At 46.1% G+C, this 72089-nt stretch overlaps 1 long non-coding RNA gene across 1 annotated transcript; it reads left to right on the forward strand.

The window, feature by feature from the left end:
• The first annotated feature begins 29483 nt into the window (after nucleotides 1-29483).
• LOC311603349 lies at nucleotides 29484-37483 on the forward strand. The gene is made up of 4 exons (XR_014781061.1): nucleotides 29484-29679; nucleotides 31166-31277; nucleotides 35364-35601; nucleotides 37257-37483. It is a non-coding gene; the product is annotated as an uncharacterized lncRNA (long non-coding RNA).
• Nucleotides 37484-72089: the final 34606 nt, after the last annotated feature.

Raw genomic sequence — 72089 nt, forward strand, 5'->3', positions numbered from 1 at the left:
TCTCTTGTTTATTACAGTGGAGTTTCTAGGAGAAGGTACAAACAAGAGGTCATCGGACAGTGGGCTTTTGTAGTATGCAGGCACTGCAGGAAAAATAGCACTTTGTTATTATGTGTTAGGAGACCTTTCCCTTGTTATAAGGGTTATGATGGAAGGAGAAAGTCAAGGAGTGATTCCAAACTGTTCTAAGAACTTTAGTGATGGGCGTTCAAGATGACAGACTACCCTGGTGATTGTTTTCCTATTACATAAACACACATACACACACACACACACACACACACACACACACATTGGTTTTATCTTCAGCAAAGCATGAGTACAATGGGTTTGTGAAAGTGAACAAGGGCACCATTAGAAGATGGAAGAATCCTGAATGTCTGAGTGCAGATAAGATGAATGAATATCTCTCTCTCTCTCTCTCTCTCTCTCTCTCTCTCTCTCTCTCTCTCTCTCTCTCTCTCTCTGTGTGTGTGTGTGTGTGTGTGTGTGTGTGTGTGTGTGTGTCTCCCCTTCCCCGTGTGTGTGTGTGTGTGTGTGTGTGTGTGTGTGTGTGTGTAGAAAGAGAGAGAGAGAGAAAGAGAGTATGCATATTTCTGTGCATATGTTCAAAAACCAAAGAGGTCAGGAGACTGACAAACAGGTAGAAATTCATGAGATGGGATGCCATGCAGAGAGATGGAAATGAGGGAAGCCATCATGGGCAGGTTTGGGGAAATATGAGGTGTCTGAATTGATGGGCATGTAGAATACTCCCAAATGATTGGGCAATTTCCCTATGCCAGTCTGAGCAGATCCGAGTACCCGGTGTGACATTCATAACCTTCTTCACTCTTGTCTCTCAGCCATGGTCAATATCCACACATAGTGTACTCAGCAACACCCTAACCACGCACTCTGTGCTTCTGTGACATCCTCCTGGGGCACCCACTGTCTCCACCTCTGGTTTTTTTTTCTTTTTTAAATATATTTTATTAATTTATTCATATTACATCTCAATTGTTATCCTATCCCTTGTACCTTCCCATTCCTCCATCCCTCCCATTCTCCCCTTACTCCCCTCCCCGATGACTATGACTGAAGGGGACCTCCTCCCTCTGTGTATCCACCTCTGGTTTTAAATAGGTCCTTCAGCTCCCATCAAATGCCACCATGTTCTGTATTCAGCATCTCATGTAGCAAAGGGCTGGCATTAGTTACCTTTCTGACGCTGTGGCAAAATAATCTGACAAAAGCAACTTGAGAGAGAGGCTGTTATTTTGACTTGTGAATCCCGGGGTGACAGACTCCATTGTCGCTGGGATCCCAGGGCAGCAACCAGGAAGGGAAGGCACAGTTGTCTCAGGGAGAGGCTGGCTGGTCACATTGCACTCAGGAAGCAGAGAACAGAGGAGAAGCAGAACCAAGCTATCAAATCTTAACATCAGCCCCCGAGTGACCTACTTCCTCCCTCAAAGCGTCACCTTCTTAAGTCTCACAAACTTCCCACTAGCCAGGGACCAAGCACTCAAATGCCAGCCCGAGTCTGTGAGGGACAGTTCACATTCCAGCCACAAGCTTGCCGCATGCCATGTCTAACACTTTGAGCCTACGTACATAGTTGGTGCTTATAACCTAAGCTAATGACCTGCTTTGTAACCCCCGGAGCCTACATGATGGAAGCATGTCCTCTGACCTCCACACATGTGCCAAGGCATGCACACGTGTGGGCGCACAAAATAAATAAATAAATGTTAAAAAGGGAGGAAAGGGGGAATTTTCTCAGAGGCAGGCCATAGTGAGAGACTTTTCATGAATGAAACCTGAAGCGTGTGTGTGTGTGTGTGTGTGTGTGTGTGTGTGTGTGTGTGTGTGTGTGTGTGAAGAGGCAACACTGATCAAAATACAAAACATAACAAAGCTGTTTGGGCCCAGAAACTGACTCACAGCTGTGCCAACAGCTGTATGTAAAGCTGAATTCAAGAATAAATTCTGTTTACAATGTGGTTCCTGGTAGGTACATGATTTTAATTAAGTAGGAAAACGGAGTATAAGAACAACATATTAAAGGTAGGCGTGTCATCCAAGGAATCTGCCGAGGAGCGGGGCTTATTTCAGACATCCCTGTCCATATAATTCTCATCTCGGCCTGCTGTTTATATTTTAAACCCAAGCTTTGTTCTATTAGCAAACACAGCACTTGTTTCCAGCCGGCTTCCAACGTGAGATGTTCATTCAAAATGCTGCATGGAAGGAGGTTAATTTTTTTTCCTGAGACTTTGTGCATTTGAAGGGATAGTTTGTAAGGAAATGAACCCTGTTAAAAAGTGTGCCTCAGAAAGGCCCGTTTACACACAGCGTGCCCTGTGCGGGCTGCAGCAAGCTTGCTTTCATGAGAGGGAAGACGAGTGAGTACTGCGAAAGACTTTTCCCCGCCTGAGCCTTAGTGGATGATGTACAATGGTGTACAATAGTTCAATATGGCTTTTCTACCACAGACACGATAAATCATCACCACCCCCCAGACCCGAGTGTGGGATGGTGAGGCCCTGTGGAAAAACTCTGGACACCACCGAGTGAGATAATACCTGTCCTTGTTGGCCTCGAGGTCGACCGGGCCAGGGCCCCACCCTGTCAAAAACACTGACATTTCTCTGCTACAGATGATGCCACTGACCCCCACTCCCCAGAGACCTCAGGTCTTCTGGGACGTTCAGCAGGATGAGGGGGAGCAGAGAGAAACCCCAGCCTCTTGTCACTCAATCTGAGATCCCTTTCCAGGTGCTGCCTCTGCTGGCACCTCTTTCTCCCATGGTAAGCCACCACCCCCCCCCATGGCTCTGGCAACCAAAGAAGCCATTTCAAGCCAGTGTCTGTGGGTGCTGGCACACAGCTTTGTCTTAGTGTAATGAATTTGTGTGTCACTTGTCTCGAATATCCAAAAGCATGGTGTGGGTTTCCTGGAAGATCAGGCTTACAGTACAGATGAAGCCTGACAGAAGTTCTGATGTCACCTTAGCATGAGGACAGAGCGTACATGACACCATTTTTTTCCTTCCTTTCTTTGCTTCATCTCTTCTCTTCTATCCTGTCTCCATCTCCCTGCTCTTTCCCTTCCTTCTTCGCTCCATCCCTTTCTCCTCTGCTCCATTACTTCTTCCTCCTACATTGTAACTCTCCATTGAACATCCTTTTTGGTCAATCTGTCCCTACATACCATGAGTGTGTCCCCTTAACTCTCCATTGGTCCCCAGAACCTCCACTTCCTCAGCCTGGTTTCCACTCAACCCCCAACTTTTCTACTCTGATCCTCCGTGAGTCATGACTTGTGCCCCTCTTATGTGTGTCTGTCTATCTGTCTGTCTGTCTGCCTGCCTGCCTGCCTGCCTGTCATCTCCCCAGTACTCATCAACAAATCAATGGTACTTGGAGGGGATAGTCTCATGGTAAAAGTCCCCAACCAAAGCCCAGGAGAATGGTCCTCAGAGTCACCAGATTACAGTTCTGTCTCCTGAAACTCTGTGAGACAAGCTCAATATGTCATGCTGAATGTTCCAGAGGTCTTGACACAGTTGTTCTGAGGACTTAACAGGAATCTTAACATCTTCCACTCATTATGGCCTCTATAGTAGAAACCAGTGCCCAGCGGGGTCAGTGGGGAAGAGTCCCAGGCAGAAGGGCAGCCACGTGGAACTGAACGCGTCGTGTCACGAGGAACAAGAACTCCAGACCCTCTCAGAACCAACGCTGAGGTGCCAGACCAAGAAGATGTTGGAGGACACCTTCCAAAGTCTTCTCACCTTAGTCTTGGGTTTCTTCCCTGTCAGAATCTGAGGCAGCTCAGACAGAGCAGGGTCATGCCAGTCATAATCGCGTGGGCGACAGCCACCACACAGAAACCTGGGTCTTAGGTGTTAGGAACTGAGTCGAAGCCCTAGTCAAGTGAGCCTCTGCCTGGCGGAGTACACACTTCTGCCTTGGTTTCTAAGCCCAACTGATGCCTCGGTGTTCCTGGAGTAGCCTGGACAGCTACAGATAATGATAAGTAGACAGATAGAGATGAAGTTACGTGCATTCAGACTAGCATTCAAAACAGAAGCTGTGATGATTTACACCAAAGTTTCTACACTCTCAGGATGGAATATATTTCATGCACTTATTTCCCACTACCAGCATCACACTTCTAACAATGGGGAAACTGTGTATTCTGTGTGTTGATGCAGCACATCTGAGTGCATCTTCACTAATGACCTCATCATTCAGGCTCATCCCCTCACGGGCAACTTTCCTCAAGTTCCGTTCTCACTACCCTTCTCCTCTGCTTTCCTGGACACGCCCAGACGTTTCCACATTCTCGCCGCCATCTTTTTTCCATCAAAACACACAAACCCAGATCACTGGTTCTATGAATGTGTCTGAGCTTCCACCATTAAGAAACAATTGCTGCCTGGCCTGCTGACCCTAGACGACTGATCTCTCAGGAACCTAAGTGCCAACTCAGCCAGCACTGAGGTGACCATCCACCCCTCACCACCCCTCTGTCCTGGCCGGGCAGATGAAACAAAACCCTAAGATCATGCTCATATGGGGCACTAGGTCCAACAAAGTCTGTCGATACAGTATCTTCTGAAACTTGCCTTGTTCTTGCTCTTTCTATGGAGACCCATCTTAGAAAAGTCACCTTGTCCATTCCCCCAACTTAAGTCTCTTGAACTCCCTGACAGGGCCTTTAGGGTAGACTGACCAAGGCCTCAGTCTAACAAAAAACCTCAGACTCTGAAATCAGAGGCCCCCTCCACCCAGTGTTCAACTAAGACTCCTGAGAAAATCAATGAGCCTTCCCACCAAGCCTTGCTATTCTTAACTTCAAAAACAATGGGCAATTTTTTTTCCAATTGGGCTCCTGTGGAATCAATAGTTTATAAGCCAATACCTGATTGCTTCCAACAGGTTAGGTGTTATAAGTAACTAGTAAAGAATTAGTAGTTGTTGACTGCTCCAAATATGTCAGCAACTGTGCCGAGTTTTTCACACCCATGACATCATTAATTTTTACCCTCCATGACTTTGTCTTAGATATAAAAAGATTCCTGGTCTCACGGGGTGGAATCTGATAGCACGTTGCTCAGCCGAGATTCAAATCTGGGTCTAGTGGTGAGGATTTGGTGACTTTTCAACTTTACCACAAAGTGTGGCTCAAGGCCACATGACACTGACTGATGTTCAGAAACAGAGAAATGGCTTTAAAAGATGATGAGCCACTTCTCCAGTGTTATGTACAAGACTGTTATCATTTGCTCCTTGAGGAAGGACATGTATTTCTAGAACGTAATGTGACTGTATGGTGAATGAACCTTCTGCAATGTTATACAACTACTAAAGATTGCATGTGTTCATCTGTGCATGTATGGTGGGAGGTGTATACCTATACAGACACGTGCATATGCATGTCATGTGTGAGAGAGATTTCCTCCTGGTGACAACACCATCACAACCATCAAACCACCATCATCAACAGCATTATCACCATCATCTCCATCACCGCCAGCATTGTTACAAGTAATAAAAACCAGGAAGCCAAACCTCATTGTTTTACAATGTTTACCTACAATAAAAAGCACAAATACATAGTGAGACCAGAAGAGGATGTGTTTATGCTGTGACAACAGGTCTCTCTGGCTTGTTTCATTATGATGGCTTTGTTTTCTTTTTATTCATGCATTTTTCAATTCTTGACAATAAATATGTAGCACCCTTATGATAAAATATCATACCCTTCTGTAGTTTCAGACGAGGACTTGTGTGTTTTAACCTCAGCAACATTTTTCAAAAGAGTCTTCTTTGGCCATTAAATTCATTTAAAAGCCGTGATCCATTTTTGATCATCTGAAATACAGTGACAGACACTCAAATCAATCCCTCCAGCCAAGGTTTGCACACAGCATAAATTATTTTAGGAGTCATGTCAGGTAGAGTTTATTCCAAGGTTTGCTGGAAATTTTAATCAGAAAACACAGAAGGTATATTGCAGCTGAGATTGAAATATCCCTTCACCTTGTACTCGGGACTGGGTTGACTTACTGTTAGCCAGCTGATAGGGCCTGTGGAAGCTACCGCTTGTATGGCAGAGGCAGCCTAGGCAGGAACTGAAGGAAACACATAAAGAAACATTTATTTTAAAAAAAAAAGTAAATCAACCATAAAGATCCTCCCAGCAGACCTGAGAGATGGAAGCCTCTCTCTCATTTTCTCCTTGGCAAAATTTAATCTATCGCTGGGGTTTTTCAAGCGTCATATTCAAAGAGATGCAAATTCATCAGAGCTGAGACCCCAGCTGACTTTTAGCACCTTGTGAAAGTCAAAGGGGCTTCAGTGTTGGAGCCAGCCAGTCACCTCCCTCCATCCTGGCTAACTCAAATACGTATGTGTGCAAATGTGCCTGTGTATGCATATGTATCCATATATATTAAAGAAGAAACACTAAAATGGAGCGTTTCCTCTCTCCTTTGTGTGGATATGTTTGCAGTAAACGAGGAGTTTAAACAGGAAATGCCACGTCAAGAAACCAAATGCAACTGAGAACCTTCATCCACTACTAAATCGCCATGGAGGCTCTTCACTTTGTGTTAATATTTTAAAATAACAATCATTTTATTTCTTGGCTTTTTCTTTCTGCTCTCTGATGAACTGGTTTAGGGACAACAGCTAACTCTCAAGTGACCTCTGCCCTTGACACAGTCTGCTGCACACTGTTCACTCAAGGAATGCATGTAATGTGTTTACAGTGAAATACATAAGAAATTTTAATTACTATTTCATAAACAGCTATGGCTCTGGAGAAAGCCTTGCCCATTGTGGGGCTGTGTTAAAGTGAGTTTCTCCTCCGTCTTGGCACAAATGAAGGGATCAATCTATTAATGGAAATTCTATCTCTCGGAGTCATACAAGAAAAATGATGGTAAGTTTCATACTGCATAACAAAAGCTCCACATTAAAAATAAAGAATTCAAGGCTGCTATCGTGTGCAAAATTTGAAAATCACATTACATCCAATTCAATAAATATTCATTGGCTTCCTACTAAGTATTGGGCCCAGAGATGCAAATGGATTTGAAGTCCGTGTCTACCAGGAAGGGGAGCATAGGTTTGCATAGAGCATCCCACTTCTGGGTCCTCATGGTCCTGAAGATGCTGTGTCTCAGTGACACACACGAGTCAGAGGGTGATTGCTCCTCTCAGGTGACCCTGCTGACCCTCCCTAGCCTCATTTCCCTGTCTGAAGCTTGACAATGTTTTGGCTGGATTTTCCTCTTCTTCCCTGGAGGGCTAGCCTGGGCTTATTCTCAGGCAATGGTGGAAACACACACCGGGAGAAGGCAAACTCATTCATGTCAGTGCTTTGCAAATCCCTGCCTGTGTCACATTTGCTGCTTTTGCCTTGGCTAAAGGTGATATCCATGGGTCCAAATAAGGGATGAGGTGGAGAAGTAGGGTAAGAGGAGGGCAAAATTACAATGCAAAGGCTCTGGACACAGGCAGAGGGGAAGAATTGGAGATGTTTGTAATCAGCCTCACAGAGACAGGCAAGGCATGGTGGCAAAATTTTGTAAATTGGTATATTTGAAGAGGAGCCAAAGACCAGTAGGGTTTCAAAACCAGAGCAGCGCACACCAGGGGTCACGAGAACTTTATGTCAATGCTGAGGTTGGAGAATAATTAACACCTCATCAGACAAATGGGTATAGACAGGAGTTATAGGACATAGTTGGACCACAAGCCACAAGGGCACATGGGCATAAGTAAAGCCCACCCATATCATGGGACCTCCTCACGTCAGGTGAGCCCGTTAGTCCTGCAGACCTTGGACTTTGTGTCTAGATCATGAGTAAGTGAAATGCGTTGATGAAACCTGCTTTAATGATGTATGTGTGTATCTGTGTGTGTGTGTGTGTGTGTGTGTGTGTGTGTGTGTGTGTGTGTGTGTGTAAACATGTGTACAGGCCAGTATGGTAGGAAGAGCATCACCCCATGGGCTTGCCTGTTGTAGCAAAGGGCTCTCATAGCTGGTCTGGTAGAAATGCTGGTAACAGGGAAATGTGAGATCAGCCTTCCTTCACACCATTCAGAAAGCATCTTGGATAAGCAGCACTTCCTGAATAAGACCCCCCACACACAAAAAAAGAGAGAGAAATGATTGTGTCTTTAAGAGAGCAGTTGGGGCCATGTGTTGGGCTCAGGAGGATGGAGACAGTGGCATGAGACTGATTAGGTGTGTACATGTTGCCTGAGAAAGCTGTAGAAAGGCGAACAGGAAGTGTTTGACAAGATGAAAGACTATTCAACATGTCAGACAGCTGCCTGAGTGGGGAGCTCCGCAACAGTGCAGTAAAACACACTCTCCAGCAAATGATACCTTCGCAGCAAAAGCTCCTACTGAGGAGGTCACACAATCTCTGTGTGGTGTGACAGGCTTTGCCAAAGACTGAGAGCAGGGCTCCACATGCATGCTTCATAGTATTTTGGTGGCCATTTGCAGAGGTAAGGAACTCTCTCTGGGATTTCATAGAGAGAAAATGAGGCTGGACAGTGATCCAGAAAGGGGTGGCATAGGAATGGGATGCTTTGTGGTCCAGGGTTGACAGGCAGGTGCACTGACCAGGGGGTAACCCTCTTCGTAGCCTTGGACCAAGGCCTGAGCATTCATGATCTCACTGTTGGCTCCCTTGTAGAGGGGAAAGTCACAAATGCTACAAGGGAAATGGATGTCATGTATGAGGTGGCAGACATCCTGACAAGCTTTCTGTGTTTCGTTGTCTGCTCCATTGGAAGCCAGAAAACCAAGGGGCATCTCACTGGGCCGGAACCAAAATGGTCACAGAGTTGCGCTTCTCGTAGAAACTTGAGGAGAGAAAGCTGTGTCTTGTCTTTTCTAACATCCAGAGATGGTCTCTCTACTTAGACTCAAAGTTCCTTCTCCTATAGTCAACACCAGAGCTATCTGGACACCTATGACTTGTCTTTCCTCTAACCCTAGCTAGAAAGAGCTCCCTAATTCAAAGGAGCCTTGCAACTGCAAAACACACACACACACACACACACACACACACACATACACACAGCTAATCTATAGTGATCTCCTGCTGAGATCCTTAACTTGACTACACTGTGAAATTCTTTTGCTGCGTGAGATGACACACCCACAGATTGTAGGCGTGAGACAGCTCTGTGGGATATAAGTGCCATAAGGACCATCCACTTGGTCTGCCTCCTAGTGCGTGTTAGGCCTTCCTGGAGCCTCGTGGCATTGGCAGAAGTCACCAGGTAGATCCCAAACAGATTGGCTCACACAGAGTTGACACGTGTGTGGGCTCCACCTTCAAGATGGGCTCCGACCCCTCAGCTGCCTTCCCCAAGGAAACTACTCCAGCTGTATCCTAAACCCTAGTCCTGACTTCGCCTCATGCCGCCTTCCTTGCCCTCCACAGCTGAAGGGCTCCCTGGAAAACTCACTGCAAGTAGATAGCTGGTCTACAAAGACTATCCTCTAGTGTCCAAGAGGTTTGGACCAAAACCCCAGCTTCCTCCCATGGGACACAAGCCTGCCATATCCTGGCCCTCATCCATGTCCCCAACTTTACTCCACACTCCCCCCTTCCATGCTTATGCTTCCCACACTTGGCTTGTCTTTCTCTTGAATACAACCCATTTTTTTTTACTCCAAACCTTTGCACTCACCGAATCCTCTGCTTGGAATCCTCTTGCTCATTGTGTCCCCATATTGTCATCACTTACTTGGTCTTAGCAAAATTGTCATCTCTGCTGACGTCAGTGTCTGGTCTCTCTCTCTCTCTCTCTCTCTCTCTCTCTCTCTCTCTCTCTCTCTCTCTCCACTTTATTTTATAACATGGGCAGGCTGGTCAGCAAGCCTCAAGCATCCTCCAGTCTCTGCCTCTGCAGTTCCAGCATGGCAGGCACTCGTTGCCATGCTCGACTTTTCAACATGGGTGCCGAGGATTGAACTCAGGTTCTTGTTCTTGTGCGGCACATCTCCATAACCGCCCCCATCTCCTCTTTTCTCTTTTACATGCAAAAGAGCTCATGAGACTGGGGCAAAAAGATGCAAAAGTCAAACTATGCAAGACTGGCCTTTCTGGCATCTAATATGCATGGGAAGGATGTAGCGATGGGTATCAATGCTGTGCTGATGCTGAAAGGCATCCCAGTGTTGTTCTAAAGAGAAACAAATAACTAGACCGTACGCAGAAACACAACTGAAAACAGTGGAAGACTACACGGTCTTGGGAGCCGTGTCTCTTTTCTTCATCCAGTTATCTTATTTCATGACTTTGGTTTACTCTTTCTTGCGTTTGCTGTGCTTCCTTTTTCATGTTGGCAGCTGTGTGTTTACGTCTGTGCTTCCAACTCTGCACTGGACCCTGTTCCCGGTGCTCCATCAGCAACTGCTCCCCTGTCCACACAGCAGCCCTAAAGTGGCATGACTTCTGCCCTGATCTGAGGCACGGAGAAGTAAAGCTCTAATGCAGAGGAGATGTTTCAGTCAATGCTACCACGCAGCAACACAAACATCCATCCGCTTTCCAAGGAGACAGTGTGTGTCCCAGAGGCTACATACTGACAAACTTCATCAGGTGCTTCAGCAATGTCAACATGGAGCTGAACTTATGTATAAGTCATGTGGACACAGGATGACCCATTGTTCTGCTGTGTGACCTCCCCCTAGTCACCTACACTGTCTGACCTTCATAAATGAACACCCTTCACCTAGCAGGGGAGGTATGGGAACCCAAACATGCCCCATCTCTGTCATACAGTGGGCAGACAGCACATACACTAGGCAAATTGCCATTTAAAATACCGATGATCTGTACCCATGAGATGGATGGTTAAAAGGGAGATTTGTTTTCCTGGCTTTGGACTCTGCTAACATAGCGAAGCACACCCCAATCTGAGAAATGCACAATATTCATGCTCCTGTGCTGTTTGGTCCTGAATTTTTTATCTCCCAAGAATAATGACCCCAGCCCTGGGCATTTCCAGAGGATTAATGACCAGCAGGATTTAATGACCCCAGCTCCAGCCTAGAGCCATCCCCTGCTCCCTGGGTCCTCATTAATCCCAGGTAGGCCAGCAGCCTTTCTTCTCACTGTTACAATCATGGCCAAGTTCAGCTCTGCTGCAAGGGGAAGGACCACTGGGACCCTCCGCCTCAGCTTCGGTCCCCAGTCTGCTCCAAGCTCCAGCCACCGGCTCATTTATTTACAGGGGCATCCAGACAGTAATTAAAATATGCTAAGGAGGTCCCCTGGTCCACTGCAGCTCGATCCAATGAGCAGTCTGTGACACACGAGCCCCTCCCGTCCCCTCCCCTTGAACACACACATATTAACTTTTAGGGCGGCAGCTTGCATTGCTCCACATGTTATGTGGGAGAATTTCATGAGATTTTAATGAGTTTGTACCACTGTGAGGGAAGGCTCACAAAGGATCCATGCAAATTGCTTTGTCTCGTGCAGCCATCCCAGCATAGTGATGCGCCTCGCTCGCTCGCTGTCTGGCTTTCTGGAAGGGCAGGTAGATATGCTGATGTACGCACACTGGCCCCTGAGCAGTTTTGCCTGCAGGAGAGCAAGGTGAAGCTGGCGCTGCTAACACGCTTCCATCTGCAGGATGAAATCCTGGGAGGATTCCCCTACCAGGAATTCCCACAACAACATCGTCTGGCCAGGGTGGCAGACCTGTTGTGTCACCAGTGTCCAGGCATTCTCCTACTTGCTACTCAGTTTTCTCATCTGTCTAATGGGCTAAAGGTGGTAAATACTACTGCTTCTGAGATGACTTCTGCTGGGGACAAGGGAGAGTCGATTCCAATCAATGAGCAGATGGGTGAGTCTAATGTCACCATTCATTGTCATTGTTATCAAATCAGAGAGGAGTGTGAAGGGATGTTTATGAAGTGGCCGCAGGGGTCAGATGCTCATAATCCTCCAGCAGTCTTCAAGATTGTCGTTCTCGCCATTTTTAAAATTACATTTATTTACCCTGTGTGCGTATGTGTGCACATGTGTGAGTAAGTGCATATGCATTCCCCAGCACATGTGTGAGTGAATTATCAGAGGACAGCCCCTAGGAGTTGGTTCTCTCTTGCTGCTTTCATGAATCCCAGGGATTGAACACAAGTCGTCAGCCTTAGCGGCAGACTCCTTTACCTGCTGTGCCATCTTGTCAGCCTTCCCTGTGTTTGGCGCCCAGGACGTTGTGTGACAAACAAGGGGAAATGGGAAGCGATGGATGCAAGGGTTGTGCTTTTTTCCTCCTCCATACCGTAGCAACAGCAAACCTCGTAAGGACATGCAGATCCAGTGAAAAGGCACAGGTCCCAAAGACAAGCCACGCCAGCAGTCCCATCTGTGAATTGTAATGAGGACCGAGGGCAGTTGAGTGAAAGGGAAACCCTCATGGAAACACCAAGACATCCCACCCAGGGACAGGTGAGCCGGCCAGGATGTGGGCATTCCACCATGGGGTTCCAGCACAGTAGCCTGGACTACAAAAGCATCCGCACAAGTCTATTTCCAAGTGTATGCACATCTGTGCATGCATGCTTGCACATACATGTGGTATCTGCATGCAGAGATAAGTTAGCTTCTAGATACACATACATATGCATGCAGTAACTCTGTTTGATATTTAAAACCAAATTCAAACCCTGAATATGAAAAATAGTTCACTTCCTGTTTGAGCTACTTTTGCTAAGGCAGTGTATTTTATTCTGCATGAAACAGCGTTCTCCTGTTATAAACAGCGTATATCACCATTTTTAAGTGTTCATGGTGCAAGGGAGAAGGCTCAGTTGCTGAAAAGGCCTGCTGCACTAGGACATAGTTTGGATTCTAGAATCCACATAAAAAGCCAGGCCGGTCACATCACCTTGTAAAACTCAGAGCTCGGGAGAGCAGAGGAGGATTGCTGGGGTTACTGCTAGCCAATCTACTTAAACACCAACGAGATTCAGGCCCAGTGACAACCTTGTCTTGTTTGTGTGGTGGAGCGTGCCTTTAATTCTAGAGCTTGGGAGGCAGAGTAGGAAGACCTATGTGAGTTCAAGGCGAGCCTCGTCTACAAAGGGAGGCCAGGCCAGCCATGGCTACATATTGAGACCCTCTCTCTCTTTTAAAAAAAATCTGAGAAACTCTATCTCAAGAGAAGGTTTGGGATGATGGAGATGCACATAGATGTTGTGCTCACCCATACCTTCATCATGCACACATACGCGTGAACACACCCACACCCACACCCACATATATATGTAGATATGTAGATATATATATATATATATATATATATATATATATATATAGAGAGAGAGAGAGAGAGAGAGAGAGAGAGAGAGAGAAGGAGGAGGAGGAGGAGGAGAAAGAAGAGGAGGAGGAAGAGGAAGAAGAAAGAAGAAGAAGAAGAAGAAGAAGAAGAAGAAGAAGAAGAAGAAGAAGAAGAAGAAGAAGAAGAAGAAGAAGAAGTGTACATGTTTCACCAAAGGTTAAGGAAGAAAATAAAACTTAGCCAATACCCGACCAGTTTCCACCACCAGTCTCCAAGCTACTCTCCCCAAGGAGTGTGGAGAGAAGTGTGACCTCAGTGTAGCTCTCCTGCCCCAACGAAGCCCTGTGCAGTGAGAGCTGTCTGTGCAAGGAAGATATAGCTTACTCCTCTATAGGTCTCCAGGTCTGCCAATGATGGAGCAGGGCCAAGTGTACTGGGTGTGCAGTGACAATGAAGGACTGTGTAGGCACAAGAGAGGAGCCAAGGAATGCCTAGTATGTATTACCTTGGTGATTGCCAGAGGTCAACCCTTTGGGTTAGGCTATTAACAACCACTAGCTTCAGGATGGCCTTATAAAAGCAAGCCAATGATGAAAAGAAGAGGTGGCATATCAACAAAACCATAGGCATCTATTTAGAGATGTCATGGTCCTCTTGTCTCCATGATAACCTTAACTGATTATCTGGCTCCATGTGACAATTGGATGGCAGACCTCTGAATGCTTCCTCCCACCCAGCCCTGCATAAACTGATATTTACTTAATGGCCCATGTGCCAGCATTAAGAGACACTACTTAGGGAGTGGTTATGTCAGGAGCCCTATGGCCGCAATCGGGATTTGAACCTTTTTTGCCTCTCCTACCAAGTGAAGTCTCTGAAAGTACCATCTAGAAAGAGGTGAGAAATATCAGTCACCAGGCCACTAGTGCCTTGGCTTGAGGCTCCTCAGCCTCTATAACTGCTAGGACACAATTTCATCATGTGTGGATTGCCTTTCAAAGGTGTGTGGCTCCAGTAATGCTAGACACGTACAAGAAAACTAAGAATGGGCAGGCCTTGTCTGAGTGTCAAGTATCCAGAGAGCTGAGCATCTGCCTCTGATATGAGGTGTCCTAAAGTCAAGCTCTAGTCTCTTTCCTGAAGTGTCATGTTGTCACCAGCTTGTCCTCAATGTCTCCTCATACTCCCTCCAAATTCCTAAACCCCAGGAAAACTCTGTAGCAAGTCTCGGTGGTCCTATTTACACAATTCTTGCAAGCCATTGGTTTTGTTTTTTTTTTAATTTAACTATCAGGAAGGAACATTTTTTTTTTTAATCTGAAAATCCAAAACACAGAAAAGGGATCAACTCCTGCAAGGTCAAATCCAAAAGGGGTCACTGTCTAGTCTAGTTCCACCCAGCACCACTCTATCCTGCTTGCAATGACCTTCTGGCTTTACCCATCCCTGCTGCCACAAATTATATATATATATAATGTTTAGCTGAGTCCTTGGGTAAATTTAAGTCATTGTTTGAAATGCACACTGTCTTCTGTTGCCTGAGCAAAAATTTTCGGTCGATTAAGCAACAATAATGTGGATTATTCTATGGGCATCTTGGGATAGTTGCCTAGAATACTGCATACAAATCCAATTGTATCGTAGTCAATTAAACTCTATTGTTTCTAAAAGTCACCTGCCTGACTTGAGGGAAAATGGGGACAAATGTAAAAGACACAAAAATTGTTGAAACTGAAATCCCCAGTCAGGTGCCTGGCACTCACCCTCAGCTTGGGAGGAGAGATTTCCTGAGGTCTTAGAGGCTGGGTGTGAAGCTTGCCAGATCATTCAGAGTGCCAAGGGTTGTTGACGGGGCACCCAAAGTTTAACGACCCTGAAAGCAAGGATAGGGGAGATGGAGAACACTCCTCTTGTCACTCTTAGTGCAAATGAGGGAAACGTGTCATCCCAAAGTCAGGAGATGGTGCAGGAAGCTGAACTGTTTGAGCCTATAGGGACAGCCTTTTTCATCATCTTCTAGTTTCTTTCTTTTTTTCTTTCTTTCTTTTTCCTTTTTCTTCTTCTTCTTTCTTTCAGTGTTATTACAGAGGAAAATTATAACCATAAAAATGTCCAATTTAGAAAAAAAGGTGCCACTTTAGCATCATTTGCATAAAAGCTGTTACACACAAATTGTTATAAAGACAAATGTGCAGTACCCTTGTTCAAATTGCTTATATCTCTGCGGCTTCGTCTCCAGTGACATAAAGGCCTCTTCAAAGTGAAATTCATTCTCAGGTAAATAAGCTGAAAGTGTGTTGCATGTCTTGGAGAAGATGTGAGCGGGTGCTTGTGTTTCTTAGCTTTCAACAGCCTGAGCCGGCACCTCCCATCCACCCTCATGTCCCCGTGGGGACAGCTCCTCTGAGAGTGGAGGCAGCTTGCTCCTGCTGGAGCTACTGGTGTTCCAAAGATGCCATGCAAACAGAATAGGCAGAACAGGCAGGGCAGGAAGCTTAAGGTACAAGGATACACTCCTCTCTCTCTCTCTCTCTCTCTCTCTCTCTCTCTCTCTCTCTCTCTCTCTCTCTCTCTCTCTCTCTCTCCTCTCTCCTCTCTCTCCTCTCGTGTGTGTGTGTGTGTGTGTGTGTGTGTGCGCGCGCGCGCGTACACGTGCAAGTGGAGGTCAGAAAACAACCTCTGTTGTTCAGACTCTGTTTCTTGAGGTTTTAGGTTATGTGGTGGGTGGCTGGTTAGGGGGCTGGAGTTTTGGTGGTGATGGTTGGTTAGTTCTCTTTTCTTTTCTTTTTTGAAACAGGGTCTCTCATTGGCTTGAATGAGACTAGCTAAGTAGATGTCCTGGAGGCTTTTTTTTTTGTCAACTTGACACAAGCCTGAACATATCTGGGAAGAGGGAAATCTTAAGTGAGAAAAATGCCTCCATAAGATTGTGCCGTAGGCAAATCGGTCTGATGGTTTTGTTTTTGTTTTTGATTAATGATGAAGATGGAGGACCCAGCTCATTGTATGTGGTGATGCAACTGGTCATGTAGTTCTGGGTTATATAAGAAAGAAAGCTGAGTGAGCCATGATGACCAAACCAGGAAGAGGAGTTCCTCAATGGTCTCTGCTTCAGCTTCTGCCTCAACTGCCCCTAGTGATGGAGTGCGAGTTGAGAGTTGTAAGCCGAAATAAACCCTTTCCTCTTCAAGTTGCTTTTGGTCATGGTGTTTCATCACAGTATTAGAAACCCCAACTAAAACAGGAGGCTAAGCTGCTTGGCCATTGGCTCTGATGATCTTCTTGCTTCTGCTTTCTCAATACTGGGGTTATATGTACAAACCCCCATGCCTAGGTTTTTTATGTGTATTCTCAGGTCTTCGTGCTTTCAAATCAACTTCTGTAACCACTAAGCCATCTTCCCAGTTCAGACCCTCTCTACCTTGGATGGCCTTCTAACTCATTCTGTAGAGTTACGGAGTTACCCACCCTTAGTCAGAGCCTGCTTATTCTTTTGCTCTCAAATTACTTACCTAATTAACTGATGAGTGTTAATTGATATTAATTATTTTACTCAGTACCAAGACTCATTCCTCAACTACTTCACCAGGGTGGTCAAGAACATGATATGGGTGTGCCAGGGCCAGAATGTAGAATATAATACACATGTGTCATGATCAGCCCCCAGAGCTGGCTTCCAAGGTGAGCCAGCCCACCGCACAGTAAGAATCTAGCATCTGTGTCTTTCCATATGTCCATCCAACACTGGGTCATGGTGCAGCATCCCTTAGAAACTTGTATTGAATAAATAGGTCACCGTATTGAATTCACGCAGTGTGAGTCATTATCAAACGTTTCCCTCAGTGAAATATTTACATTACACTAATTTTACCACTTTGGTATGTGTACGTGTGTGTCTGTGGGCATGCATGTGGGTGAATATGTGTGCATGTGTGTGCATGCACATATACCTTCCTGTAAGGGGGTTTCACATATATTTGGACTGTTGTGTGCATGTATATGGAGGCCAGAGGTCAACCTCAGGGGCTGCTTCTTAGGCCCCACCCACACTGTTTTTTAAGGTTCGCATTGGGTTCTGGGCTCTCTGATTGGTCTATGCTACCTGGTTAGTAAGCGCCAGCCATCTTCCTGTCACTGCTCATGAATTAGAAGTGCCCCAAGCATGTCTAGTGTTTCACAGGGCACAGGACCAATTTATATCCTTATGCTACCGGCAAGTACTTGACCAACAGAGTTGTTTATCCAGCCTTGGTGTTTACCAAAGAGCCCCAGGAAATTGTGAATACAATTGCTTATTGTGATTTTTTTGTAGATTTGATATTTCTTTAAAAATAAGAATCAGTAGAGAAAGGACACTACAGAGACTTCTCTCCTTCATCCCATCTTGTGCCCTGTTCTTAGTGAGTTCTAGAAAGCAGACGAATCTCTTTCTCTTAAGAGAACTGGGAGGCTGTGACTCTTGCCCTACAAAGTACATTAGCCCTAGAGGTGCATCAACACAGACTGACTACATATGAAGTCACTCAGAAGGGACATTTGTCTCATGACACAGGCTTGACAGAAAGAAATCTAGGCTTTCAGTCTCTCAAACCTCCTGGGTGACATAGCATACAGTCATCCACTGCTGGACAATGAGATTCCCGAATCACTTTATCTGTGCTCCCAGCCTGTGGGGTAGGCAGGTAGAGAGACACTTGACTTGGAACGAATATGGAGAGGGTCATATCGAAGATGCAGCATTGAACTCGGTCAGAAAGTGTTTCTGAATCTCGGACTTAGATTTCCATTCTCTGGAGATTGAAGCAGCAGGTCACACTGCACCCACAGTGAGGAAAAGAAGTGGAGCCTGCTGCTGCTCAGATCCTTTTCACCTTTATGCAGTCAAGGCCCCCAGCCAGCGAGTGATGCTACCTAGAGTGGGTAAGTCTTCCTACCTTATTTCATACAGTCAAGACAAGCCTCAACAGACTGGCCTAGACACCCATTTCTAGGGGATTCTGGACTCTGTCAAGTTGACAATTAACCCTGTCACACTGTCTCAAAGACAAAGGTGACAAATACACACACACACACACACAGAGAGAGAGAGAGAGAGAGAGAGAGAGAGAGAGAGAGAGAGATGCTGCACACACATGCAAGCACAAATACACATTACACAAAACCCACAACATTTCTCTGTCTCTGTCTCTCTGTCTCTCTCTGTCTGTCTGTCTGTCTGTCTCTCTCTCTCTCTCTCTCTCTCTCTCTCTCTCTCTCTCTCTCTCTCTCTCTCTCTTAAAAGCCAAAGAAGAAGAGGATGTGAGTTTTGAATTGGGAAGAAGTTTTGGAGATGCTATGAGCAGTCCTCTGCAGAGACAGGAAAGCACAGGAAAGACAATAAAAAGACACTTTATGGTATCCACAGAGAAAGAGAATTCAGAGTTGAGGTGAGCTCACCAACCTCAGAGCCACAGCAAACATCACCGCAGTCTGGTATTTGCATCCAAGCTGCTGCCTTCTTTTCAGTACACTGACACCGATGTCCTCACTTAGATTTAGCACATTACCTTAGGAAGATGGCCCGGGGAAGTCACAAGTTGTAGTTTCTGCATGGATGACAGGTTATAGGGGACAACATTTTCCATATCAGGAATATTTTATTTTTAATACAGGAGCAAATGAATATGCCTTTTTCTTGGTGTCTGTAGAACAGGTGACTCTTTGTCATTTCAAACTGCATGGTGACAAAAAGGACTTTTGACTTAATCTGCAAGAGTAGCTACAACTCAGACTTTATCTTTTCAGAATGAAAAACTAAAGCCGGACTAAGTACTTGGATGTGCAAGGAGATTTCCTGCCCTTCTTCGACACAACAAAACCCTCTCCAATCTAGTGGGACCTAGGAGACACATAGCAAGAGGCATGTGAGGGGGTCGCTAATGTCTTTACAGAAGGAACAGCCAGGTCCTGGGGCTAGGGTGTCCCCCTCCATTAGACAAGGACGTAAAGACACATGGAGAGGACAATGTGATTATTTTAAAGGTCGTGGGTCTCGATGAGATAAGGATAAAGTGGTGGAGATCTAAGCAGGGCTGGATTGGATTACAGGATGATTGTGTTCTGGCCAATTCATCAAGGCTTGTCAAGATTAGGCGTCCACAGAACAGCTGCTGGCGACCCTGCAAGGGACTCTGAAAGCTGAGGGGATCACAGAGCCCTTGCAGAATGCTTCCAGCAATCTGAAGATCCCTCCTGTCCTTTAATTGTCTGTGTCTACAATGATGTAGTGTCTGAGAAGTCACTTGTCAGACAAGTCACATGCAACAGGAAGCAATGGGTGTCAGAAATATCAGGTCCCTGGGGGCAATCCCATGCAGGACTCAAAAGCCAGCTAAGATGAGCCCCCTCCCCACCCCACATGATTTTGAAATGTATTTCATGTTGACCAGAGCCAACAGATGACAGCCAATCATGGTGGACCAGTGTGTGCGGTAGGAACTTCTCTCAACCTGCATTCCTGCCTCATCTCTCCTGGAGCTGGGAGGTGACAATGACCCTTTTACGCGGGAGCCTGATGCTGTAGTGAATACCAGGCAGAACTCACATTCACTGGGTCTACAGGAGAAAAGGGGGTCTACTCTTGGCATCCTAGGTCCCAGTGGGTAGTGAACCTTCCTTCTGGGATAGAGAGAGAGTTTCCTGGGTGCTGAAGAGTCCCTCCACTGAGGAGGAGGCTCCAGCGAAAGGAAGGGGCACCCAGTCCAACACCAGGGTAAATGTGCCTGGACTTTCTCTAGAGAGCAGTGCTCAGAGAAATCCCAGCATACAGATGCAGCTTGGTTTTAAGTCTGAAAGGGACAAGATGGCTCCAGGACTCCAGGGCCTGAAGAAATGTCTAGAAGAATTTGGCTCTTCCTGCAGAAGAAAAGAAATACATTGTTCAAAAGCAGTTCCTTCATCTTTATTTCCCCTGGGGCTGAGGGAATTCCAGGGGGTGGGGTTGGGGTGGAGGGCGTGGTGGTGATGAGTCTAGGAAAGGTTTGGAGGGACTCCAGCTTGGTTGGGCAAACCCTGGAGTAGTTGTGTGCACCAGCAACAGCTGCCTGGTGAGGGAGAATGGACCTCTTTCTGGAAGTGTGTTTCCAGAAGAAGCTGGGGTCCATTGTTGGGGTCATCAATCATTCTGGGGATTTCCTGCTCTGGGCATGAGGGAGAACTGGGTGGCTTTAGCATTTGCTTAGGATCTGTTTAGTTGTCGTTATGGACTTTCTCGGAGCACCCTGGAGGGTTTGGAGACCTGCTAAGCTCAGGCTATGAAATTCTGAGATGATGCACACCTAACTAACCCTTACTAACCTCAGGGGTCCTGAGACCACAGAATCATTGTCCACAGAGAAAACTTGGAGTTCTCAGCACTGTCCACTCACCCTCCCAGTCACTGCGATGGAAAACACTAAGGACATATCTACTGTCCCATGTGGCTCTGTGCTTATGGACAACTTCAAACACCCACCAAGCCTGCAAGGTGAGACTTTACCTAGCTTGTCAGCACTTAGGAAATCGTTCAAGTCCTGACAGCTTTCGAGTGGCACCAACAGCAGCCAACACCAGAAAGCCCAGCTCAGGAGCCTGCGTTCCAGCCTGCAGACTTCATTAGTCTCAAGAGCATCCTCCTTCAAAGAGCAGGGTTCGTAACATGCTGTCCTTCCCACTGAGGCACAGTCTGCTCTCTTCCCTTCAGGCTGACCCTGATTTAGGTCTCAAATTCAGGGCTTCCCTCTCTCAGAACCGTGTCCACCTGAGCCTCAACAGACTCATCCAAACGTAATCTCTCCTTCTCCCTCTTCCCTCCCTCCCTCTGTCCCTCTGTCCCTCCCTCTTGCTCCACCTACCTACCTACCCACCAGCATCTCAAACACAGCTGCAGTCCTGACAGTAGACTGACCAGAAAGGACATCTAGGAAATGTTTGTTGAGTGAATACACATACTGATCTTTTCATCTATAGAGACAAACCTTTCTTTTAAACACTTCAGATGAATGCAATTTACATATGATCCAGCTATATTTCTGAGTACACACACACACAAATCAGTCAACTTACTACAGAAACATCTACTCAACCATGTGTGTCACAGTGGTATTCAGAATTGATAAATCACAGAATCTGCCCTGGTACCCACTGACAGAAGGATGGACAAGCAAAATGTGGTATGCACAGGAGTTGTATCCAACCATAAAGAAAAATAACATCTTTGTTGTTTGCAGGGAAATGGACAGAATTGCTGACCACTCTGTTAAGTGAAATAGACCAGCTAGCTTCATGGACCAGTGTTTACTAGGGATATTAGGAGAAGCAGCAGAGTAACAGTGGGGTATATTTTATAAAAGAACATTATAAAGATTGTGGAAACAGACATCAAGTTTCTATTCTAGAGCTAATATATTCTAATAAAAATTACAAATTTATTCACAGAGCATTCACAAGATATTGCTGGAGTGCCTGGCTGGGTTTTCCTTACAGTTCACAAGTCAAAGAATGTCAAGAGAGGGGTCCCAACTGGTGACACTTGAGCCCAGGGGAGCCCACATCCAATCCACCTCTGGGTATAAGATTAAGAATTTGGAATTGTAGTTCAATAACTATTCAGGAAGTTTCAGACAGTGTGGACCGACTAGGGGAGGAGGGAAGAGTAGTTTAACATCCATCAATTAAAGAGTATCTAGTGAGAAACAAGTATATGTAAAACACCAAGCCAGCGCTGAGGGCAGGGGGCAGGGCAACACGACACAACACAACCAGACAACACAAACCAAAGTCTACTAAGAGCCATGGAGGACACAGAGGACAAGAGCCATTCTCCTGAAAGGCTCACCTGAGTGCTTTGATCAGGGAAAAACAGGGCTCAATCAAGAGGCAAAAATTCCACATGGTTGAGGACAAGCCGACACAGACTTGGGAAAGAGGGAGGCTGTGCAGCGGTGACAGAGCAGAATGGCTCAGTGCTGTGGCTACATGAGGTGAGGTGAGGCCTGCTGAGACAGAGGGTGTCACAGGAAGAGTGTGAGTGCCCAGCAGTGGGTGAAGCACAGGTAAAGATGTTTGCCCATTTTAGATGTGAATCACACAAAAGTTAAGTAGGTAACGAAAGTCCCCATGTGTGAGCACTGTCCCTCAGCACACAGTGTCCACGACTAAAGCTAACATTTCACTTCCCCATGGTGCATTTGCTCCAACCATTGAATCTAGAAGAAATTGATGTTTCTAATTCAAAGCCATGGTTTGCGTTAACGTTCACTCTTTATTTCTATGGGTTTTGACAAATGTGTGATTGCCATGTAGCCATTGTTACAATAATCTACATAGGCCCTGAAGACTGGGCTCTGTCATTAAGAGCACTTCCTGTTGTTGCAAAGGACCCAGGCTCAGTTCTCAGCACCCACATGGAGGCTCACCACCTCCTTAGGCACTAGGCACACATATGCTATGCAGATGTACACACAGGTAAAACACTCATACTCATAAGATGATTAAAATAAATTAAAACTCTAAAAACAATTCTACATACTAGACACCCTGCCCTAAAGTCCTCTGAGCTCTACCTGGTCATCCCTCTGCCCTCTACCTTGGAACCCTTGTATTCACTCATCTTTAACTAGGTGGGATTGGACTTTTTCCAGAATGCTGTGTAGCTGAACTGATCCGCTCTGCCTAACATCTCAGTTAGCTTATTTAACCCAGTAATCTGCATTTACTTCTCTTCCATGTCTTTTGGGGCCTGGTTGCTTGTGTTTGTTTGTTGTTTTGTTTTGCTTTGCTTTGCTTACTCAGCAACTTCCCTAGTACAACCCTCCCACCATTTGTTTATTCATTTCTCCACTACCCATGAACTGAAGGAAGTGCTGGCTGCTCCCAGTTTGCCATGGTGGTAGCTGTGGCTCTCCCATGCATTTCTGAGCAGATGTTTATGTCAATGTAAAGATTTTTCTTGGAGAATAGTTGGTGCAGTGATTTCAGGATTACATGGTAAATCTATGTGAGGCTTTAAGGAAACTGCCAAAGTGTCTACAGAGGAGAGGTGGGTCTAGTCTGATGGTTAAGGGTTCATTTGGTTGATGGTGGAAAAGTCTAATGAGCAGAGCCTGGAGCTCTGTGGACCAGTGAGAAGAATTTGCAGCTACGAAAGCAGGAGGTTTCAGACGGGAACTAGTCCCCTGTGTATATACATTGCATCCGGTGTCTGTCCTGTGTATGAGCCACCTGAAAATGACAATATTTGCAGATGGCTTTTACATTCGAAAGGAGCGTGAATGGTTAGGGAGATGCCTCCGTCAGTGGAGTACTTGCCATCCAAGCACACAAACTTAATATTGAGCTCCAGGACCCACGTAAAAGAGTTTGTCATCCCAGGACTGGGGAAGCAAGGGCAGGCTCGCACTGGGGCTAATCGGCCAGACAGTCTAGATTACACAGTAGGTGGCATGTGATCAGTGACGGCTGAGATTGTCCTCTGACCCACCCCCCTGATGCACCCCCCACCATCCCCATCTACCCAGGGTAACTCACTTACATACAGGAACATACACATACAAGGTGCTTGAGAAGCCCAGGCTGATGATTTTCCCATGGCTGCCAGCTCTGCAATTTAAAAGTGTTCCTTCAAACAGCAAGCAGAAAGTTCACCAAAAAAAAATCCCTCTTCCTTTCCCAGTTCAAGGAGATGGTTTCACACAGGATCTAAACCTAACAATTTAGCCAACTTTTCCTTTGTAGTAATTACGCGGTGATCAATGTCTCTGCTTCTGGAGGAGAGCCTACTAAATATACGTTCCCTGTAAAACTGTTGTTTTTATTGTTATAAACCAGGACGAGCGAGGTGCCGTTTCATATTTAGCAACGTGTAATTTACCTCTTGTACATCTTTCTTTAAACTTGTGGTTACCTTGTCGCAAGGTAGAGAGCGGCAAACAATGAATTATTGTCATTACCTTTTAATCAAGCACAGATCTGCCCACAATGGATGTCATTATTGCCCTAATGGGGAAATAACCAGGCAACTCCACAATGGTCATTATGGCAGCAAAATTTAATAATGTCCTCACTTTTTTGTTTCTCCCTCCCCCTCCTTATTTTCAATACCAATTAAAACTGTTTTCAAGTGTTTCTTTGTACGTTGTCTGAAAATGATGATTTAGCAAATGGGATCTGGCAGTGATGAGGAATTGTACTCTTTGAAACCGTGAGCCAGCTCAAGGATGCAAACTCTCTCTGTATGCTGGGAGCACATGTGCCTGCTCAGGGGAGGAGCAGGATGGTGGGTGGGGGAGGGAGACAAAAATAAACAGTAGCCTATAGGAAGTCGGAGCCTGTGAGTCCCTGCCTGACTTCATGATATTTTCTGACAGCCATTTACCAATAAGGAATGGGCGGCTTGAGGCCTCTAGCAGAAGAAATGGCAGCTTCCCTGCTTTTGTACAGGGAAGTGCGCAACCACATCATTTTTAGACGTGTGTCTCTCTTTGAGCACTAATAACTTCTCTCCGGACTGGGTCCCTGGGTGTTAGGAACCATTCTGTCTAACAAAAAGGTTTCCTGCTGCCTGTGGGCCACTAGCTTGCTGGACCTATCCCACTCAGTTTGTTTGGGCTAAGTCATAGGCTCTTAGGTCAAGAGTGAGGCAATTATGGCCTACATAAAAATGAACCCAGGCTCAAATTCCTGGAAGTATTTATAGAAAGATACGTATCATATTTCTTGGACTATCAGATACACTTTTCCCCCCCGAAAGTCATGGGGTGGGGAGCAGGAATTAGGGTCCACCTTGTGGTCTGATTGCTCTTTTTACTCTTTTTCTTGTTTTACTTCTCTAAAAACTGGGTGCATCTTATGGTCAGGTGCATCTTATAGTCTGAAAAATACAGTAAACAGTTGTTGAAAAGCATGTACAAAAGCACGGAATGCCCAGCTAGGTTTGAATTTCCAATAGCAGCAAGTGGTTACTCTGCTGAGAGCCTACATAGCAGTAAACCGTTATCCTTCCGCTTGGCTAATTTTCACAGCAATCCAGGAGGCGTGGCAAGGCCCCTTGGGGTTCGACCTGGCTGTAGCTCTATAGTAGGGATTTCCATTCCCAGTGTGGTTTAACCTACCATCTTCTTGACTTGGGGCCCTTCTGGGACATGACAGATTCCTACAGCCCTTGGAGATGAAATTATATGTCCTGAACTAAAGCTCTGCCAAGCCTATCAAAGTTTCCATGAGAGACCTCTTAGAGGGCATCTGTAGGCTGTGTTCACAAGAGAGCCTCCTCAGGGGCCAGTGTTCCCTACACTGAGACATGGGGCTCAAAGGCCACTGTGTGTCACCATGTGTCCATGTCTGCTGATGTCCACCCTAGAGCACCTCCTTTGTTTCTCGAGTTTCTGTGTGTTTTAGCTCCTTCTCCTGTCTCCCTGAAATCTGTTTCAGGACTGGGCATCTGAACTGTGGTACAGAAAACCTTGGAGACAGAAGTTGCAGCCACTATGTTGGAATCTCTGCAGAGAAGGCTCTCTTCACACTGTTGAGACCCAAGGATGCACCAACCTCATCCCAGATTCCTCTCTTCCTCGAGGTGTGCTGCCTCACTGGCCTGCTTTCATGGACTGCTGAGGACTCGGCCACTCTAGGTTTTCAGGGTGGCTAGTGACAAGTGAACCCTGCACCCCTGGGTCAAAGCCAAGACGCTAAGAAGCAGGACTGACATTTTAGATCAGCCCAGGAATCAGTCAAGGTGGGGTTCTCTGCACAGTTGGATAGAATGATCTGGTGGGAGGTAATGCAAGAGAAAAGGTGCTGTTTTTACTCTGCTGTGTCTTCGGGGTCTGTAAGGATGCCTGGCAGCAGTGATGTGCCCATAGACACTCAATGCCTGAAAGAACGAGCAGATGAATACGTGAATGATGCTTGGAAATCACCTAGTACGACGGATACCAGATGTGGGAGTCACCGGTTCCTGACAATTTCTAATAGCTATGGACACAAGGAAAGTGCCCATCCACTCACTTCAGTGGCACTTACAACATAAGAGTTCTGTGGAGCCCCCCGAAGGGGAGAAAGTCCAGGGGTCCAAGTAGCTTAATCAACCTCCTTTAACATGCAGCCATAGAAAGCCTAAGGCACAGAGCTTACCAGTCAGCCAAGGTCACCCGGTACTTGGGGGACCTGCTAGACTTTCCTCTACTCCTGTGTCACCTCTAAATCCCCTCCCTACATACTTCCCAAGTGCCCCTTCTCCTCTGCAGTCAAAGCTTGTAATTCACCCTTCAGTTTGGCCAGGTGGTTGAATATCTCGTTCGCCATACATTAAACATTCCGATGTTAATTTTTCTAATATTCCCATTAATAATGTCTGTTTTAGCAATCAGTTGGTTACCCGGTGTTAAAATGTCTTTGAAACAGAAAATGAATGCAAATAATTAAAAGGGAAAAAAAATCTAGGGAAAGCTATCCATTTGTCAGGTTTAACATAAAAAATGTCTTGAAATGCAGTGTTTGGGATAATAAAATATATGAAGTTTTTTTAATAAATGAATTCTAATAATAATCATGTCAGCTCATGCAAGCCCCATCATTCTTTCTGGAGGCACCATGATAAATCTTGCACGAGCACAAAGAGATCCACTGGGGTCACAAGCTAGACCGAGCAAGCAAGCACTGAGGAGACTAATGACTTAAGAGTCGGCCTTTGACCTCAAGAGGGTCCCAGTTTAATGAGGAAATGGGAGCCAGCTGTGAAGGAAGCATGCTCGGTGTGGCAGCCGGAACATGCATGACCAGACTTGAGGCTCTGGGCATTTCACACAGCACGGAATCCCCATGCGAGCAGGGCAAGGCTCTCTGCTCTGAGTGGTGGCGGTGGCTGGAAGTGACAGTATCACAGATGTGCCTGTCACGGGGCTGGGGAGCCTGAGCAGGGCAGGTCTCCAGAGCGTCCCCAGACCTGCTTGGATAATCCCATAAGAGCGGCTGTAGGGTTGGGGGTTGAGCTGGGTTTAGAGAGCTTCTTTGGGAGAGAGTTGAGGAGGAAAGAGGAGTGACAGAGGCCTGTCCGTGACAAAAGCCAAGGAAAAGGAGGATGAGAAAAGAAAGCAGTGGGGACACAGACGAAATGATGAGGTGGGAAAGTCACAGTCAGCCCTAGTCACAACCCTGGCACCAAGAAGATAAGGACCTTAAGGCCCAACTTGAGCTGGACTCAGAGCTGCAGGACGTAAAGACTATGATTCGGGACGTGACCGCCCAGCCCAGGCTGCCCTTCATCTCCTCACTTTTCCCTCCAAACCAAAATCTGGATGAAAACCTATAAAGTGCAACAGTAACAAGGGTGACTCTTTGGTTTGAGTTTGGAGCTTGGGGGCTAAGAGCTCACTATGTGTCCCAGGCTCTTGAAACACGGAATTCTCCTGCCTCAACTCCAAAGCGCTGGGATTACAAGGGAGCGCCCCCACACCCAGCTCATTTTTTATTGTTAAAATATTAATATATATCTTATTACAGTTTATTTTAAACTGAGATCCTTGATATTAAAGTTTTTAAATGAACTCACCTCAACTGAAGAAATAACAGGAAGATAGATAGCCCCGTTTTAATGAAAATCTCCCATTACCTGTGCTGTGCATCTAGCCAATACTGACGTGGACAAGATGGCTAAAACTCCACGTAAAAGATCAAGATACATTTTAATATTCTAATATAGTTTTACAATTATAATACATGCAAATTTATATTTTAAACTAAGTAAAACTGGCAGCGTCTCTGTGGGTAAGCAATGAGCTACTGGACCAAGGAAAGCTGTTGGGAGCCAGAGGTTGACAGGGTCCACAGGTGCAGCCCTTCTGAGCCAGTAGTGTTGCCACTTGGCTGCCTCGCATCTCACATCTGCATTCACTGACTGCCTTCCATGCTGAGGAGAGACATCTGACAGAGTCCATGGACCACCTGTTTACCATGACTGGCATCTGGTGGGTGCAGGCCAGGGATGCCATGGAGCAAAGATGCTGCACAGGATGTCTCTCCACGAGGAGACCGCCCAGAGCTGACTGTGACTGAGAAGTGGTCTCATCTGAGAACTGAGGAGTCCTTGAGTGAACGCTCTCAGGACACAGCTTCCAAATTCTCATCTGAGCTTGACCTTTATGAGGGGAAGCCCCTGCTCGGGATCTTATGTGTGACTATCATGGTCTACTGAATGTGCAGAGTCTCCCACAGTGAATGGCCTGGGGTTCACTGAAGCTATGACCCCCTCCTGGGCTGACACAGGCTCTGCTAACACACTAGAGACTTTTCCTTCGCTCCTCTGCTGCCCCTGCACGCCCAAGCCTCCCTCAGCCATGGCTCTCAGTAAAACTCTCAGTCTTACCCCAAAACATACAAGGTCTTGCACATGCATATCACACATATCAATACATGGGAACACTACACATTAGCAGAGGAATACATCACAATGCTCACCACACACATACACATTTCTATGCACCTTTGCCACACCTACGCATGTCTATGCATTCAAACACACATGTGCATACAATGACATATTCTCTTACATTCATTCTCAGACATGCATGTGTATACTTAAACACGTGCAACATACACACAAGTACATGTATGCTTATCCCACTCACACAGACGTATTCATTCACACTCAGCATGTACACACCCACACATTTACATGCTTGAACACTGGCACATACATGCAGGGACACACAAACTCATGAATATGCTAAGACCAAGCTCATATTCCTCTGTCCTTAAGGACAGTGCACACATGTGAAAACAAGCAGGTACACATGCACACACACACATACACACACACACACATACACACACACACACAAACCTGACCCTGGCTGCTCTTCTGGATCCCTCATTCTGTCACCTGTTATTTCTCATTCTCCATGGGGTCTTTTCTTAGCAGCCTGGGTAACCATCCTCCTTGGAGTTCTGCTTCCTCTAGACCAGCCGTTCTCAACCTTCCTAATGCTACGACCGTTTCCCTCAGTTCCTCATGTCGCGGTGACCCCAACTGTACAATTATTCTCAGTGTTACATCATAACTGTAATTTTTGCTACCATTATGAGTCATAATGTAAATATCTGACACGAAACCCCCAGAGGGGTCTAGACCCATGGGTTGAGGGCTGCTGCTCTTGGACTTATAATGAAGCCATCTTTCACCCAACATTGTCTGTGTCCCACGCCAAGCTCCTAGCTCTGGGAGTGAGCCATGTCTGCAAGACAGTTTGTGGGAAGTAGGCAAGTTGAAAAGAAGTGACAGTGGGCACAGGGGCCTGATGGAGTAGACAGGACTTCACGCTTCTGCAGGAGGAGGGCCATGACCAGGCAAGCTTATCAAACAGGCAAAAGGCTGGTTACTGCAGGAGAAGGTGCCTGGGCCCTTTCTGTGCACTGGAGCACTGTTCTGGGAGTGTAGCTTTCCACAGCCCTGACAACTGTGTTCCCTCACATCCTCAAAGGAGGGACAGCCAATGGGTCACCCTCGTCAGAAGCCTTCAGTCCATATGCCTTTTTTCTGCTTGGGCTTAGAGGACAGCATGACACACACGGGTAACTGTCTTCAATCCCAGGACAACCCCCTCCTCCATCCCAGAGTCTAATCTGTCACTGTGCTCTGACCCCAGGAGTAGGTTCGGGTTCAACAGGAAGCCACCTTCCGGCTTAAAACATTTAAACTCTCTCCCTCTTCCCTAGTCTTCCCTCACCCTCACATTTGCATGGAGCAAGCGAAGCTTTTAGTCTCGGTGGTTGAGGCAAATGCATTTAAAAGATGAACATTTTAGTTAATGTTCTAAGAAGATTTCCAAAAGCAGTTTTGATTGTGGACTATTAGCATTAATTAATTTCCAGACGGGGACCAGCCGTTCTCTTGGGGGAATGCATATTTTAATCAAATTCTCCCTGCTGCTCCGTGTTTTGTGAAGTTAGTGCAGTGTGCCTCGTCCTCCCTTCCCCTTCATTTAACTTGGGGCAGCATCTCAGGCCGAAGCTTGTGAGTGCAGGCCACAGGCTTCGGGCTCAGGGTCCAGACTGACCACTGGCCAGAGTGTCAGAGTCGCAGGAGGAGCTACTTGGAGCCCAGTGACTTTTCCTGAAACCAAAGTACCTGCTTCCACCTAGAGCCTGAAGAAAGGTCATGGACACAGTTAGGGACTAAGCCCTCCCTAGCTCAGGTACAATGTGGTGTAACTATGACAGGGAAACGAATGCCACTTCTTGTTGGAAAGTTCAGTGCTGTGACAAATGAAATAACTCGAAGAGGAGAAAGTAAAGTTGGTGTTTATCTAAGGCGTGGCACAGCAAACATCCTGAGCAAATATATGTGATAATCTTTGCTGGTGAATGTGATTTTTATTCCTGACAAACAAACAAAAACAACAACAATGAAAAACTTGTTCAGGAAACCATAGTCACTTTTGTCCTTTGGGTGGATGCTGACCTGTGCCAGCTAACAGTCCTCAGAGTGGTCTCGTTGCTTTTCAGGTGGTCACAGGTGACTTCTTTGTTCTCTTCCCTTGGGAGCTATGCACATTTATGTGGGCATATATACACATGCACACTGACACAGGAGAATGAGAGTCAGATACTAAATCACAAATCAGCTCCCACTCAGAGCACCCAGTGTAGTTTTACACGTGGAGTAAATGAATAGTCGCCCAAGAGGAAGCTGAAAGATCATCCCTGCCCTGCTCTGACGAGGACCTGGAGTGCTCTGCTGGGCTTTGTTCGGGAAGTGTGGGCACTGTCCAGAGCATCAGGGAAAGCAGGTTTGCATCTGTGTCACTGACCTGTATCACTGACTCCTCTACAGCTCGGCATCGGAGTGTGAGGAAGCTCAAATCACTCAAGTGGAAGAGACAAACGTGTGAAGAGGAAAGTGCAAGAGACAAAAGTGTGAAGAGGAAAGTGCAGGGTGAAGAAAGGTAATGGCCAAGCAAATCAACACGGAGCAGAGAGAGAAGGCCCCCGATGATCTGCCTCACGAGGGTCTCCACATGCTTCCTGGCTAGCCTTGGCCACCAGAGGCTCTGATTCATTCCCCAAATCCATTATTTAACAGCTCACTTTGGAGAGAGGAAGACAGGGAGAGAAGCTACATTGTCTCTCAGGCTTGATTTCAGATTGTCAACAATTTGGCTCATGGAGAGGTTGGGTGCCCAGAAGCTAAACCCTTCTATACTTTCTGCATGCACATAGGTACACACACACACACACACACACACACACACACACACACACACACACACACACATACACACACACACATACACACACACACCACTGCTAACAGTGCCATTTACAAACAAGAGCACTTCCCAAAACCACCCAAGGAAGAGGGTCTGCCTCATGGTTTGGGTGACCCTAGCTACATCTCCAGGCATCTCTATGGAGTGATCTCCTGTAAGAAGGACACTAATGTAACCTGTTCATTTCAAAGCTCAGGCAGAAAACAAAAAGTCTTCAGTGTGATGATCTTTACATTGGCTTGGCTAGGCCATGATGCTAGGATGTTTGGTCCTTGCTCTGCATGGCTCTGTGTGGCTGCTGAGTCAGATGAGATTTCCACTTCCATCAGTAGACTGGTAAAGCAAACAGACTGCCCTGGACAAAGGGGCTTAAAAGGAGCTGAGCACCCCAAGGCCCCGAAAGAACAAATGCTTGTTTCAAAGTGAGAAGGAAGCCTGCCCATGGTGATGCTCAAATCCATGTGCAGCTCCTCCTGAGCCCCAAGCCTGTGGGTGCTGGGCCTGCACCTCCAGTCTTCAGAGCCCTCTCTTTTTTAAAGGACCCTCCATCTGTCTCTCCGTGTCCAGTGGTTTCCATTTCCTAGAGTACTGGGACTGACATTGGGAGAGTGAATCCAGCATCCAGGATAATCTCAGTTGTACCTGGAGTGCACCCTGGCTGAGCAGCCAACTAACAATGTGGGCTTAGAGGACAAGATCAGGCACAGTGTGTCTCTGAGGAGCTGCGAATCTTCAGAGAAGTTCGACAGGAGAGGCCTAGGACTCAACACAACAAAACAACGATGTGTGTGATGTAGAATGTAATTGGATCCTAATAAACCTTAGAAAAGACCAGAACCCCAATCCAGGAGCAACCAGATGGCAGAAGGCAGAGACACAGGTAGAAGTTTCTAGGCTGCAACAGCCTTTGAGGTAGAGGTAACAGCATGGAAAGAGTATGGAGGCATGTCTTTTTTTCTGGAAGACAGACAAGGGAGAGGAAGAGTATAAGACTGAAGAAATGAAGCCGGAATGTCTGGGCCCTCATGGGCACTTAGCACAGTTAGGTAATGACCGTCCCCCTCATGCCAAAAATGTGTCTCTCAGAGTTTTCATGTTGGAGCCCTAGACCTAAATTCTCAGCACATGACTTCTCTTGGCAACAGTGCCTTTAAAGAGGTGATTGTGATCCAATAAGGTCTTATGAGGAGATGTAATCTCATGTTCTTCCCGTTGCTATAAAAAGGTACTATGGGGCTGGAGAGATGGCTCAGTGGTTAAGAGCACCACCTGCTCTTCCAAAGGTCCTGAGTTCAATTCCCAGCAACCACATGGTGGCTCATAACCATCTGTGATGTGATATGGCGTCCTCGTCTGGCTTGCAGGAGTACATGCAAGCAGAACACTGTATACATAATAATAAATAAATAAAATCTTTTAAAAAAACGAAAGAACAAAAACAAATAATTCTAAGATTATACCTTTTAAAAAAAGGTACTATGAGGGCTCAGATGCACACAGAGGGAAGGCCATGTGTGGACACTGAGGTGGTGATAAAAGATCAGGTACGGACATAGTGAGATGATAATACAGACAAGCGAGGGAGAGAGGCTGCAGGAAAAACCAGTCTTGCCAACACTTTCACCTAGGCTTCCATGCTCCAGACCTGTGGGGGGAGAAAGGTTTCAATTGTTTGAACTTCTGTCACATGATATGAGTAAACAGGTGACTCCGATGCATGTTTTACAACTATCTCGTCACCCATGTAACATTCTCTGAGCATCTATTTTGTGCCATGTCTCTTCTGAGCGCAAATAAGGGAGACTGAAAAGATATTTGCTTCTGGGAACTTGTTCTGGGAGGGAAGAAAATTAAAACTGCAAGCATAGTGACTTCTCCTGGTTGCAATGGCTAAGAACTAAAAAGGAGAGAGTGGTGGTTGGAGAAGCTGAGAAGATCTAGATTTAGGTCTAAGGCTATAATCAATGAAAGCATTCTGAAGGAAGACATGAGAGTGGAGACCTGGGGGACACACAGGGAGAGGGTAGTGGTATAGGTCACAGAGATGCCAGAGAGCTTGAGATGCCTCAAGGAGTGGATGACTTCACTGTGCCAGACCATTGGAAGTCAAGTAAGCCAAGAGAGAGGAGCCTTCCATAGGCCAAGAATGCTAGGCCCCTCACCTACAGACTCACATGCATAGACTCACATGCACATAATGCTTGTTTGGAATTAGTTAAGACAAAATCACACTTAAGAATTAACTTGAAAACAAAGAGAACAGAAGCCCCTAGAGCCGCCACAGTACAATCACTTATGTGGTCTACAATGGTTCCTGCTGTCCATGGTTTTTACGTTGCTGCCTGTTGGGTCTGGTGTGGTGCTTCCTGTCTCCACCAAGCTCTTAATTCAAGTCAACCATGATGGGAACCTTGACAACAGGAAACTCAACAAATGCCACACACCGGGACTTTTCTCTGAGAAAAAACTTTAAAACATCAACCACCACACCAACAATATAGAAGGATCATTCAAGGTCAGGTCCACAGGGGAAATATGTTAGTTTCACTAATATGAAGAAGAGAGGCACCCAGAGTTCACATCAATAAATTGGGCTTAAAAAGATGTACTAGTCGACACTGATAAAAATAGATATTACAACTTACACCAAGCAATAATGATTGATCTTAATAAATTAGAATCACTTCTTAAAGATATGAGATCTTCCAGATTCAGATTCAGCAAGATCCAGTCAAGACGCATTGCCTCAACTTCGCATTGTTTAAAACCAATTACGTTTCTTGTCCCACGTCATTACTTCTGCCATTAAGGAGACTGCAGTGTCCTCTCTGTTCCTGTGAGTGTTGGGTAAGGGAGCATAGTGGTCTGTGCCTCTAAAGGAGATAAAACCCCTGGCCGTTCTCTCCACAGTCTTGAGCTTCAGACCTACAACTTTAAATGGTGAGACTTCAGTCAGAAGAGACAAGAGTTAAAAAAAAAAAAACACTCCTCTTCTTACATAGTAAACTGTTTTTTTTTTTCTCTGCCTGTTGTGTTCTCTGTTGCAATAACTGACAGTGGTGGGAGTGATTGGGCACAGTAAAAATGTATCAGCTCAGCCTAAGATTGCTAAATAAAGACACAGAGTCCGAAGAGTACTTTTAGGCTGCCAACACTACAAGATGGGCAGAATCTAAACTAATACAAACCTATTCCTAAACTATGGTAAACTAACTACTCTAAACTGATATATAATACATATACCCCAAGCATTTGCTACTAAGATGCTCGCCCGGCCATTCTCCTCTTAGTCTGCCTACCAGTCAATCATCTCTCCTCCCAACTGACTCCTCTCCTAGCTCCCCTCCAGGAAGGCCCGCCTTCCACTTTCTTCTGCCCAGCTGATTGGCTGAACAGTGCTTTATTGATAGAGTGAACGTCCACTCAGCATTCCTCTACAGGTAGCAATAGTAGGGGTGATGGTGATGGAGTGTTGGTAATGGTGGCAGTGGGCAGTCGTGGTAGTGACTGATCGTGCTGTGGTGGTGATGATGGTGTTGTATTGATGTTAATGGTTCTCACTGATGGTTCTGTAGTGGTGGTGATGATGATAATGGTGGTGGCCATAATGATGGTGTTGTGTTGATGTTAATGGTTCTCATTGATGGTTCGGTGGTGGTAATGAAGATAATGATAGTGGTTGTCTTGGTTTTTATTGCTGCAATAAAACACAATGACCAAGGCAACTATAAAATTAAGCATTTTATTTGGCGTATTTTTCAGATGGTTAGAGTCCATGGAAGTGCAGCAAAGAAACAGCTGAAAGCTCACATCTGGATCCACAACCATGAGACACAATGGACCATCTACAGTGAAAATATCTGAGAATATCTGAGAAGATGGCACTGGATGCTGATGCACCAGCCAATAGGCTAATGACAGAGTCAGGCACACACACGCCCTTCCTCCTGTGTCCGGTCCGGTACAGCCACCTCATCTCATAATGGATCTGAACCTGGAGGTGTACTTCTCTTTTTCCAGTCCATGTTCCTTCCTTCTCTCCCCTTTTCAAAAATCGCAGGCCAGGCTCAGAGTGGTGTGGGGGTGATGAGAGACAGTTTATAGAGTCAGGACACCTGGCTAGAGTCACACTGCAGCTCGCTCGCAGGAGGCACCACACAAGATTCTCTCTTTTCTCTAGGCCTCCATTTTCTCATTTACTAAGAAGATAATCGGCTCAACTCCTCCATTAAATTCCCCAGTCCTAACAAACTGGGTTAATCAGGAGACTTTGCTTCCCAAAACTCAGACGCCGAGCACACTTCTCACAAGCAGTTTGTGCTTTCCTTTTTACCCCTAACAATCACATAAACATATTGCTGTTACCGATTTTGTTACATGATATTCTCATAAGCATGATAGTTATTGACACAGAGCAATATCCTCCTTGAAATAAATCAAGATTTGATTAGTGAGCCCTAATTATTAGATACTTTGTTTTCTTGTACAGCCTCTAAAGCAGTGGTTCTCAACTTCCCTAATGCTGCAGCCCTTTAATATAGTTCCTCATGGTGTGGTGACCCCAACCAAAAAAATATTTTTGTTGCTAGGTCCTAATTGAACTGTAGTTTTGCTGCAGTTATGAGTCATAACGTAGATATCTGTGCTTTCCGATGGTCCTAGGCGACCCTGGGAAGCGGTCATTCGACCCACAGGTTGAGAACCACTGCTCTAGGGGAAGTCAGCTGACTCAAAACTAAATCTCCTTTCCCAAAAAGTGTTCTCATCTCAGCACTCACAAGGAAGAGCCTTCTGGTGCTTTCTTTTTTGGTAAATAAGTGGGCCCTCCATTGTTATAGCTGGCTGGTCCCCAGGGGCAAACACCTGTGTTTAGGTACATCAATCTGTTGCTCTTTAAACCCACACTCTAAGGTGTGCTAAGCCCTCAGCCAATCAGGAGGATGCAGTGGGAGATGACGTACTGTGATTGGCTATCACTGCAGCACCGATAAACTAAGCTTAAAATCATAGTGCTAGAGAAGCCATCACATAGTCATCGTCAAACCGCATGATCTAAGCAAACATATTATAGAGTCGGAGGGGTTACTTAATGGCAAAAGAATCTAAAGTGGGAGGTGATCAGCAAAGTAGCAATTTGATTACCATTCTAAGTATCTCAACAAACAAAATTAGGGGTGAAGTTTAATGTCCCCCGTAGGAGCCCTTGCTCTCACCAAAGCCACCAATTACCTCCATACAGTGTACCTTAAAACAGTGGTTCTCAACCTCTGGGCCACGACCCCTTAAGGGTTAAATGACCCATTCACCGGGGTTGCCTAAGACCATCAGAAAACACAGAGATTTACATTAGGATTCATAACAGCAGGAAATGACAGTTATGAAGTAAGTAGCAATGAAAATAACTATGGGGGGGGGCACGGGTCACTGCAACATGAGGCCCTGTATTAAAGGGTCACAGCATTAGGAAGGTTGAGAACCACTTGCTTCAGAACATGTTTTTCTGCCATTCCTTTTGTGGTTGCCTAGGGAGTCACTGTGAACTTTCTGTCTCAGCTTCCCCACCAGACATCTAGAAAGTTCCTCACATCTCCCCGGTCTCTAAGTTCCTCAGACTTCAGTGAGCCTCAGAGAGCTATTCATGTCCTGTCACCTTAGACACTCACCACCCATGGGAGGCAAATGACCCTTGTGATGGACGACCATTGGTTAGTAGCCTTCATCGTGCTGGAAGGGAGCTGGGCTGTGGACACAGCAAGGAGACATCTCATCCCTGCCCCACGCGTTGACTGGCAGCTGGGTCTCTCCCCAGAGCGGACTGCTGGGAGTAGGCTAGATAAACGGCCTTCTCCAGGGTACCTGTTTATCTGATTGAAGCAAAGCAAAGTTAGCTACAGCATTTGGCTGTGTTAGGAGATAGCAGCAGCCTTTGATGGGAAATAAAAGCCACATCAAATGGGTCTTTTGACTGTCTCTGAATACTTGGGCTTAATATACCTTAAAGTTTGTAGACTGGTCAGAGCACTGCCGTGTGCTTCAGAAGAGTCTTGTTTTTAATATAAAATGGAAAATATTTTATTTCCTAGTGAATAAGTGTGCATGTGATGCACCATGCACACACTGGTAAGAAGGAGCCATAGAGAGTACACTTTTAGAATTTTCCAGAAGCCATATGATTTAACTCAGTTCCCAATGTAGAGAAATGAAGGAGGCACACATCAGGAAGTGAGGAAGGGCCTGATGAAATGCCTCACATCTTTAGAATCAGAGAGAAGAGAAGCTGTGTGGTGGTAAATTATAAAAAACATTTAACATTGTGTCTGAATACAAAAGATGACTGAACAGGACCCAGTGTCTTCACAGCCCCATCCCTCGAAGCTCAGGAGTCTGTGGCTCTGGGAAGGCTTCACATGGCACAGGTGGCATCTCTGAAACCTCATCCTGTCACCTGTCACCTGTCACCTGGCTATGGAGAGGGAAGATGTAGAGCACCTTGGCCACCTGCATGCCTGCATGCCATCCCAGGCCTGGGCCTTGGGAGATAAAATCCCATTAGTCCACACGGAGTCACCTGAAGCTTGACATGGTTGCACAAACGGCTTTCTCATTAGGAGGCATGAGAGGTCAGTTCATCCTGCAAATAGGCTGGTATTTTCCAAGAGGGATACAATTCCCCCCCGGGAGCTCCAGGGGGTGGGGAAGTGAGGGAAGGCAACACTCAGCCTCTTGCCTGAAGGGGCATTTCTAGGTTGTAGCGCTAACTTAGGGACATTCAGCTTTTACCCACTCCTACTGTGTGGATGATCTGTCCTGGCGGGACTGCTGGCAAGAGTGCAGCACTTCATCTCAAGCACTCCGAAGTGGGTACCACTGCCCCAGTCTACAGTGAGCCTGAGGAAGCTCTGCCCGCAGTAAGGCCAGCTGCCTGGGCCCAGGAACAGTTGAGGAAGTTCAGAGTAAACAAGATGACAGCCTTACATAGGTTGCAGGAAGTTCTCGGGCCTCAGTGGGCAGCAGCTACAGGAAGTGGGGGGGGGGGGAGGGGGCGGAACCTGCCATCACTGACGCCATTAGTGTCCTTCTTTTCTCTCCTGCCGCTGTGATGAAAGACTCCGACAAGAGCATCTTAGAGGAGGAAACTTCATTTTAGCTTAGAGCTCCAAGTCAGAGTCCGTCATTGAAGAAAAGTTGAGGCACCAGAAGCTTGAAGCAGTGAGCTAAGAGCAATGACTGCACTCAACTGGCTCTATACTTTATATATTCTAAGACTCAACCCTGAAGAGTGGTGCCACCCATTTCCAGGCTTGGTCTCCTCCCCTCTCAATTAGTACAATTAAAAAAAAAATCCCCACAGGCCAACCTGATCTAGACAACCCCTTACTGGGACTTTTCCCAGCAAACTATAGACTGTCACACTGACAGTTGCCACTATCACCAGGAGAGTAAAAGGGACACCACACCTATCATGAAGACTCCTGCTAGCTGAATTTCAGCAGAGTCTCACGACTGTAGCTGATGAACAGGGAAGCCCTTCCTCACAAAAAGGCATGAGGGGTGCTCTCGGACATGTAGGGTAAGCAAGGCAAAGAGACAGAGAACACTGTGTCTCCTGCTGTCACCGGAGAGCAAGCACACCCATGGCCTTGTGGGCACAGGATAACTGTAGAGCACGTGAGCCGCTGCGAGATCCTTGGCGGGAAGACAAAAAGTGCTATATTAAGTGAGGTAACCCAGGCTCAGAACGACACCAGTGTCGCTTTTCAATTTCTAGATGTGCATATCAATCTGGGAGTGAAGGAGGCTGGATGCCAGGAAACCAGAAAGGGGCCCATGAGAGGGGAGAAAGACTCTCAGCCAAAACTACCCTATATTTAAATCTCTGTAAAAAGTTATCTACTCTGTATTTAAAACCTCAAACGTCACGATTGATTGGATTAGCATCAGAACATTTATGAGGAATCTTAAACTCCTAGCTCTGCTTGCTTGTAGCCCTATTTTCTCTTATGATCTGGGATGATACTGAAAATGCTGTGGCTCTCTGTGCTTTTGTTTGTTTGTTTTTTGTTTCTACACATTTAGCAATTTCCATCAAGCTCTGTTTTTACTTTGATGTCTTTCATCTTTTATTAGCTCTCACTCTGTGACATTAAGTCTTCTAATAAAAGTAATGTATTTTTTAAAAGCTTAACAAGTTTTAGAAAGGCGAGAAGACGCCAGGGCATGAAAATTTGCAACAGGTGTATATATGTTGATTTGTCAACCTACCACTCAAGCCATCGATGTTGACTCTGTGTGTGCGCGCGCGCGCAGGTGCATGCACATGCTGTACCCTCACTAGACTACGTGCACACGTTTTAGTTCAGAGAGAGTAGAGCTGAAAGAACATGAGAGGAGAGAGGAGAGGACTATCAGACATCCTTCTTTTCTACCAGAGACTGAACTGTGTTCCTCCAAACCTTTGTGCTGAGGTCCTTCCTGCTCCTGGCATGCACCGTATCTTAGTAAGGAGAGAATTCAGGTTAAATGAGACTGTGAACTCAGGGTCCAGAATCCAGAGGATAAGTGTCTTGTTCTTTTCCCAGATGTCAGAGATCAGCCTTTGTCTTTCCATGGTGACAGCATGTAGAGAGAAACCCACAAGCCAGGAATAGGACCTGACCAGAAACCAGACACAGCAGTTCTGTGATCCTGGGCTCCTCAGCCTTCAGGAGTGTAAACAGTAAGGGCCTGTCCATAAGCTCCTCCATTCCTACCACAGACCACTGTCCTTATTATAGCCCTGAGGTAATTAAACCGAGGACGCAAGAGGAGGTCAGGGCCCAGGAAGATGTAGATGTCTGAAGGAATTATGACAACAAATAAAAGGCTTCTGGGAAGGTTGTGGAATCAAGGAAGCAGCAGTGAAGACCTCAAACAGAGACAACCTGCTCACTGGGGCAGATGTGGCACACGTAGGAGGACTCTGGAAGCAGTTGGTGTGAGATAGCCCATTACTCAGGGTATCTCATCAGGCAGCCAAGGTATGCCTGCCCAGAGTCACTGCTCAAGCCTGTGTCCTGTGGCATCTGGCTGGTGCCCTGTCTCCCCTTGCCCGGTGCTTGGTGGCTCTTGGGTGGTTTCTCAGGCGGCTTTGCCAGTTGTGTCAGTAAACCTAGTCTATGCAGCCCTTTGGGTATCTTTTTCTAAAGCCCATATAAGGGGTTGATTCTGTGACACCTCCATGCTTGCTTAGAAACTGGTTCTTTCCTCTTCATATTTGTGTGACATATGATGGGTGCTGGCCACATCAGCCCCAAGCTTAAGACATCTTGTCTTGAGTCTACAGGTCTCTCAAAGGCCTCCAGGAGCTGCATTAAATGCACCTTTGAATTACCAGTGGCTGACCTGAGAAGTAGTTATTGACACTTATTGAATGGTGAGGAAGTAAAGGGGGAGGTGAGAGGGAAAAGAAAATGGGGCGACAAACCTCTTCACCCTCTAAAAACACTCCCTGGAAGACAGAGCAACAAGAACCAAAAAGATTGGGTCAAAATTATTGCCAAAACCTAAAGTCATGATATAAAAAAGCAAGTGAGGGAGAGTTTTTGTGGTCTTTGCTTTGTGTGTGTTTTCATGTTACAAAGAATTTAATTAGGCTGTACTGATTAGCCACTTTCTTTCTTTCTTTCTTTTTTTTTTTTCATCGCTTTATCTGCTCAAAGTTCCCTCCCTACTAGAACTTATCATTTCAAGCAGGAAGGTAAGATGGTTAAATAAAAAAAATAGCTTAATTAGAAGTAGGATGGGCCTGTGAGGAGGCTCGAAGGTGCTCACTCCACAAGCCTGAAGACCTGAGATTGATCTCGGGAAGACACAGCAGAAGGAGAGAATAGACTCCCACCAGTTATCTGCTGATCCCCACACATGCACTGTAGGCACATGCATGCTCACACTCACACACAGGCGCAATAATGACAAATAAAAATAAGAAGTCGGAGGCATAGATGTGGATTGGACTTAGCTAGGTGACCTTGCCCATCTTACTGTCCTTCCTGGTGACTTCCAGTCTACATCGTGGGAGAATGAGTCTTTTAACCTTCACAGAAGTGTTTGCTGTGAAAGCGTTTTACTAACAGGACTCTCAAGTGTGGTGCCAGCATCTTTATCCTGGAATTGAGTAATCGAGAGACGGAAACCACACCGTCATGACCAGGACTTTCCTGGATACATTACTGAGGAATCCTATGTGCAAAGGAGGAGGGACCCCAGTGAGGCTCTGAGAAGCAGAGGAAGACAAAACCAGTGCCTGGGTGAACAAGCTATGATGCTGTCAAAGCCACAGAGGGAGAAGCAGTTTTGTGTAAAAGCAAAGGCTCGCATAGACAGGGCTCTCAATGCTGTCTCCCACTTGCTAGATTTTCCGACAAGCGTACTCTGTCTGGTCCTTTCGTTGTCAGAACCAGTGCCTCGTGTCCCTCTGGCCTCCATACTCTAGCTGTGGCAAAGACAAATTAGATGACAAATCAGCATCTGGCAAAGTCCCTTCTTCCACTGAGTTCCTCCCCAACCAACAAGAACAAAACTGAGTTCTGCCTGTTCATTTGAGATGATTCGAGACTGATATAGCACGTGAACCCGCCACAACAGTTTCTATTTCTGAGATGTGCTTTATTCCAATTCTTTCCGTTGGCACTGTCTTCAAAATCTTTGGGCTCCAGTCTCTGCAGAGCACTGTAGACTGCCTATGTCCCCAGAGGCAGCCAGGCTCTCTCCAGAACCTCACAAAGACCTTTCCTCAAGCTGTCCGTGTGCTGTCAAGCTCAGCGGGTAACCGTTTCAGGATCCTTCCCCCTTCAGATGTGACTTGGGTATTTTTCCATTCTTTAGGGAATTAGTTCTACCAGAATGAGAAGGGAAATGTCACCCTGAGCCCAGACAAATGTCAGAAGAAGCCAAAAGTGTGGAACAGAATCTAAGATAAAGAGGTGAAGATCCAACGTCTCTACCTGGAAGGCAGGTGGCAGACAGCGCCAGCAAAGAAGCGGATCTGTGATGTCCTCTGCTGTGCTCCTGGCCAGCTCTGTCCACTTGGCTAGAAAGGTGGCAGCAGAGGTGAGAAACATCCCTGCTTTTTCTAAGGGATAGCGCCAGGGAAAGGAGCCCCTCCAGCTTTATCCTCTCCAGAGAATAAAGACATGGCGCCATTATCCGGAAGATGTTGTAACGGGAGCCCTCGCTTCAAGAATGTACTCAACTGCGGGGATCCAGGGAGGGAACTGGTGTGTGTGGCTCTGTGACTCCTTCCTCTGTCCTGGTGTCCCCACTTCCTACCCTCCCATCCTCCTACCCACTCTTTCTCCTCTTCAGGCCCTGACCAAGCAGCAACGTACTTCTCTCTTCTACTTCTTGTTAGTCTTTTAATTTTTCTTGTCTTCCTTCTCCTGAGAGTGAGTGAATTTCCCTATGTGGCACCTGGGCATTGGGCTGAACACAGTGGAATTTATCACTCAAACTGGGGACAGACATTTTTAAAACACACCACAGAAACTGGCATCACCAAAGACTCCCAAGGACAAGCCAGGGTCAGCTAGGACAAAAAGTCAACATGTGGCTTGAGTGGAGGGAGATGAACGGATGTCATGTGTTGTTGGCTCAGGATGTCTGGGTTCAGTCTCGCTAGTATTCCATATCGGTAAACTCACACACTCCTCCTCTCTTCACCTCTGTCCCCTCCTGTCTGATTAGCTACAGACATCCTCACTTCAGAGAATGGAGCTGATCCATCACCCCCAAACCAGGCTTCCGCTCCGCTACAGCAAAATATCCTTAAGTGAACACTGATTGTCTCAACTCAGACATGAGCATCAGTCAGAGAAGGGGATGTTGTATTTGGAGTCTGAACTATGCATGTGCAGAATGAAGAATTTCAAAGATATGTACGAGTACGTGTGCAATATAGACTTCATAAACTGGATCCGAGGTGAAGTTCTGAAAGGCGACTCTGGGGAAAGAAAAATGAGTAGTTCATATGTATTCTTGGGAATTCAAAGAAGACTTCCTATCCTACATTCCTCTTTTTATAGACGAAGAAGCTAGGGCCTACAGAGGTTGGGCATCTTGCCCAGGGTCATAGAGATGATGAATGGAGCATCCCAGGTCTGTCTGGCTTGAGGCCTTCACAGATCATTTTTCTCCGTTGTCCGGTGCTACTTTACTGATAGATCTAGACGGTGAGGCATAATGAGTCCTTAATCAAGGCTGACTCTATCTTTAATCAGCAGAGAAGAAACCCAGAGTCGGACTAGGGAAATGGCTCAGTTAATAAAAAGCATCCTGAACAAGCGTGGGGACATGGGTTTGATCCCCAGAATACACGTGGGAAGATGGGCTCAGGGCCTTGTTTCTATGATCTCAGTTCTGGGGAGGCAGAGCCAGGCTGATCCTCGGAGCTGGTCAGCCAACTAATGATCTGCAGGTTCAGTGAAAGATCTTGGATCAAGAGATAAGGTCAAGAGCAACTGGAGAGAGCATTTAAGAACCACTGTTCATCTGGACTCTATACATGTAGGCAAATATGCATGCATACCCCCCACACACACACATTCACAAACATGTGCACACATATGCAAAACACACACACGCACACAGTAACTCAAACTAGATTAGGCAAAAGGAAGAGATGAGCCATGGGTCACATGACCCAGCTGTAGGTTGTTCAGGGGTACAGATGGCATCAACAATGAGAGTTCCATCAGAAGTGTCTTTGTGTCCCTGATTCTCCTGTACTCCATCCCATACCCTCGAGCTCTTTGTCTCCATGTGGCTGAAATGAGGTCACCAACAGCCCTGGGATCAGGTGCCCTCGGATCTTTCCTTCAGGCGTACATACCCCCATATGCACTCTTTTTTTATTTTATTTTATTGATTTATTCATATTACATCTCAATGGTTATCCCATCCCTTGTATCCTCCCATTCCTCCCTCCCTCCCATTTTCCCCTTACTCCCCTCCCCTATGACTGTAACTGAGGGGGACTTCGTCCCCCTGTATACGCTCATAGGATATTAAGTCTCTTCTTGGTAGCCTGCTATTTTTCCTCTGAGTGCCACCAGGTCTCCCCATCCAGGGGACGTGGTCAAATATGGGGCCCCAGAGTTCGTATGAAAGTCAGACCCAACTCTCCACTCAACTGTGGAGAATGTCCTGTCCATTGGCTAGATCTGGGTAGGGGTTTGACATTTACTGCACATATTGTCCTTGGCTGGTGCCATAGTTTGAGCAGGACCCTTGGGCCCAGATCTGCCCATCATAATATTCCTCTTGTAGGTTTCTGGGACCATCTGGATCCTTCCATTTTGCCATTCTCCCATGCTTCTCTCACCTAGAGTCCCAATAGTCCCACTCTTAATCAGCTCCTTTGTAGAAGACCTCAAAAGCAGGTTCAGACTGGGCCAGTCAGAGTCATAGGGCAATAAACAACCAGTGGGATAGTTGAGGGTGTGAGGAACCATGATTGGTCCAAGCCCAGCTCATTGCCCATATTAGCCAATCACTGTGGCTGGAGCTACAGGACTTGGGAAGAAAGCAGATGCTGCTAATAGAGCTCACAGGATGTCAATGTTGCTTCTCCATGCAGTTATCTCCCAAGGGGTGATCTTTTTTTAGAGCCATTTTAGACACAGGCTTCTTGTGACACATCCTTTGTAACTGCATTATCCCATTGTTTATTTTTCTAGAGCAGTTACTATTCTCCACCTTCAACACCAGTGGCAGGGCCAACTTTCGCTTTGCCGTACATCCTAAATTGAACACTACTTCTGCACTGTTTTCTCATGGAGACTTTCGGATCCATGTCTAACAATCCAGAAACTAAAGTCAGGGCAACAGGCACTTGACACAGAAGCTGTGCTGCTTTTGAACACGAATGGCCCCTGTAGGCTCATGTATTTGAATGCTTAGTCATCAGAGAGTGGCACTGCTTGAAGGGTTAGGAGGTGTGGCCTCATTGGAGGAAGTGTGTCACTGGGGGGTGGGACTTGAGGTTTCAAATGCCCAAGCAAAGCCCAGTGATTCTCTTGGCCTGCTGCCTGTGGATCCAGATGTAGAACTCTCAGCTCCTTCTCCGGCACCATGTCAGCCTGCGTGCTGCCATGCTTCCTGCCGTGACATAGACCTCAGAAACTGTAAGCCTGCCCCAATGAAATGCTTCCCTTCATAAGAGTTGCTGTGGTCCTGCTGTCTCTCCACAGCACTAGAACACTGACTAAGGCAGTAGCTGTGGTAGAAAGCCTGGCTAGGGCTCTAAGCAAAGCACAGCACGATGATACCTGTGCAGTATAAACTAAAGTTAGGGTTTTATTTCCTCCTGGAAACCATTCCCCACTTCACTCCCGGTCTCCTTTACCTTGTTCAGCCTTTCTTGTATTCGTTGGCTCAGAGGCAGAGGATGCTAAGGCGAAAATAAACTATCTGCTCACTCGGTGCGCGCCGCATCACACTGTGCTGGGGTAGAAAATGTGGCCGTGGGATGGAAAGCAGTTACCCTTCCCACTTTCTGCCTCACTGTTGCTGCAGATCGGGAGACAGGCTTGATGGACATACTCTACCAGTTAGGTGACACTAAAGTTTCCTGTAACCTTTCTGAAGCCCTAAATGTGACTGTTTTGAAGAGACTCTCATTTATTTACCATTCATTAACAATCAACAAACTAACCCAACACTTGGTGCCTATGTATGGGATACAAATCTCCACCCAGTGTTTGAAAGCCAATTCTGCAACCCTTCATCCTTAACCCCCAACATCTGTGTTTTGCTTGGAGCCCTATAGAGGACACTGGACTCCATAGCTTCTTGCCATGCTAGCAGTTAGGGTGTTGCCATGGCTTTCCCCTCCACCCTTCACTGCTCTCCTCTGAGCTCCCACCACAGCTGGGGCTTCCCTGTGTGTCCAGCTCGATACGGTTTCCATGGTTTGCTTAGGTTCTGGGTCTTTACTTAGCATCACCTGGCTAACTTTAACGTGGTTACCAGGGAACCACAAAAACCCTGCAGGCACATGTCAGGGCCCTCACATGAGGCTCAACTATTGCAGGTAAACACACATGGTTACTGGCAGAATTCAGTCCCTAGCGTCTGAAGGAAGGAGGCTCTTTGTTATCTCCCTTGCCATCAACAGGAAAACCCACTCAGGCTGGAGAAACCACTCTTATATGCCCCCTCCCACACCCAACCCCCACACCCACCGAGACTCCGTGAGGCCCATCCATAGCCGAGTTTCAAGGCGGCTTTGCTTTCTTCAAGGCCACCAGTGTCTACTGCTGTCCAGGCTTCCCAGTCAGATCAGGCCACCCAGGACACTTTCCCATTTTAGACTCAAAGATAGCCAATGAGACACTTCCGTGGTATCTGTAGCATCTTTTTTGCCCTAATACAATTCAGACAGTCCCTCAGCTGACCCTATTGACTTGATGCACAGCCCTTCTACTTCTCAGTAGAGGAAAAGCAACACGCACTCAATAGATGTTGCATTGCCCTTGGATGTTCACGTGTGTGTGTGTGTGTGTGTGTGTGTGTGTGTGTGTGTGTGTGTGTGTTATGCCTGTTTGCATGCTCATAGACATGTGGGAGCAAGTGTGTGCACATGTGTGAATGCCAGCGTTTGATGTCTTTTGTCTGCCTGCCTCAGTTGCTCTCACTTTATTTACAGAGCAGGCTAATCTGGCTAGCCATCTTGCCCAGGGGATGCTCTGTCTCTGCCATCTGAGCACTGGGATTTCAAGTGAGGTGCTAACCAGCCTAGCCTTTACTCGGGTGCCAGGGATCCATGAGTACTTGAACCATCAAGCCATTCTGAAATTTGAATTTGATGGTGCAATCTTCTCTAGTGATACCCAACTGTAAGGTGATGTTGGGTCCCTAGCTGGCTTACGATGATGAGCGTGGTTGTATTATATGGTGAGCACAGTAAACACGGTGTAACTTAAAATGTTTTCCAGTGTCAGCAGGTTGACCAGGATGTGGCTCCAGGGTGCACATAATCAAAGGGAGTGCCATCCCAAAACTTCAGCAGTCTTGTCACCAAATGAGAGGTGCTACAGAGAGCTTGGAAGCCTGGGGCCAGGGGCCATCTTTGGCTTCTGCTTCCCAGTGTGTCTCACTCCTTTGGTTGACAGAGTGACTCAATGAGGCAGGGGCCATGCTTAATTCCATTTATAGATATTTTAAGGCATCGGAGGAGTTGCTTTAACTTCACAAACTTAAGAATTCCGTTCAATTCTGTGTATCTCACTGGACACCAACCACACATGTACCAGACACGTGTATGGTCAATACCAAGCTATTCATCCCTGGGGTATAATAAACAGCTACATAGGAATGAGAGTCAATCTCGACTCATCTCCATGTACCAACTCTCTCGGACAAAAACCTATAGTAGGAAGAGAGGCCTTCATTCTCATTGGCCTTCGTTTTGCTTGTGTGTAAACTAAGGCTGGGAAAGTTCAGGGGATGGTCTCAAAAGTTGCCAGTTTCATAACTTCTGAACCCAGAGCACACCTCCATGCATCATAACATTCATCTATACAGTATCTGACTCTCAATAAGAAGATTCTTGCTTTTTAAAAGACACCAAGAGAGCTGAAGGGGGCGGGGGTTGGGGGACTGCATCTTATCCATTTGGGCCACTGTAAAGAATACTATATACTGGGTCACTTTTAAAAAAAGAAAGAAAACACTTTTTAAAAAAGAAGAAATTGTATGTCAAAGTCCTAAAAGCTAAGAGACCCGAGGTCAAGTAGACACATGTCTGGTAAAGGCCTCCTGTTGTGCCCTCTTGTGGTAGAAGGAACAGGCAGTTCTCTGGGGCCTCTTATACGGAAGGACGTCCATCCCACTCCTAATGTCTTTACTAGAATGACCTGGTTGCTTCCTAAAGATTCCATACCCTAATGCTACTGTATGGGGTTGAGATTTCAACACAGGGGAAGTCAGGAGGCCATAGTAGAAAGCTTCCCATTAGGATTGGTAACCATATGATGCCAGGGGTGGGGGTGGGGCTGCCTCTTTATTTATCAGCAGGATCTCCAGAGTAGAAACAAGGAGGAAAACAGCGGAGTACAAGCGGTCACCATGGCAGGAGGCTTCCTGCTCAGAACATACATACCCTGACCTGACTCTGTGACTTACTTTAAGGAACAGATTTCCTTACTCCTCTAAGTGTCTCCTTGTAGCCCTAAAAGTATGGTTGAGTACTTAGCAGGGCATGCCCTGTGCTGAAAGCACTTTCTCCAAGGAGTTCATAGGCTCCTCCTAAGCAATGCTTGTAGCATCTAACCTTCCATGGGCCACTTGAGTATGTCTGGAGATATGTTTGGCTGGTTCATCTGTGGAGCTGACTCCACTGACGAGCCTACGGTTAGAAACCAGAGATGTAGCTGTATCTTCTATGACACAGGAGTAGCATCTGTGTTAAGATCCAGCCAGAGTGTCAGATTCACGCCCACTTACCCACATGTTGAAAATCTTACCCCAGAAAGATACAATCTCAGGAGGTGACAAGGCCTTTTGGAAGGTAATTGGGTCTTGAAGACCGAGGCTTGGTGAGTGAAATTCAGGCCCTTGTAGCCTGCTCAGTTATATAAGTGTCAACTTGATACAGTTTAGAGTCATCTGATAAGGGAATCTCAATTGAAAGATTTCCCAGATCAGACTGGCCTATGGGCATGCGTGTGGGAAATTGTCATGATTGCTAATTGACAGAGGAAGGTCTAGGCCACCGTGGGCAGCACTATCCCCTGGCAGGTAGCTCTGGGCTATAGACGAAGGCTAGCTGAGCACTAGCCTGCAAGTGAGTGAGCTAGCCAAAAGCAGTCCACCACAGTTTCTATTCCAAGTTCTTGCCCTGAGTTCCTGTCCTGCCATCCCTCAGTGACACTATGTGACCCGTAAGCTGATATAAACCTGTCCTTTTGGTCAGAGTATCTTATCACAGTGACAGAATGAAATTTAAACACCATATAAGAAGACAATGGATGGGCGGTGGTGTCGCACGCCTTTAATCCCAGCACTTGGGAGGCAGAGGCAGGCAGATCGTTGTGAGTTCGAGGCCAGCCTGGTCTACAAAGCAAGTCCACGATAGTCAAGACTACACAGAGAAACCCTGTCTCAAAAAAACTAAAAGAAGAAGAAGAAGAAGAAGAAGAAGAAGAAGAAGAAGAAGAAGAAGAAGAAGAAGAAGAAGAAGAACATAAGCCAGGTGTGATGGCACATGCCTATAATCCAGCACTCAGCCTGCTGAGCCAAGAGGATCGTGCGTTTGAGAACAGCCTGGGCTATATAGAAAGAGCCCTTCTCAAACAAATAAACCAGCTAACAAACAACAAACAAACAAGATATTGCCGTGTCTGCTCTCTGCCATGACAGGGTACAATGACAGCCATCTACAAAGCAGGAAGCAGTTCTCACCAGGTATGACAACACCTTGACTCACAACCTCCAGAACTGTGTGCAATAAGTGTTTGTTGTCTAAGTCACTTTCTCTATGGCATTTTTGTTACAGCAGCCCAGAAATATGACGACGTGTCTCAAACTACAATAATGCTAAGGCCACACCACTCTGCTCAAGTCTGCCCACATAGTTCCTTTGTCCTGTCACATAGGAGGGATGTTATCATCAGTGTCAGGTCTTTGCCTCTTTGACATATGCCTACCCAACATCTTAAAATCCAACCCAGCATCATTGAGCAGGTGCTTCGAGAGATCAAGCTGCTTGCCGGGCTATGAAGACTGTAAACAAATTCCATGACCAAACAGAAAACATACATTGAGTGTAAGAGTACAGAAGTTCAGTCCTGTGGTGACAAACATGTGCCAATTTGCCATGGGCAGTCCTGTTGGCTCATCTTGAGTCACACTGTCCTTGCCAGGGTGATGGCTGGACTGATTAATCCACCCTGTTGGGGCCTGGCCTCTCCAGGCTCTGTTCCCATCTGAGTCCCACCCTGCTCCTATCAGAGGGCTGAGAAAGCCTGTGGAGGGTGGAGATGGGCCCAGGACACAGCCTGTTTACGGCCTGGCTCACTCAAAGTTATAAAGCTCAACAAAACAAGAAACAGACCAGGTGCCCTGGGGAGGAGAAGCTCGGCTGAAGCTCTCCTTGGTGCCAACCTGCGTGGGAAGGTCTGACCTGAGAGTTGGCAGAGACTTTGCTCTTGGGCCATCTGCCTGAGACAAGGAGTATACCAGGCTACCTTCCTACTGGGCCTCAGCAGCATTCTCACAGTCTTGGAAGGGCTATAGAGGCTCAACCTATCCATCTCCCAAGCCTGCCTCTGTGACCCCCACTGTGGCGCAAGTGTGCACCTGTAACAGCGAGGGTCCACCCAGCCTGACAGAGGTGCCGTGGGAAGGAATCATTTGCCTAGGATCTCGTCTCGGCAAATAGTGACTTCATAGAGCACAAACGAGCAAATCGTAACCTCCTTTATCCAGGATGAGTCTTGACACTAGGACTTTTACTGGCTCATAGAATATCCTAGTAAACCGAACAGACATGTTCCCTGTGGTTTTGGAACCTATAGTCTGAGATCCATGCATCACTGGAACTATTGATATTTACCAGGCTCGAAGGACTTTGTTTTATTTTCAGTCATTTAATGTCAACATTATAAAGTGTTTCCAAAATGAGCAGCATTATCCTGTACAACTAAGAAGGAAAAAGGAGGGTTAAAGACATCAAGAGACCACCCAGACATGGCTGTCAAAAGAGTGGGGACCTGGAGGTAGGGCTGCAGTTTCATCCTTTGATACCTGCTTCCCTTTCTGAATATAAGCCATCTTCCATTCTTCTTCCAGGTGGGGTCAGTTGTTTTTTTTTTTTTTTTGTGATGGTGACAATGAAGAGACGAATTGGGGACCAGGAGGACACTGTCTATGCGCCTTCATATGCCAGTCTCATATGCGTGCCTTGTGGTGGCTGATTGGATGGGCCATTGGGGTACCATAGTCTCTTTGAGAGATGACTAGTACATAACTACTTGAGATACAAGATCGTGGTGGTGTCTATAGAGAGAGATGCAGAAAAAGTCACCCAGGTGCTCAGGTAGGATGAGGCTACATGGCAACATCAATGCTGGCTTAGTGAGTGGTCCCTAAATCTGGGTATATAGCAGCAATTAATGAGAGGATCTGATTACCAGGACATTGAGAACATTGTCCAACCTCCCAAACTCATAGTAGCTTATTCTGCAGACAGAGGAACAAGGACCATGGCTTTTGGGGCAATCAACACACCTGCCCCCAGAGCACCTATATTCACCAGGGTCTGTTTTGCTATGAAAACACTTCCTTGCAACAGGAAAAGCCCTATCACCTATCTTGGGGTCATAAAAGCACCATCAGGTTCATGGGAGCAGTTATCAGGTAGATTGATGATGGTGATGGAGAACCAGACGAGACTCCCTTATGAGGAACCATGGCCACTCTCTGAAGACACACCAGACTTCTAAAGTCACCTAAGGTGTTGCATCCTCCACTGGAAGCACGCCATCAAAGGACAGGGTGTGTCAGGAGCAGGCCAAAGCACGAAGCATTCTCAGCTTTGTACCACAGCCCATGGCATGCTCACACAGGGACACAGGGTGCCATGCAGGTGGCAGGCTTGCTGGCTGACCTGGATCAGCATGCATTCCCTGCCTACGCCTGCCTCACCCTCCAGCCTTGCCAAATGGACAAGCCCTCCCGTGCGTTTCTCAGGATTATCTGAGCCCAAGAAAGAGCAAAGAATCAAAGCTTGCAACAGGCAAAACTCCCCTGCCTCAGTCCATACTAATATTTTCCTTTGAAATACTCAGGATCTAGTACCTGCCTGCCACATGGTAACTGAAGAATCTTACCACAGCCTGCCTCTAGGCAATCCCAGATGACCCTTTACCTAGCTCACAGAGAAGACCTGGAAATCATGTTGCAGTCATATATATGGGTGGGTCCTGTGTCCTGGTTCTCTGGTTGTTACGACTAAACCACTACCTGGTATTGTAAATAAACTTTATAGACAGCCAGTCACTGCCATCCATGGATGTTTTGTCTAAGACTGCGTGGGTACTGCGTTGGCCATATTGAGTAGTTGCAGCAGTCCGTATGGCCTTCACAACTCAAAAATATTTACTTTGTGAGTCCTTCAAGGGAAGGTTAGCCAATCTTTTTTCTGTGAAACATCAGAGGGAATCTTTTTACATTGATTCATTAATCTATTCATTCAATCAGATTGCTAGATGGTTTCCCAACATACTGTGCATAAAGGACAGACCCAATGTTGTCTGTCTTGAGATCTTCAAGAAAGAACCCAGTGTCTATTAAAGCCTTAAGAAATGTTTGTTGGGTGAGCAAATGAATAAACACAGAAGCTTGGAAATCTCTGGCATTGTGGATCTTAGCGTGGTAGGGTCAAGGTCGAAACGGAATTTGAAACTGCTTGTCATGGCCAGGAAAGTACTTTCCAGGGGACATAGCTTTTAAGTCTGAGCTGAGAAAGTGGATAAGCAACTCGTTAGATGATGGTGACGTAGAGTTTCAAAGTCTGGGATCCAGGGGATCTCCAATGAGAAGTGAACGACACAGAAAAGAATCTGGGTCTTCCCAGGGATCTCTGTTCTGTCAGCTGCTGGGAAAGCAACAGTGAGCACACACAGTCAGAGCCCCCAGATGCTGACAAGATTACACATCCTGGGGTCAGGGACGGTGACAGCTAGAGAAAGCCGTGAGAGAGCTCCCATTTCTCCTTGCTCTACTCTCTACACCAGGAAGCACAGCTTTGGAAAAAGACTCTGATGGTATCCCCAACCATAACAGTAGTCAAGGATGTGGGGCAGAAGACAGGGACAGACCAGGGCTCTCTGGGGTTGCCTTGTGACGGGAGCAGCCCCAGGCCTCGTTCCATCTCTGGGTGGTTCTGACTGGAAGGATGATGGAGGCTTTCGAGTGCTGAGTTTCATAGGGAGATTTAGAGTGCAAATGTTGGCCATGTGCTTGGCGTGCAAGTAGGCACCTTAGCCCATGTTCCTGGCAGCACCATGGCAGCCCTGTTCCTATTGCCCAACCCAGTTCTATAGTCCTGCATGGGCAAGCCTGCTGGTTTCCAAAGGCCTCCTCCTTTTGGCCCAGGAGGTATAAACATGGTCACCTAAGGCACCACAGTTGATAAGATTTTCCAGGTGCTGAGTCGCCCTCTGCCTGAGCCAGGAAGGGAGCCTTCCTGTATCACAGTGAGAGATCTTATCTGGGTAACATCTCCATATTTCATGTTTCACAGACAGGCTGCCCACATGCCCCACCTCCCCCAATGAACTGGCTTTTTTTTTTCTGCTTGCAAAAGAGACTTTCTCTTTCACCTCTTTCTCTTCCTTTGCCTTGTGGGATCATGAAAGAGTGACAATTGTTTTCTGGTAGAATAAAATTACACCTGACTCTCCGAAGCCATATCTGCATTCTTATGTTAATGAGAAGGTAGCCAGAAGAATCATTCTCAAAGTTTTCCTGTCATCCTTTGCCTTCCCTTCTCCCTTCCCTATTCCCCCTCCCCTGCCTTCTTTTTCTCCTCACCACCCCCCCCACCTTCTCTTGCTTCTCAGCACAAAAGTTGAGGAGGAGAAATCATAAAGTGGCAGGTACAGCAACTGCCATGACTATCTAGCACAGTGTCTCTTGTCAAAAAATCAGGAGCATATTAGAAAAGAAGAAAGCAAAACTCCAAAACTCGGAGCTCAGAAGTGTGTGCAGCTCACCCGTATTCTCATTCAATTTTTTTCTCCCTACTTAAATTTTTCACTTTATTTCTTTTTTTAACCTCTCCTGCAGGTCTTTATATATAGGACAGCGCACACTTCTGTCATTTAAAGTATGAAGAAAGTAGCAAAGAAAAAAATCTATTTTCAGCTATATTTTGTTAGAATGCTTTCTTTAGTATATTTAATTAAGGTATTTGTTTATTCATTCTTGTCATTGTGGTGGGAAAAGTGAATTCCTGAGAAGGTCGAGTCTGTAAAGAAAATGAGTGACCATTGTGACCAGCCATCTCTCCTGTCAGTTAGAGCCCATATATATGACGTCATGGAAACTTCCTATGGAACTGGTATTCAGGTGTGACAAGAGCTAGGTACACAGTGTGAGAAAAGTATGATACGCCTATGTACTTCTTAAAAAAAAAAAAGGTCACCTTCTGGCTTGGCCCTCAGTCTAGAGATAGGTGAAAGAGAACTCGGAGAGCAAATGCCCCTGCCAGGCACTTTTTCCTTCAATGGCCCCAGCATAGCAAAAATCACTCGCACAAAAGTGACAAATAGTGTGGGTAACTTTAGAAGCAGCTGAAAGGTGCTTTCAGCTCTGACAAGATTGGTGTTAATTACCAGCAAGGACTCCAGTATAATACTATTTAAATCATTTTAAATTATCCCTCTCAAAAATTAATTTTTCATCAAAGATTACACACACACAAAAAAAATCATGATATCATCTCCGCAGCTGCGATTTAGTAATAATTTCATGTATTATTACCAATGTCAGTTGGATAAAAGAAAAAAATGGCACCCCACCGTGCTGATTCCAGCGCAGGCCATATATAGAAATTTTTAACTATCACTTATAATCGCTTTGATGAGCTTAAACCTCCTCTCAATTAACACCCTAAATGACACCAAGACGTCTTAATGGTGGATGGAAGTTGGAGAAAGAGTTTAATCAAAGGATGAAGAGAGAAGCTCAGAGAGAAAGGAAGGCCGCGTCCTCGTGCACATCCAGCCCGTCCAAGTCCAACCCAAGCCCTTCATGCTCATCTCTGTGGTGGCTGCAGGGACGCAGGCGGATGTGGCATGTTGAAAGGTTGCTCCCGTCTAGAAAGAGGAAGACCTGCCTCCAGCATGTAGCAGGACACCCAGATTTGGAGAGTGGAATTCGGGGAGGGCATCACTTGTTCGAGTATGATAAAGGATGACAGAGAGGACGAGGAGATATGAGTCCCTGAAGACTGTCTTCAGTGACATCCCAAGGTAGCAGTTTTGGGGAGCTGTGATTCCCATGGAGGTACCCCAAGTCCCTCTCCACAGGGCGGTGAGCTAAGATAGCTCCCTGGTGGGGCATTTGAGTTATGCAAACTCACACAGCCAGAATGTTACAGAAGGACATTTCTCAGGCCATTATTTTTTTTTATCACAGACGGCTGTCTCTGGGCTTGGGGAGGATTTGAAATAAAATGAAATAAAACAAAATCCAAATGAAAACTGACCAGCGTGCCTGACTCTTCTTAAATCATGTTCACGGTCTCCATGGTGATTTTTGTTTCCAATTAAGATATCCTAATGAACATGTGTTAGTTTTGCTTCCAGGAAACAAAGCCTGCAATTAATGGCCCAGCAGGAGCCCTGATCTCTTGGGCCCCATGCATGTATTGGGTCAGAAAGTCAAGTCTGTAAAGGCTTGGAAACGATGCATTAAAACTTAAACAGAGGGAAATCTGAATTTCAGACATGACTTACCTCTTTCTCTTAAGCTACCTTAGCCCCTAAAGAGAGCACTAATATCACTGCTCCTGACCTTGTATGAAGGGGTAAGGGAGATGTAACCTACATTTTTAGAAAAAAATGATACTTTCCTACCTGCTGCCACTGAGGTCAACATCCACACAGGGCCAGAGGACTCTCACTTTATGTCAGAACCCCACAAACAATCCACTAGCACACACCCCACCACCCATAATTTGGAAAGAGGACATTAAGTACCAGACAGTACTAAAAAATTCTGGAAGATCCCATTGACATAAGGTAACAAAGGCAGTTTTAAATTCAGGCTTCTTTATAATAAACAAATTAGTATCTTTTTACCTGAGTAAAAACTATATAGGTTGTTTCTTCTGGTTGTTTTGTTGTTGTTGTTGTTGTTTGTTTGTTTGTTTGTTTGTTTTTGGTTTTGTTTTTGTTTTTCTGGCAAGCTGGCTGTTTTCCCTGCCCTACCTCTTGCCTCCTGTTTGGCAAACTTGGTGCCTTAATGCTATGTTACATTGCTTATCATATGTTAAATTATCCTTTTACTTCATTTTGGGGATATTACTTTAAACATACCCAGACACATATGTGCATGCACAGACACATACAGTAAAACGTGCTAATTTACATACTCACTCTTAATATACATATTTATAAAATACATCCTCCTAATGAAATCATTCTTTCAAAAATGTATCAAACAGAGTAACAGTAACCCTCTACATGTCTAAGAAACTTGCTAAGCTGTCACTCATTTAAGAAAATCAATCTATTGCCAGCATACTCAAAGATAGTTTAGCTAGATATAAAATTAAAGGTTAAAGCTTATTTTTGTTTAATACATCAAAATAATAATTCTCCTTTCTTTCTATTGAGAAAACAGCTTTTAATTTAAATGCTATTTCTGTAAGGGCAATCCACCTGTCCTTTCGGAGAACATGTTGTCTTTTTTTGCCTTTCCCTTTGTGTTTTTAAATATCAGTACAAATCCTCCTGAGTTTACGATGGACTGTAGCTCCATCAACCTACTTGGAAGCTGAAAGTAAAGTTGATGATACATTTATTACACCTAAGCTACAAAGCATCCCAGCCAGGTACATAACATATTGCAGAGTATAGGTTGTTCCCCTTATGATTGGGAGGCTGCTAGGTGCTGAGTCCACTCACTGTGCAATGTCTGATGTATACATCTCTTGGATGGCACCTCAAACTCACATCATAGCAAACGACACTTTGGTTTTCACATTCAGAATTTCCCCCAAGGCTCTATGCTGCCTCTGTTTCTTTCTCACCATTGCTCATGGTGTTCTGGTGACTTTCTTCTATTATCAATATGTTTATTCGGCCCTAGTACTCTTCTGCCAAGCATACAAGAAGAATTGTCTGATAAAAGTTTCTGAGCCTTTCACTAGAAATAGAATACTCCTTGCGGTATGCCAATGCCAAAGCCTCAGTGTTTCATTTACAAAAAGCAAGTAGCTGATAAGTACAGACTGTTAATCCTTGAAAACAAGACTTTTTTTTTTGTCAGAGTCCAGGAGGCAGTGCAGAGGCTAAGGTATGGAGGCCCCAGATGGACAAGTCAGAAAGCCAGTCTCTGTTTATCTCAGCAATGGCTTTCAGTCCTCAGGTCTACCCCTACCTACCTTGATACTTCAGACAAAGCGGACTCAGAGCTCTGACCCCAGTTCTAAGCACAAGAGTCTGAAATATTCTCTCCCTTGACCTGGAAAAGAGGTGTAGCATCCAAATCACCATGGAACTACATCAACAGACTGGCCTAGGGCACAAAGAGGAGGGGCTCTGCTCACTTAGTCTAGTCCTATCTGTGCTGCTGAATTATGGTCCAGATCCAATATAGGAATTGAATTTATTCTCAAATAAAAAAAAACTTATTGGCATTGTCTACTTTCGGATTAGAGGAGGTGTGGAGTGAAGACATAGTACAATCCACTTATTGTATGTAGTTTATAGAACATGAGCTCCAGAATCCGAAAGAAAAAAAAGTTAAATAGAATATTTTTGAGAGATGCCATCAGGCTACCAGGTTAGAATATGGGGTCAGAGGGGCTGAGACCAGCATGGACAAGGGTCGCATAGCTTGGGGTCTGACTAGAGCTCTAATTTCTCATGAATAAAAGGAACTCTGAACTTTGAGTCAAAAGTCAGGAGTCAATGCCAGCTTCGATTTCCACTCCTCACATCTTTGCTAATTCCACTTTGCATTCCTGACATACACACAGCCACTAAAACTGTCCATAGTAGCTTTCAGGCCCAGACCTAGGTGTCACCATAGGAAGGAACATCTCCGATCTTCAATCTCCATACTGCATGACTACCCAATTGTAACCTAATGGAAGATAACACAAAACCACAGAGTTGGAGGACATCACTCAAAGGGCTACTGGCCTCTGTCCTTCCAATACCAGACAAAGCAGCTAGGTGGATCCTGCAATAGCAGCAGTAGAGGAAACAGTTGGTGATGGCTAATATCAAACATCAACGTGGCGGAATCTAGAATCACCCAGGAGATGTGTGGGAGACCTCTGGGTGTATCTGAAAGAGTCTCTAGCTTAGCTTAGCTGAGGTGGGCAGGCCACCCTAACTGTGGGTGGCACTATGCCATAGCCTGGGTTCTCAGTCTAAATAAAATGAGACAGACCACAGGTGAGCACCAGCCTTCATCCTTTCCCGGCTTCCTGCCTGCAGATACGATGTGGCCAGCTGCCTCCCACTCCTGCCGCTACCCTCTCCACCAGGAAGGACTGTTACCCTTGCAACTGTAAGCGGAGATATACTCTTCCCTTCCTTAAGTTGCTTCTTGTCAGGCACTTTGTCACAGCTCCGAGAAAAGCGAGAATACACTCACCTACCCCTGCCTAATCCTGCACCTCTTCTTGAGACTCAGAATAGGGATGAGAGCAATGCCCTGGAAAGGCGGGGGAGTGAATCCAGGCCCTAGCTGCCTGTGTAGGACAGCATTGCAGAAGCCAGCTGGCCTCTGGCTCAGAACACCCTGAGAGCATGGAGGCCCATGCCAGGGCTACACTCCACAGAGCTGGAGTGCTCTTCACTTCAGCACCATCGAGGGAGTCTAAATTGGCCCACTGTGTGTGTGCCCAGAACACCCCATTCACTCCTAAAGTGGAGTGCTCTTAAACATGTGAAGTACTGAATTTGGAAATGATGAAGGATTTGGGCATGCATAGTGCAGAACAATTTAACATTATGGGGCTCTTCAATATATTTTTTTTCTACGAGCACTCTATTTTGGAAGGAGCTTGAATAATCTCTGTGGCCACAGTGCACACCAGTATCTTCAAAATGCAGTCAGTCAACACCAAAATTATAAATCTTCAAATAGCCCCAAACTGGGGGGGCGGAGGGGACATGAAGAAAGGGCAATATTCTCAATTGTTCCATAAACCGGTTATAGCTTCAGGTTCCCCTCATCTTTCCATTCATTGTACAAGCTTCACCCCCACTTAACCTCTGGCCTGTGGCTCTTGCATGCAGATGGACTGGTGAGCACCCAGTGGCCGCTGTCTGCTAGGCGGTTCCCGGTTCATTCGTTAGGTTACTGGATCATTACAAGAACTTGCTCCCTCTGTGTGTGGTGTTTATCCTTCCTCAACCCACTCGGAAAAACGAGCTAAGGTGATCTTACAACCTCCCAGAAAAACAGACCGAGAACAGTCTTCATCTGATGAGGCAAAAAGAAATATTCTTTCCTGACTCAGAAGGCTTAGAAAAAGAGCTATTATCAGAAACCAGAAAACTCAGGCTCTCACTAGCAGAGGTGAGTCAAACAGGGGAGCTTCGGGGTTGGGGTGGAGGTAATGGCAGGGCACAGGAGATGGCAGAGGCAGTGTTTTGGCCTGATGCTCAAGGCTGGGCTCCAGAATACTGACACAGGTAGTACCTACCACATTCCCTGAGAGGGACTTTCTGCTTTGGTGACAAGGGCTTTCGGGACACTGGGAATTGATGGTGTTTTGAAGCCCTGTGGCCCTGGACACAGTCTGATTTGATGAGCTCTGGATCTTCACGTCAGCCCTGCTCACTGGTTATGTTCTGGAAAGATGGGACAGGAAGGAAACATGTGAAGAAGAGGACATGGGTCTAAGGGGATCTAGTATGCTCTCTGCAAGCGGGGTCGCTCTGCTTAAGGCATGCCTTAGAACCAGCTTTGTCCCTGGTGATGGGCACTCTGACAGACTGTCACTGGCACAACCGGGTGCAGTGAATGTGAGAGAGGTTCAAGGTGACCTATTTCTCAACGCTCAGGAACTCTGACCACAGCACGGGACCATGAGGGCAGACTCGTCCACACCAGCCAGGGTCTACTCAGACCTGATGCTAAGGAAGGTTCCTCGGGCCTCTAAAGTTATCTCCACTTAGGATAAAAGGGAGAAGAGAGCCCAGGAGCTTCTGTTGAGACTTCCACGCTGTCTCTTCACTTACCATCTGCTGTCTCTAATCCCGGAACTGAACGAAGGTTCTCCCCTACTCTTCCCCAGCTCAGAACTTCTCCCCCAGAAGGTCCCAGACGCATCGTGGCTTCAGCTAGACACTCTAAGCTGGAAGCTTCCAAATCCACGTCTCCGGCTCAGATCTTCACACTTTGTGTTTTAAAGACTTCGAATTCCACGGTTTTTATAGGCAGCTACTTACTCCCTTCCTTCCTCTTGCACTAACAAACTGTTGGCTAAAGCATCTGAAAATAGCTATGAGAAATGCTGTGGCTCAAAGGGGGGAAAAGGGGTGTCGAATAAAGGGGCTTGCTTTTGTGTAAGACTGGCTTTACACATGGAGGTGCTTGTGTTAAAACTTCAAAGGTAGAGGGATGGGAACCAGCTGATGGAAGGGATGCTGAGAGAGGACCACAGAGTCCCAAGGCCATGGGGTGAGGCCACACTTGGTGTGTTAGGGGAAGGAATGGTAGGCCAGGCCATGTGGCTTTAACATCCTGAGAAAGATGAGGCACTTGGGGGCATGGAAACTGCAGAAAGAGGGCTCAGTCCAGCATGAACTTTTGCGGTCCACTTTAGACACAACTTTAGATACAACAAGGTAAGCACTGAGAATTGTCTAAATGTTTACATTTGTTTTGAGACAAAGCTTCATGGATCTGAGCTGGCTTCAAACTCACTCACTGTGCAGCAGAAAGTGACCGCGAGTCTGTACCTCCTGCCTTGGCCTCCCAAGTGAACCTCCACTTGTGAGGTGCTGGTGTCGGTGGAGCCCAGGGCTTTCTGCAAGGTTAGCGAGCCACATCTGAAGCCCCCAGTCTTTCTGTTCTGCAGGAAGCCTCCCTGGCCCCGAACTTCCCCAGTGAACTAACTTCCTGCTTCTCCGACCATTTCACTTCCTGTCATTTTGTCCTTCCCATCCTTTCCGTGTTCTGTTGTCTAAATTGTTCTCTTGTGAGGCTGCCTGTGTCCCTTTTGATGTATTTCATGTTTGTAAGCATACTGTCCAAATATATGTTTGTGCAACGTGTGTGTGCTTGGTGCCTGTGGAGTCTGGAGGAGGACACTGGATCCCGTGGAACGGGAATTAGGCATGGTTGGGAGCCATAGTCTGGGTGCTGGGAATGGAAGCTGGGTCCTCTGCAAAAGCAGCCAATGCTCTTAACCAGCGACAGCTGCCAGGGATGCATCTATCAGGGCACGTCCATGTTGCACCCAACACCCGACTTCATGGCGAGAGGCAGAGGCATGGACCAATGGTGGAGAGAGGAGGCAAGCTCTTTAAAAGTAAAACAGGGTCAAAAGCATGAACCCTGATCCAATGAGCTGCTGTCCTTGTCTGAAGAGGAAATTTGGTGACACAAAGATAAACAGAGGAAGCGGCGTGTGAGGACATAGGTGAGGTGGACATGTGTGCGAGAGGCAGAGGACTCAAGCATGAGAAGACGGGTCCCTCCTCCCCTCCCTTCCCTACACAGTCGCTTTGCTCATGGATGCCTGATTGTCCCCTGAAATATGAACTTGCGTTTTGCCTGCTTTGCCTGGAAAGGTAGCATCACAGAGGCAGGCTCCTCTCCTCTCTTCTCTGGGTGGGTGCCCTGTTTGAGAAGGTTTTATTGCAAATTTCCCAGCATGGCCTTAATTGTTTATTGGCATTGCCGTGAGAAGTTTCAGCTTCAGCTAGGTAATGCATATCTGGGGAGACAGCTCTGTCCAGATCTGCAGAAACTACCTCCAAAAGAGCTGATCCTATTCACAAGAACACCTACTTTCCAGGAACCTGATGCTCACAGGTGAGGTATCTCAGGAGTATAAAGAACAGGTCAAGTGAGTTATCATTTTGGATTTTGGGGGCAAGACTGAGGTTCACAAAATATGGAGACTTTTATTGATCCATAGCTTAAAATGTTTGTAAATATTTAACAGAAACATCCATTAATAAACTCAAATTATTGCCCGGGGAAGAACAGAACCAGAGGGTGATTTATTGAATTAGAGGGAGGAAGGGATGCTGTATTTTTACTGGGGCACACACTTTCTGACATACTAATGGGGACTGTGTCACTTAAATGTTGACATGTACCAAATCACGGGCAAGTCCAAAAGCCTTAGTCATGGCAGGGGGAAAAAAACCGAGAATATTTGAGAATAATGTGAATTTTAAAAAAAAAGCAAGTTAGTTTAAATTTCTGTTTGGTAGGCCCCCAGGCCTACATGTCCAGTGGGAATACACTCTAGCTAGGACTTGATGAGTGGCCTTAATGAGGTTGGACATCTTAGAATACATGCATAAAATGATTTTAAATATTGATACGATGTCATTGCATGTGTGAAGATAGTGAAATGTTCATTCACTGAGCAAGACAGGTCCCCTCTAATTTATTAAAGGTGGGAATGATTATTTACACTTGAAAATGGAGTGCGTTCATAGAATGAAGCCAGGGCAATAAAATAATTATTGCATTTAGGGGAATGGAAACAGTCCCTGTTCTGCAAAGGGAGAGAAATCAGAGTACTCGCCATTTGCAGGTCACAGTATATGTTAGGAACACATTACAATGGAAACAGATCTTCTGGAACGAATAATGATGCTCAGACAGGTCACTGTGAGAGAGAAGGCAAGATGGGAAGGCTCCCGGGTATCGTGCCCCTGATCCCCGACTGCTGCCACGGATGCATCTATCGGGGCACTTCCATGTTGCTTCCTGTGTCTGCACCCCACACCCGACCTCGTGATGAGAAGCAGAGGCATGGAGCGATAGTGGAGAGAGGAATTCTGTTGTGATATGAGACTTTCTACAGAGAATGCCTCCAGGCAGCTGTCTGCCTCCTGTGTTCAACATTAGGGCTGTGTAGCAAGCTGGATTCGAAATGTATTAAAGCTAGCAGGCAGTGCAGAGTCAGCTGGAGGTATAGAAGTACTAACTAGGCCGAGGAACCAGGGGCGGACCCAGGTATAAAAATAAAATCACTGCTAGCCTGTTTCACTCCCTGTGCATCTTGGCTTGGGGAGCTAATTGCACCTCCTTGGATGTAAGGCTTTCGCTCTTGGAAAGCTGTGTAAGGGTTTGGCTCCCTCTCCTATTATTTCCTATTAATCTCCCATTACTTTCACTATGGCTGCGTACTCGTGACAGGCAGCCTACACTGTAGAATCAATGGCCTGCTTTCTTACCCATCGCCTTTGCCAGATCCAGCCAGCCAAACTGCGCAGTGCCAGGGCACTCGGAGAGCCACAGCTTAGGGCTGGAAGACAAGGAACAGGGTATTTATCTATACACTCATTCATTCAGTCAGTCCATATTGACTGAGCCCTTGCTACAGGTTCAAATTCCAGTGGCCTTAGACAAATCGCTTAACTACCTCGTGCCTCACTTTCCTCATCTGTGGCAAGGGAAGGATGGCAGGACCGCCATCTTAAAAATGCCAAGAAAATTCAGTAAGTTGACATATTTAAGGACCTCAACAATGTCTAATTCATGTCAGAATTGATAAAGGCCTAGGACAGTGATTGGATGTTTTTTTTTTTCCAAACAAGAAACTTTGCCTCGTTAGAACCAAGTGACCAGTTCTCAGCCGGCACCATATAAACCAGGAAGGGTAGAGCACACCCATCATCCTAGAACTCAGAAAGTGGGCATAGAAGGATCAGGAGCTCAAGATCACCCTCAGATTGATAGTGAGTTCTAGGCCAGCCTGGCTCTGTGAGGGACTGTTTATAAACAAATGCACACAGGTCTTCAGTCTTGAGTTCCAGCCCCACTGTCAGGTGTCAGGACAACTGTAGTGACCCCTCCCTTCTCTGAACTTTCACCTCTGAACTATCACCTTTGCACAAACTCATGGAGACCCTGTCTGCCTGTGGTCTACTGCTTCCAACTGTAAGAAGGCATGGCCCTATGGCTGTGGAAGTGGTACTCACTAAGAACGGCTCACCACACTGATCTGCGTAATTAAAGCCTTAACCTTGAAGTCCCAAAGGAGCAGAGCTACCAGCTATGCCACTTTAGCACATGGCTTCTTCCCTCTGGTTACCTCCTGGAGATGACCACTCTGTCTGGCCTGGCTGACACCGTCGGGATGAGGGTGCCATGAGAGAACGCCTGGTGCTCTGCAGCACCTCAGAGGCCTATTAAGGCTCAAAGGAGGGGATATGTCACCATAAACATAGTTTATGACTGTGCCCTCAAAAGGCTTTCTCTGAAGAGACTCTTGAGAGCTCAGCCCTAAGTGAGATGTCTGTATCACACCCCTCTCCACCAAGGCTCAGAAGAGAAGGCAGATAGAATATGAGACCCAGAGGCTCTTACAAAGAAGTCCCACCCTTCCCTGAGGAACTGTAATTGATAGCTGCTGGGACAAGGAGATTCAGCCTTCTACAAGAGTGTGGTCCCGGGCTGGGTTCAGAGGATGGTCCCATACCCCACGCTCATGAGTGTTAGGGTAACATAATTTAGACTTCACGGCTTTACAAGAAAGGAAACACAAAGTGGAGTGAGTAGGAAGGTATGGACAGATGTGGGAGGGCCTGGAGTATTAACATGATCAAAACACATTTGATGAAATTCTCAAAAGAGTAATACAATATGGTACTAAAAGGGTTTTCTACGAAATCAGACTGGAGCTTAGCAGCAGTTAGGATGTGCAAGACCTAAGCTGGACATCAGTTCCAGCAAGAGAAAGAGGAGATAGAAATGATAGGTTGATGATAGGTATATGATAAATAGATAGATAGATAGATAGATAGATGCATAGATAGATAGATGCATAGATAGATAGATGATAGATAGATAGATAGATGATAGATAGATAGATAGATAGATAGATAGATAGATGATAGATAGATAGATAGATAGACTCACTATAGAATGATCAGAAAATACAAGTGAATGTCCACATGAAAACTTGAATGCTGAAGTTTGCACATCATGTCCAGACAAGGGAGTACACTTCACCCACTTCAGCTGCTTCTGCAGCATTTACTTAAATTGCAGGGTATCGTGTGGTTCATGGTGTCTGGTAATGCACACAAGAGCATCTGTTGGGGAGGGGAAATACCGTGCACAGATTTACCACCACCACCACCATCATCATCATCACCATCACCACTACCACGGCCACCACCACCAACATCACCATTACCTCCACCACCACACAATCTTTTCTGGTTTTGCATGCACAGTCATATACATATTAACTCATAATTTTACTCTTCAAATTCTTGGACAACAAAAAATAATTTTTTTAAAAGTAAAAACAAAATGAGGAGGAGAAAGAAAGAAAGGTTGTTTTTAAAAAAAAAATAGAATACTTTTGATTTTGTTGCATTAGGCTCTCTTGAACATGCAGATAGCCTTCTGCAAACTACATACATGAACCTGTCAGGAAGGAGGAGACAGAAAGTGATAAAGAACATTCTAGAAGCTTCAGGTCAGAGTTGGCAGCCAGAGGCCCTTGTTCACCTGCTATCACTTATTGACCATACATAAACACACATGGCTGGCCCGACCTGGTTCTTCAGTCAGGAAGCAATCCTTCAAACGGCCCCCTCCTTCAGTCATCATGTCCTCGGCATCTGGTTCATGCTATGTATGACTCAGAGTCTCTGGGACAGGTTGCCAGACCCTCCATATGCTTAACGGAACATAGGGAAATAGTGGTCAGGCCACTAGGAGTCTCGAATGACCCCTTTGCTTCCTGATGCTCCCACCAGTTGAAAAAAAGGAGCTAATATGGTTGAGTATAGGACTGTGGAGAAGTCAATCAAAAGCCATATGTGAAGGTCTTTGAACATAACAGATGTGCAGGAGGAAGCTAAGTCGTTCTTTCCCCCAACTCTGTATCATTTTTTGACCTTTAAACCACTCATCACATTGCCCCTTGTATTCCGATATAATGGATTCCTTTCTCAAAGTTTAGATTAGGAGTGTTCGAAGGCCATCTGGTAGTCATTAGAGCTACTTAGCGGCATCATCAGCTCTCCCCGTCACTAGTACCTTCCCAAGCTGGGATTGGGCTTCCCAGCCTCCTGGGCCTGGAGTATAGCTATGTGACCAGTTCTAGCCCTCAGTGGTGAGTGAAAGCTGTGTGTTTCCATTTTCCTTGCTGGGCTTCCTCCCTATTGAATCTAGACTTGAGATGACGGTGGGTATTCCTACAGTTCAGATCCCATAGCGAGGAGATACCAGCGATGGAACCAGCCCATGTAGTAAGTTGGCCCTCGGCTCTGTAAGGTACTGAGCCCGAGAGGAGGGTTGATCTGAGACCATGACCTGCTTTATCCTGACTGACTCAGAGCAGCATGCATCCGCCATGCCATGGCTCTGGCTTGGGCTACATGCAAGGTCCTGGTGGAGAAGACAGACCTAACTACCACTGCAGCCAGGCACTTTAAAGCTGGAGGAAGAAGACACTGTGTTTAGGGAGGAACAGCCAATTGCATCTTTTAAAGTCTGAATGGCACAATCACCACCAGGAGCATGGGAGGAAACAGAAGAAAATGTATCTGGGGTTAAGACAAGTTGACATCCTGTGCAGCATTGGATCTGCTCACACTGACCTGGCTGCCACTGCCATGGGTGACTGCTCAGAGCAACCAGGTAATCATCACAACCAAGGGGCAGTTCGCCAAAAGGCTGTGATGATAACCTTCTCCTTAATGCATCTGAAACACCCGTGGGGCCCGTTCATCAGAGAAGCACACTTTCAAATTATGTTCCTGGCATTAGGGCAGGAGCTGAGCGGGGCTTGTGTGCCATCAGCCTGACACTCTAAATACTGCAGGCACCACTGCCGTCCTTCCTATTTGTGTTTTGTAGAGAAGACATTCTTCATGGACACTACCAAGCGCAGAAGAAATGAGCAACTAGGGGTCCCTGGGGGAAGCCCACCTGCTAATGAAAAGCTTGGGACCAGGGACCAAAATTCCTAAGTTTGATTGAGCCATGGTCCCATTCCCTCCTGGCTGTGACACTGGGTTGCTTGATTGACTTTCATTTCTATGGAAAATGGCAGTTCTGAGAGTACCAAGGAGGAATGCTGTGACCTAGTAAGTCATCACATGAAAGATATTTATGTATGTCTTTTACATTTAATTTGTTTAGGGCATATGCGTGTGCCATGGGGACAATGTGGAAGTCAGAGCACAGTCTTTGAAAGAGTCCTTCCTGGCTTTCCATGTGGATTGCCAAGAACTCGGGTCATCAGGCTTAGCAGCAAACACCTATATCTGCCCAGCTATCTAGATGGCCCACGAAAGCCATTTAGAGATCCAGACTGAATTAGTGTAGTTGCTGCTATTGTGTTTTTTATTATATTTGATGTTGTTATCATCAACAGCATTCCCTTTGGGGGTTACTCAGCAGGCAAATAGCAAAGAAGATTTTTTGACCAAAGTGTCTCAGGGTAGACCTGAAGGGTCCCCAGGACAGGCAGGTATGGCTATGACAATTGAGACACTCTGCAAAAGAGTGAAACCTCCAGCCTGTTGCCTCCAGACCATGGGAAATCAACTGAGCCAACTGCCCGATGGCTGCTGTAATCACATCAAGATTGGCAATCCTAGGAGCTCAGGGCTGTGGCTTCACTGTTTCACACCCAACCCAAGCTCCCTCCGTCCTAATTATCTCAAAGCCACTCATCAGGATAAGTTGAATATCAAACTCGTTTAAGACGCGTGGGCTCTCATTTTGGGTTCTAGAAGAAGCCGCAGCAGCTCAATTTCTGCTCTGGGCGTTCATTGATGGAACATGCTAACTGATGAGATAATGGGAGCAGTGAAATTGTTTGGGGTGTTCTTTTCCATTTTTTTCCCCTCTGGTCTCTGTCTTTAAGTGATTGCAAGTAAATGGGATGACTGCCAGCTACATGACATGCACACTCTAATATTCATTTACAGGACCCTTCAAAGGCTAAGAGGCAGGCAGTGGAAACACAGAAGTCCTGCAGATTGGTGAGACAGCAGAGGAACTTCCGGAGAGCGCGCTGTTAGCATTAGAGAGTTTGTGAGCATCGTTCCAATTTGTAAATCGCCAAAGTCTCAGAAGTTGACTTTGGAAAGTTGGCAACTCTCCCCACCGGGTTACCTCAGATATCGTTTTCCTACTGACATCAAAGGAAGCAGCTTCATTGATCATTTCCTAGTGATTTGTCTGAGGGGATTTAGGCTTAGAGAGAAGCATTGATTGTAATGGCGATCCTATTGACTGAAGGAGGTATCTGCTTCTGATTGGGTCCCCCAGATGAGTAGGTATTCTTTTTCAATCATCTACAAATCAATGTGCAGTCACGTCCCTCCTTCAAAGTCTCATCTCATCACTTGGCACCAAGTTCCAAACTTTCAGAGGAGCCTTTCCAAGCCTCAGCAGCAGTAAGAGGCAAGGTCACCGTGTCCTTCCCTGAGGTCATAGATCTTAGAGGAAAACCTACAGTGGCCACTTTATTAAACCAACCCTACTGCTAACTTTACTCCAAACTGCTATAACCACAGAGAAGTGGAGCTTTCACGTCTCACCAATGAAGCTTCGCTTTGCAACAGTTGCAGGCCAAGACTGGTCAGAATTCAGAGAACAAATAACTGCGCCATGTCTGGCCCCAGTAGATTCGCTACAAAGCATCTGCCTCACTTGAGGCTCAGGAAGCACCTCAGAAGAGGGGACAGAGAGGTTCTAAGAGCCAGGGAGCCTCAAAAACACAGCTGACTAATAAGACCCGAACAAGGAAAATATGGATAGACCTGCAGCTATCATGGAAGAGGAAAGACTCACGGGCCCCACACAGAGAAAAGGCTCAGGAGACAAGGAATGTTGAGGGGGAGAAATGGCCTTCCCCAGAAATGAGGGCCCCAACTGGCTATCCAATACCAAGTGGTCAGCCTTGAAACCATACACAAATATACAAATAACACATTTAGTGTATGTGTGTGTATATATATATATATATATATATATATATATATATATATAGAGAGAGAGAGAGAGAGAGAGAGAGAGAGAGAGAGAGAGAAGGGGGGAGACAGAGACACAGAGACACACAAAAACATCCCCAGAGGGAGAGGGAAAGAGAGAGAGAGAGAGAGAGAGAGAGAGAGAGAGAGAGAGAGACAGACAGACAGACAGACAGACAGACACACACACACACACACACACACACACACACACACACACACAGAAAGAGAGGAAGAGAGAGACCCACACAAACACATAAACAGGAGACCAGGAGAGAGGAAAATTGAGAGAGAGAGGGAGAGAGAGAGAGAGAGAAAGAGAGACAGAGAGAGAGAGAAGAGAGCTCTCAGGAGTTCTTTTCTGCTGCCTGCTGACCCAGCTTTCTTATTTATCTTTAAAATGTATATATATTTGTGTGTGTGTCTCTCTGTGTCTCTGTCTATAGATAGATAGATAGATAGATAGATAGATAGATAGATAGATAGATAGATAGATAGATATAGATATTTGTGTGTGTATCTCTCTGTGTCTCTTTCTCTCTGCCTCTGTCTCTCTGTGTCTGTCTTTCCCTCCCTCCCTCTCTTCTCTCTCTCTCTCTCTCTCTCTCTCTCTCTCTCTCTCTGTGTGTGTGTGTGTGTGTGTGTGTGTGTGTCTGTTTGTGTATCTATCTCTGTATCTCTATCTCTGTGTCTCTGTCTCTCTATCTCTCTCAGAGTTGTCTATTCCTTCGTTTAAAAAGCTGCAAGTGAGGCCTGGGAAGATGCTTCACAGCGTGAAATATTTGGATCTGAATTCAAATACTCGGAAACCAGGTAAAAAGTTATGTGTGGCTGGGTGTGCCTGTAACTCCAGGACTGTGAGGGACAGAGATGGGAGAATCACTGGGGCTTGCTAGCTGCCAGGCTGGGTCCTGGTGCAATGAGAGACCCTGCCTCAGGGAAGTACGGCGGAGAGGGACAGTGCAAGAAATCTGCTCTCCTTCCCTTGGCCTTCCCAGGAGCAGAGAAATGCACATCTCCATACATGCCTGCACACACACACACACACACACACACACACACACACACACACACACCTGCACACACACCCCACACACACCCATGCACACACACACAAACCACATCTGCACACACCCACCCCACACACATCTACACACACACATGCACACACACATAACACACATACACACACACACACACCTGCAAATGAAAATAAACTAGGAATCAAAAGACCAATGATAAACATCAGGGGCTCAGCAGAAGAGCGTAACCTTAAAAACCAGATAGGGTAAACCAACTGAGAACAGTTTCTAAAGTGCTTTCTAAATGATTAACAATTAAGAAATGGCAAGAGATCATGGTCTTAGTTCACCCATGTAGGGTCACAATGAGCCCAGACTCCCTGCCTCCCTCCTGATGGCCACAGCTCTCGTGTGAGACGATACAAGTCTGGGTCCAGGTTACCATGGAAGCCCATCCCCTGTACATCAGCACTATTATTTTGTGTCTCCCTAATACTTTCATTGAAAGATAATCATGTTGTGAATATTAACTCCTGTAGCCTGCACTTGTAGCTGCTTATGTGTAAAGAAGCTGCACTTTCTAAAATCAAAACGACACTAATAATTTACTCAATTGACTCTTCCGCGTCTCTGCATTTACAGTCCTGCTATTTCCCATTTGTGCTGTCTGAATTTTGATACCATCATGCCAGTGGCAGACCTCTTTTGTTCTTCATATTTAAAGACCCATTTGTCACAGGGAACAGAATTTTCCTGCACACCCTCATATGATCGATTTTTCTTAAAGACCTACTAAGTGCCAGGTCCTTTTTAGGAAGGTAGAAGTGACAGGAGCTGCTTCTAAGAGAATACAGGAGTTGGAGGAGGGGAGAAGCTTATGACACCCAACCCACCCACTAAGAACGATGACTCACTTGGGTGGGGGCTTCATGGGGAGACACCTGACTGGATATGGGGTTCAGGGGATGTTTTCTGGCCTGTAATTTTTTTAAAAAGAAGAGTAAGGAAAAAAAATGGTAAATGAATCAAAGGTCCTTGATTTGTCTGGAAAGCCTTCATGAAAACTTATTAGAGTGGCTATTGTTGGTAAAGTAACAAAAAAAAGGGGGGGGAAGGAAAATGAAAAAAAGAAAGAGCCTAGAATTCGAGCAGCAGCATCAAGGATGCAGACACCATGTGTTCAGGGGCAATCTTCAGAAGTTAAACATAGAATTATGCAGTCTCCCTTCTCCTGTGTATTGCTTTTTATGTTTATTTTTAAATTGGAGTTGTTGTTGTTGTTGTTGTTGTTGTTTGCTTTGTTTGCTTTGCTTTGCTTTGTTGAGGCAAATCCGGCTTTTCAGCCCCAGGCTGGCCTAGGGCCTACTATATAACCCGGGCTGACCTTGAATTTGCCTTTATCCTCCTGCCTCACTGTCACAAGTGCGAGAATCACGGGTGTGATTCACCACCTCCAGTTTGGGGCAACCATGCCTCTAAGTCTTGATGAGAAAGCAGGAAGCTGAAAACCTAACCCACACAGACACTGCAGAGCTGTGCTCTAG

The sequence above is a fragment of the Acomys minous genome (assembly GCF_964271855.1).
Source record: "Acomys minous genome assembly, chromosome: 8".
Taxonomy (NCBI): Eukaryota; Metazoa; Chordata; class Mammalia; order Rodentia; family Muridae; genus Acomys; species Acomys minous.